This window comes from Xylaria bambusicola (assembly GCF_022495145.1).
Source record: "Xylaria bambusicola strain CBS 139988 unplaced genomic scaffold F5B22scaffold_30, whole genome shotgun sequence".
In the NCBI taxonomy this organism is placed as follows: domain Eukaryota; kingdom Fungi; phylum Ascomycota; class Sordariomycetes; order Xylariales; family Xylariaceae; genus Xylaria; species Xylaria bambusicola.
The window spans coordinates 1-68,773 of NW_025953583.1; the positions used below are offsets into that span (position 1 = coordinate 1).

Here is a 68,773-nt window from a genome sequence, read left to right on the forward strand (position 1 = left end):
GACCTATTCCACCGTCTGGTTTCACCGCTGCAATTCTTCAAATTTTTCAGCTAATTTTCAGTTCATCGACCCTGCCTACGGCAGAGTCTCTATAGGTTTTTTACTCGAAAAATTAGCCTTCCGACCTTTCTCGGACGTCGCCATGTCTCAGACTAAGTCCTCCAACCCCCTTCCCCCGTTCACTGCACTTGTTGCAAGTATTGGGAAAGAGCAGGAACGCCTGGCTGCTTACTCCCATATCACGACTGTTAAGGAATGCGTTGATGCTATCCCTACTACTTATCGCGAAGCCCTCAGACCTAGTTTTTTCACTCTCAGCAACGTATGTGAACGATACGGCCGAGTCAACAAAACCCTCCAGACGATGCGAACACACAAGAAGAACGGTACTCTACCCCCCCAACTCAAGGCGATTGACACTCCCGAGTTTCAATATACGAAGGACCACCTTGAGAAGGTTGGTGAAGGAGAGAGCAACCCTGTCATGGCAATGGAAAAGCTCGCCCAGAAGTTTAAACTGGAAGCTCTCGACTTAACCATTACTGCCAAGGAAGCTGAACTCTCTCACCTGGGAAGCCTCGTGAACCACGAGAGCAACACAAAGTTCATGCTGGATACGATCGAACGTATCTACAAAGAACAAATTGCATTTCATAAAGGAGATGCAATGGATACCTCTGACAATACATCAAGAGTATCAATAGGAAGGGCAACAGACTTTGCAAATCTGTCGCCCAATTTATCCTGGATGGACAATGACTATAAAAGAGCCAAAGCAGATGTGCCCTCTTTAGCCAAACGAGTCATAGAAATCGCAAGATCTCGCGATATGGCGGAACTCCAGAAGTCCCTTGCCAGACTCGAAGTCCATCAGAAAGCCCAACCCTCGACAGATGATGCTGCTGTCACAGTCAAAACCCTCAACGAATATTTCGATAAGAGGTTAGCTGAAGAGGTCAGGCGACTGCATGCCAAAGGTACGATCAATAACAATGAAGCTCTACATTGTTTAACATCAACTAGGCAACCGAAAGCCAGCTGCGCCTCAAAGAAAAGGCAACAGCAAGAAAAGGGATCCTCCCAAGAAGAACCCCAAGGCAACAGGGAAGGTCACGAAACGAAAAGGCAAAAAATAAGCCTTTCACGAAGGAAAATCCAATGGGATAACCCTTCTACATTCCCTGACAGTATGTTATCTGATCCTGTCCAGTTAAAACTAAACATCCTTATTAACATGCCTTTAGATGTGCTAAAGGCAAGAGGTGTTAAAAGGCATGTACACTGTTTGGAAGGAGTCAAACTACCCTCAGACATTGAGAATAGCTTGTCGTTAGGTCTCAGATATCTCTTACATACCAATTCCAATCCTAAGTTATTTTCCAAAGCATGGGATGACTTTGAAAACCGCATTAGATGGAAATGCGTATTCAGTGACGACACTCACAAGGAAGAGCCGTATGATGCAGACCTCGATTTCTCCAGAGAAGTGGTAGCAGAACCACGCGAGGCACCACACCACATTGAACAGGGTCTGAAAGAAGGAAAAGCTGCTCTTTTCAGACAGCTTGTGAAGTCCTCTGATACCCCCACAGAAGTCCGTAAAGACAGGATGCTGATGGAGCAAGTTCAAAGACATATGACAAAAAATAACTTATTAGTCACTACGTCTGATAAAAACCTCGGTATTGTGGTAATGTCTTTACAATGGTATCATACGAATTGTGAAAAGTTTCTTGCAGATAACACTTATAAAGGAATCCTCAGGGAAATCCCTAAAGATGAAGCTGCAGTTGACAACTTAATAGCAAGAAATAAGATAATCGCACTTGTGGACGCAAGCCCTGACTACCCATCAGGGCTGACAAAACAAGAAAAGCTATATTTGCGAACTGCAGAAGACAGGTTGGATTACTTTCCTACGTTCGCAGGACTGCCAAAAATCCACAAAAAACCTTTCGCCTTCAGACCAATTATACCATGCCATTCAGCATTGTGTAACCCAGCAGCGAAAATCTTATCCAAATTATTGAAACCAGCAATCACTGCTAGTCCACAGATCATTGTCTCATCGAAACAAGTCTGTCAAACGCTTTCATCCTTAGCAATCCCACATGGGAGAAGAGCATTCCTATGTACAGCAGATGTAGTTGCATGCTATACTAACATACCTCTTGAACCACTTAAAGAGCTATGTCAGAGGATGGTATGGAAACACCACACCCCTCAACGTTCTAGCCCATACTGGGCTAAAACAGCAGGAATCCTATGTGAGATTGCTAATAATTTCCTTACCTTCCAATACAAAGATAAGGAAGGACGCGTAAGAATGTTCAAACAAGAAAAAGGTTTAGCTATGGGAGTTGCGTGCTCCCCTGATATAGCTAACTTATACATGGCAGAACATGAACTACACATCAAAGACGAACCAGATTTCCTATACCACGGAAGGTTCATTGATGACATACTATGCGTCGTTCTAGCCGATTCAAAAGAATCAGCGTTAGAAAAAGCCAAGCAGATTGTTCAACCTGCGCCTGGTCTTACCTATACATGGGAAGTGGGAACAAGTATTGTGTTCTTGGATATCGAAATCTCCATTAATGGATACAAGCTCGATTTCAAACCCTACCGCAAACCACTAAACCATTTCGAACGCATTCCATGGTCTTCAGCGCACCCTAAATGGATGAAAAAGGGAACGTTTATTGGAGAACTTGGCAGGCTAGCAGGTCTTTCTTCGAACATGGAGAATTACCGAAACTCAGTAGAGGATCTTAAGCGGATTTACCTCGAAAGGAACTACCCTATCAAGTTGGTTGTTCATTGGATCTCAGAATATGCACACCTTAGATGGATTCATCGCTATGATGATAAGAAAGGAAAAGGAGACTCAGTCGATTCACCTTTGATTCTGAAATCAGAAATGAACACCATATGGAATGATGTTAATGTTGAACAGGTGTTTGACGCTCTCTGGCAAACCTGGAACTTCATGGGAGATGAAATTCCAGAAAAACTTGCCAAAAGCAATAGACTTATCCTTTCGAGAAGGAGAACCAAGAACATGGAAGACTTCTTCCATGCATTGAATGCTAAGATTATCAAACTCCCGTGGTCCCTCTACCATAGGGCAGATGCTGACTTATATTGGTCTGCACAGGATCTACCCTTAACGAGCCAAGAACCTGACGACAGGATCGGGACCCCAACTGAATCAACCGTCCTAGAAACTCCTGGTTTCTGGGGAGAGGAATTCGAATAATGGTGGCTCTACCCAGACGAAACCTTTGGTAAGGTAATCTCTGGTATCTGACTTTACTCTTCTAACTGAGAGAAGGCCCCTCCCCTTCGCTTCTCTCCCCTCCCTGCGGGGGGGCCCGCCAAGGATCCGCTGCGGCTCCGGGCCTGCAGGTTTCCTTCTTGGCGAAGCCAAGTCTCGGTTAGGAGTGGGTGTGTGGGTCTGGTGTGGGTGGGTCCCTGTGGGGCTGTGGCGTGCATGCAGGTGTGGGTTACATGCGTGTTGCATGCATATGCATGCAGGTGCGAACAGGGGGTGTGTGGGTGTGTTACGTTCGGGTCCCTCCATGTGACAACCCGGCAAAGCCGTAATGATCCGCTGCTGCCTAAGTACTACCTGCGTGGGTGTGTGGTGTGACTGCATGTGATTGCAACTGGTGCTGCCTGTGCCGTACGTGGGACTTGCCCCTCTGTGACTCACTGACCCGCTCAAAGTTTCGTTTGACTCACCCTGTATGACTCATACTCTGTGATCAACTAAAAACAACAGCATGCTTGTGGTGGCATGATTATTGTTGTTACGAAGTCAGTACCATGAGATTGACCTCCTACACAAAGGCTGACTCTTTCCAGTTCGAATACGAACGCGAACACGCGTACGGCGCTGCGGCGCGTACGCAGTTGAACCAACGCGCGCGGCGCAGGTCAACAGGGGTACTAACATAAAAGGTGCCGTTGCCGCCCACTGAAGAGTTGTTCAGTACAACGAAACGCAAAGGAATACGCGACCTATTCCACCGTCTGGTTTCACCGCTGCAATTCTTCAAATTTTTCAGCTAATTTTCAGTTCATCGACCCTGCCTACGGCAGAGTCTCTATAGAATTAGTTTAACTAAAAGAATTAAAATTATATACATTTTATATAAGATTTAATAATATTTTATAGGAGTTTTATAACTTTACTGATTTCTTTAATATAAATAAAGTTAATATACTTTCCTATTTAAAAAGAGGAAATTTAGCTATTAAATTTAAAAAAAACGTTATAATTCTTTATTATTCTATATACCCTTTAATATAGGATAAATTTAAAGAATTATAAAAATAGTTAAATAAAATATTAAAGGTTAAAAAAATTAAAAAATTAATTAATTTAGCTAAAGTACCTATCCTTTTTATTTTTAAAAAAGATAAAGGCTTATATTTATATATGGACTATAGGGGATTTAACTATATTTTATATAAAAATTGCTATACTTTACCCCTTATTTTAAAGCTATTAAATAGAATTTTTTAAATAAAGATATTTATAAAAGTTAATTTAAAGGATACCTATTACTATATTTATATTTAAAAAAGAAATAAATAAAAAATAACCTTTTATATTTATTATAATTATTATAAATTTTTAATTATACCTATAAGTTTATTAAACGTTCCTATTACCTTTTAAAATTATATATAAAAGGTATTTAATAATATTTTAAATAATTTTTATATTACTTATTTAAATAATATTTTTATATTTTTTATAAATAAGAAATTATATATAAAATATATTTAAACTATTATTAAAAGATTATAAAAAGCGGACCTTTACGTTAAACCTTTTAAATATTAATTCTATTAAAAAAAGATTAAATTTTTAAGCTATATTATTTTTAATTAAAGTATTAAAATAAATCCTTTAAAAATTAATATAATTAATTAATAGTTTATTTTAAATTTTTATAAAAAATTATAATAATTTTTAAGGTTTTATAACTTTTATTGCTACTTTATAAATAAATTTTCTTAAATTATATTATTATTAACGCATTATTTAAAGAAAAGTACATTTAAAATAAAAAAGGGTTAAATTTTATTAAATATAGCTATAATAAAGGTATTTAAAGATCTTTAAACTATATTTAGGAAGGCTATTTTCCTTATATATTTTAGCTTTAAAAAGTAAATATTATTAAAAACTAATTCCTTTAAAGTAGCATTTATAGGTAACCTATCCTAATAAAATAATTAAAGTATATTTAAACTAATTATATTTTATTCCTATAAATTTTCTAAATAGGAAATATAATATAGTATTTCCAATTAAAAAATATTTATAATAATAAATTACTTTAAGCATTAATAGCATTACCTTTAAAGAAGTTACCTATTAATTAAAGTATTAATTAATTATAGCAATTTTTAAACATTTATAAGGACCTTAAAGTTAAATAGGAAGTAAGCTTATTAATATATATATTTAACTTCTTTTAACTTTATTATTAAATATAAAGCAGGTAAAAAAAATAGGGCTAATTTACCTTTATACTGTTTTAATTTTATAACTATTTTACCTATTAATATAAATATCTTTCCTATATTAAAAAGGAAAATTATTATAATATAGCAATTTAAAGTCCTTAATTTATACCTTAAAATATTAATTAATAAATTATATATTATATATATACCTATTAAACGGATTATTTTTATATAAATAGTTATATATAAATAAATATAAATAGCTATAGGTATTAAAAAAAATAAAAACTTAAAGCTATTTAAAGATTTAAACGATTTAATTTTAAAGGTTTAACGGAAAGATCTTAAATGTTAAGCAATTTTATATTAACTTAAAGTTAAAAAAGCTACGGACCTTTAATAGTTAATAAAAAAAGACCTAATTTATTATAAAGAAAAGATTTATATTCCCTTTAAAAAGTTCTTCTATTTTTAATTTATTAAATTATATTATAATTAACCTATTATTAATTATTTTAATTAAATTTATACTTTAAAACTTTTACGCTATAAATTCTTTTAAAAAGATATATAAAATAATGTTTAAAAGTATATAAAATCCTATATAATCTACTTTAAAATAAAAGTAAAATATTATTAAAAATATAATAAATTAAATGCTTTATTAATTCTTAATTAACTTATATAGGAACTTTTTATAAATTTTATTATAAGTTTACTTAAAACCTTTTATAAAGGAAAACTAATTAACTTTATATTAATTATTATTAATAGATTTATTAAATTTATATATTTATTTCCAATTAATATTATTATTATTTTAATAGAATTAACTATCCTTTTTTATAATAAAATTAAATACCTATATAATAACTTATAAGGTATAATTTTAAATAAAGGCATTATATTTATAAGTTAATTTTAATTTAACCTTTATTATTATTTTAAAATAAAATAATACCTTTTAATTATATTTTACCTTAAAATTAATAGTTAAATAAAATAAATAAACTAAATAATTAAAGGTTATTTATAATATTTTATTAATAAAAAATAGATTAATTAGCTTGAACTTTTTTTATAAGCCTTTTTTATTATAAATTTAACAATTAATTTAACAATTAAAAAGTTACCTTTTAAAGCTTTATATAGCTACATTTTTAAATTTAAATTATTTATTAAAAATAACTTTACATTAAAGAAAATCTTAGCTATATAAGGACAATTTAATAAGTTAAAAATAATTAAAAATAAAATAATAGAATAATAATAAATTATATTAACATAATATATAAAATATTATAATAATAAATATAAATTAATAACCTTTAAGGTTAAAGATTTAATTATATTATTAATAAAGAATATAAGGTTTTATTATAAAAAGTTAATATTTAAATATATAAAACCTTTTAAAATTATAAGTAAAGTTAATTTATAAATATATTATATTAGTTTTTTATTATAATATATTTATTTTTATCCCGTTTTTTTAATTTAATTAATTAAACTTTGGACTATTAAATATAAATATAATTTATTTATATTAAACCTTAAAAATAATTTAAAAAAGTAAAAGGTTAAAGATATAATAAATAAAATAATATATAATAGAAATTAATATTATAAAGTTAAATAAAAAAGCTAGCCTTTTAAATATAATTAATAGGTATTATAATTTAATATTTTAACATTAAAAATAATTAAAGATTTTAAAAAACAATAAAGTTAAAAATAAAAGAAGAAAATTAAAAATAATAAATTAAATATAAATTAAAACTATATTTAATACTATTAATATAAAATGTAAAATAAGCCTAATAGGATTTTAAAATCCTTAATTAATTATAAAAAAAAAAACAAAACTAACTATTTTAATATAAAAGGAATTAAACCTTTATCCTTAAAATTAAAAAACTACTACGCTTTATTATTAAGCTATATATAAAATAAGGTTAAATTTAATAATTATTAAAATTAATAATATTATAAAGCTTTATTTAATTATAAACTTTGCTTTATTAAGTATTATTATACTGTTTAATTATAAAAGTTTTTACTTTTATTATAAATAATAAAATAAAGGTATGCTATATAATTAAATTAGGATTTTATAAATATATATATAAAGAAATTGCTTAAAAATAGCTTTAGCGCTAAATTACATTTTATTTAAATTAAAAATACGTATAAAAAGAATATAAAGCAAAGTTATTTATAGTATTAATTAAAATAAATATAATTATATTATAAATAATAGATTATTATTTAATAATAATATAATTATAATTAAAAAAATACTTTTATTTAAATATAAATATAATATTATTATAATATATAATAAGTTTAAAATAAGTATAAAATAGCTTTATACCTTTTTATTAATTTAATTATTAATTATATTAAAATAACTTTAATAAATTAAAAGAAGGTATAAATATAATTTAATAAAGTAATATTAAATAGCTATAATATTAATATAAAACTTAAATAAGTTGGATTAAAGTTTTACTTTATTATTATTTATAGCTTAAATGTTATTAATAGTTATTTTAAATATAAATATTTATTAATTCTATTTAAAAAGTTTAATAAAATAAATAATTTTAAAAGCTATTATAAATAAAAGTTAAATTTAAATAAATAATAATTTATATATAATATAGGTATAAAAATATTAATAGGTTTATATATTTAATATATTTTAATATAGCTATAATAATTAATAGAATTAAATTTATTAAATAAATAATTAAGTTTAAACGGAAAATTAAAATTAAGCTAATATATATATTTAATATACTTAATATAATTATAATATATTAATATAGGTAGTATAGCTATAGGGTTAATATATTTATTATAGCGTTGATTTTTTATTTTTATGGATTATTTATATTTTTTTTAAGGGTTTTTACCTTTAATATCTAAATTACTTCTATAGTTTAAATAATTATTAAGCGGAGGGCTAGTAGATTTACTATAGCTTTAGCCCGAACTATCCTTTCTATGGTTATCGTTATTATTATTATTGCCTAATAGCGGTGCTAATAGTATTGGGGGAGTAAGTAATACTAATAATACTAATAATAATGGTATAGGTATTTTGTTATTAGTGTATTCCTTATCTATATTTTTATTATGTTTAGATAATGGTAATAGTAATAACGCTTTACCCTTACCGCTATAGGTAATGCGGTCGCTTTTTAGGGCTTAGGCCTTACCCTTACCCTTTTTACCCTTAGGAGGTATAATTTAAACAATAGTAATAATAATATAAATATAATAAAAAAAAAAGGGAAACGAAGTAAAGATAGAAGCAATATAATAGTTTTTAATTAAGATTAATTTTTAAAATTAATAGCGGTTAAAGAAAAAAGAAGAAAAAAGAAAAAGAGTTAATAAATAATTAATAGGAATATATATATAAATTTTATTATAAAGGTAATATATAATATATATAAATTATAAAATAAATATAAGTTTAATATTTATATACCTTTACTATAATAATACTTTATATAAATAAACTATATTAATATATTTATTATAACATTTTATATTATATATTTATATAATTAAACCTTTTATTTTATATTTAATTAATAAATTAATTATATATTAAGTTAAGGATAACCTAATTAAAGAAAAAGGAATAATTATTATACTATAGTATCCTAAAGCCTTTAAAGTATATATATTTTATATATATTATATACCCTTCCTATATATACTTTAAAGGAGATTTTTTCTTTTTTTAAGCTTTAATTTTATTAAATACCTATTATAAAATTAAAGAGATTTATAATATTATACCTAACCTTTAAGATTTAACCTACCTATAATACATTTATAATTTCGTTAAAGGAATTATTAAAAATATAAAAGAATATTATATTATTTAACTTTAATATAATTATTTATAATAATTTAATAATAGTTAAAAAATAAAAGGAAGAATTAACTTATTATAAAGGTTTATTTTAAAGTAAAGTTAAATTATTAATAGGTAGTATATAAAAAGTAGATAGGTTAAAGGTATAGGTAAGGGCTTAATATTATTAATTCCTAACTCCCTAAATATAAAGAGGGAGCTTGGATACCTTTATATAGCTAACTTTTACGCTGTTCCCACCTTTCGGGGTAACTTTTACCCTAGTGCTATAATGTTCCTTGACAGGCCTATCATAACATGTGGTAAGTAGCTTTGACAGTTGTTTTATTCCTTCGGCCACAGAGAATCATAATCTCTTCCCGGCTAGGGTGGCCATATATCATATGGTTTCAATTTGTTCTCAGAAACAACAAACAGCTTACAAATCGCGATAACTAACATGGTGTACTACAGTGGTCCTCTGATTGCATATGGAATAGCCAAGTCGGGACTTGGTGAGGGCCAGCCAGGCCCTACGAAGTATAGGGATATCGACCTGAATGATTTCCGACATGTTGCCGACTACTTCATATCATGCCGTTGGAACAGGTCGCCGCCTCCGTACCCACCAAGTGACACAAAAGTCAAGGGTGTCAGAATCAACTGTAGCGGCGACGAACGTAGCTTTCGAAAGCCACACTTTGAGGAGATCGAGGTGTCCATGATGGATGTCCTGACCGTTGAATATGACACTTCGGATATTGCCAAGCGTATTGGCCTCCCTGTGTTCACCAAGCCCTGTCCACCAGACCCAAGCTGGGCGAAGAATAGCAACGCATACGTCAACGAAGACGCCACATATCTACACCTGTGTATGGATTCCAAAGCCAAACCGAACAACCTTACGGGTGTCATTGGCTGGGGTTATGCTCCTTTGCGATGGCAGAACAGAGTCGGAAGCGTCATTGTCGTGCGTCAGGATCAAAAGCCCTTGTCGCGATGGCATATGGAGGCGCTATGCAAGTACTGTCGCGAGGAAGTTACGGCCCTGCTGGAGCATAATATCTGGGAGTTTTCAGAGATTCCTGAAGACTATATGTCCAAGCACATGATCCTGTCCATGATCTGCCGACCAATGTTTCATGTCTTTTGGCGCAGATGGCGTGACGAAAAGATTGAGAAGGGAGATGAGAGCCTTTGGGACGTGGATTTGCCTCACTCCACCTGATTTTCGGATAAGTGTTGGATCCTGGATGTTTGAGGAATCGGGTTCCCAGGAGGAGTGGCTCTCATATGTCTGTTTGTCGTGCAGCTAAGAATCAGGTATTGGCCATAAGCTAAGAGCAGGCTGTGCGACCTGATGGCACAATTGGATCTGCTACCCATCGGTAGTACTGAAGAAAGAAAATGGAATCATCGTAATGCTTTATTCGTTATTGAGCTGCTGTGTATGATTCGCATATTATGGTAACTGCTGTGCTAGGCTATTTTGCTAACTCCGAGATCAAATCTGCGTTTTGCCGAGGACCACTTATCCAATGTCGAGCTCCCTAGGGATACATTATCTATCCGCCCACTCAAGTTACCACCATTCTCGACATTGGTGTCTCTCATAGCTTGCATTGAACCCTTCAATGCGCATATGTGTCGGGTCGTCATGTGTATGTATGTAAGATGCAAAGGACCGACACTTCACCTTCATCTGCGTCATGTTGTCCCAGCCAGGTCAGTCATCTGAGTAATGAAAGAGTCATTTGATTCTGTGATAGACTGTATCCAAGATTGGTTGCTTCGCACAATTGCTTTTACGTCCCTCATTTCCGAACAGCATACTTCCTTTTCATCCTTGTCGCAGACCCGGTTGCTTTATCGGACTCAGAGCTTTCACGGCTGCTCACATCTCTCGGTGTAGAGAATAAAACACTAATCCTCTGTAGTTATTATAACTATAGCGCGACTCATCAGACCCAACTCTCTCGTTATGTTGTTCCCTACAACTATCACTGTGATAGTCTTAGTCACTTCTCATCCCATGCTTGTGTAGTTCTCATGTGTCTCAACTACCAGGTTCAATATTCTTGGCACTGGCGCTGTCTGAGCAGTGCTGTTTGATTCCAGTGCGCTGGGCAATGAAAGCATGCTTGGGACTCTTTAAACAACGACCCCAAACAAATACTAATTGCCCATCCGGCGGTGAGCAGGATGATCCGGTCAGTATGAAATAAGTAGGCAAGGATTTGTTCAGTTTGAGCTGTAGACCTTCGGGTTTGAATATCCTGTGAAAGCTGACAGCATGTTCTTGTTTGACGATAGTTGAGCTAATGTAAATCATCTCGTCTTATTACTCGCACATCCCATCTAAGATAATGATAGTGTGAGATTAAAAGATTGGACAAAGACATAAAGAGGCGTATAACTAGAGGAAACCTAAGTGCCACTCATTCGTCTCCTTGGCATCCCCTAATAGTTCGCGCAGCAATCGAGATCTTAGCATCCCCCCTTCACGTTCCTTGATATTCAATGTATTCTTTCAAAGTGACGGTCGGAGTCTAGAATCAAATGCAAATGCTGTTGATATGGCGGGGGTTTGTGGGTGTCAATGACCTCATCTGCGAACAAGTCAAGCATAGTACTCGCGACGCCAAGAATTCCACACGCCGTCTAACGCCCTTATACAAAGTGTCAAGGGACCAAGCGAGTAATAGTAAGGGAAACTCGTTCTCCAACCTTGAGCGATGCATGGTTAAATGAACATGAACTGATCATTTGTAGTCGATGTGGAAAAAGACCCCGGCAAGCATAGGCAATCAGGTGGATGTTGCCCTGCCTGGCTAGCCAAATCTGCCTTGTTCCTCACCATCTGCGGCTTAGCGGGTGCATAGCCACTGAACAGCACGCCTACAGCACACCTAATGCCTAAGGCTAGAAGTTCGTACATAGGTAACACTTCACCAATGTTTTTTTCCCCCGATCAAAAAATAAGATGCTCGTGATTCCCCTCTCGCCTTTATGAAAAGAAATTGGGCTTTCGAAAGTAAACCTGTTTCCCCAAGAAGACACGAGCAGGATGCAGCCCTCGGTTCGGGACGATCTTCAACATTACTACCTCCCCATTGGGGTGTTGGGACTCGTCAATCAAGTAGTCAACATCTATATCTACTCTCAGTTTCTTATGGGTAATTGTCCGCTATGGCCTCGTCGGGAACTACAGCACAAAAGCTACAATAAGCTGCTATGCATTGGTGCCATGGTGTTCGTGGTAGCATACGACAGTACCAGCCTATCCCGTCTGCACCGCTGGGAACTCATTGTCAGCGTTGTCGGTAACCTCATCATCTTTTTGAATTTCATCATCATGGTATGTTTCTCGGGGAGTTCAAAACACCGTGAGGCCATGCGAGCGAAGGCAGCCTCGGATCCTCGGACCGACGCAGAAACTCCTACGCCCCAGGGAGATGAACCACCCCCTCCTTACTCCAAAGACCCTGAGAAAGGCGACGCGATAGTAAGCGATCCGGCGCAAACATCGGAACTTGGAAACGAACATATCCCCGATCAAGAAATCGGATGCCCAGAATACCCCGCACCCGAAACATCGGGTGCCGAGACCAGGCCAGCGGGGTCATCTTCAACTCCAGAAGAGGCAGAGAAGGGTGTCACTAGTTCTCTACCTACTCAGATACAAGCCGACACCAAGGCTGAGGTTAGTGCAATAGCCAGCCTTCAGTCGGCGGGACAGATCGACCTGGGTGGCTTCATATTTTACTTGGTGTTCCAAATACCTGGAACAGCCCTCCTTCTCACAGGGCTTGTCGGCCAACTCACTCTCATTCTACCCGATGCTTGGGCGAGCATAGACCACATACGGCCTATCATAATCATCTTCGGCATATTTATTGCCACCACACTCCTCGTCACGTTGTTCTACATCGTTCGACTCAACAGACAACCAGCATCATCTGATGAGGTGTCAATTGCTAAGAGGAAGGGTGATTATCTGGACCATCTCCTCAAAGGCGTCCTCTTCTTCAACTTTTTCCTCGTCTCGTTTGATGAATGGCTTCTTGCGGCCCTGGGCAATGATATCACTGGAGCCAAGCATATTCTCAGCGACGGTGGTTTGCCTTTAGTTTATCTGTTCCTATCCAAATTACCGGCGCTTGCTCTATAGAGGAACGTCTAATACGAAGATCATGCGGAGTATTGATGATTTCAGGATTCGGGGATAAGACGCAGGTGATAGCATTGAGCATAGGATAGTTAGCGTATATTGATTGAAATACTTATCAGCCACAGCTGCTTTTTTTTTTTTTTCGGTTGCGTTAGTGTTCTGCCTGTGTTAATCAATACACAGGCAGTGCTCGACAGGCGAGGTGATCAGCAAACTTAGTCAGACTAAACGCATCATTACACCTCAAAGAGAATAGTGCTCTTACATCGTGGCATGAATGGTGGCAGCAGATGACCGTTGATCCTCAAGCACATAGTCATGACTGACTACGCCGTATCTGGCTGACATGAGGGTGCCGCAAACTGAGAATACGCTCAGCCTCAGTTCTCTCTCAATCCGTAGGCCTGAGTAGCCCAAAGCTCAACTCCAGATAAGATCTTGGCCAAGTTGGCGCAGCTGCAAATCACAGCCCCCTTTCACTGAGCGGAGCCTCTCTGCCTTATACTAGCTCATATAGGTTAATCCATCTACTAAGAACCGGCATCAGCATCTCGAATCCTTAAATTGCTGAAGAGTTCACTCAGATCATCGACTTTGATTCTGCCGCAATCCCATGAACAGAGCCACGCATCACATGTTATATACCTAGACCAGCATGGCGCTCGATCAGGCCATTTCCACTCCTACGCCAGTGCCCGCTCCCTCGTTCAACACACGTGGCCTGACTTGTACTGGCACAGTCACCGGCGGAAACAACTACAGCTACAATTGCTATTACATAGCGCCCACTGACTGCTCCACCATCACCAAGTATGATTTAGAGCATCTTCGCAAGCCCCATTTCTGGGCTCTCGCCGCGATAATCATCTACGTGGCCTTTAATGCAGACGCCGAAGGCCCGTATCGGTTCGCCCTCAGACTCATGAACCAGTTCCGTTCGAGCTCTACTGTACAGCTACGACCGCACTCGCGCCGGACGCAAATCGCCGCACTGTTATTATATCTAGGCATGGTATGGCTCGTGTACATTGAGGCGACGATGGTGGTGATTACGAACTGGCGAATGCTGCACAAAGTCTTCGTGGTATGGCTCCCTAAACTGACACCATTGCGTCTATACCTTCTTGTACTCTATCCCGCATGGGCGATGGTAGCCGCATTGTGTGTTGCTGCAGTGGGAGTCACGGTTGTTGCCGGTATCTCTATCAGCTCTGTGACAATGAAATGCATCGCCGAGATGATTATGATCATCGTGGGGATGACTGAATTGGACGATGGCCAGCAATCAACGCTTCCGACTAAAGAGAATGAATCTATTCGGCAAGCGCCTGGAGATTCGGGGAAGAGTGTGTCATCGGGTGTGACGTAAAGGGGTTGGAAGAGGGAACAGTGTGTACATAGAGCAAAACGTTGCTTCAAATTGATTTCGTAAATTTTTTCCACAAAGATACAATATTATTTGTCTATATCCAGTAATCCCTTCAGTTCTGCAGCTCAGTGCGTTTTGACATCAGTGAGCATGGTTTTCTATGTGATGTGGTGATATAGACCTGCTACTTGATACTCTGCTTCCCCTTTCAGAGTGTGTGCGAAAGCTTCGGTCCTCGACCTCAGGAATTTGCACTCTTTCGCTGTTTATCGGCTGAGTTCCAGCGCCATTACCCATTTCGGGGGCCATCTCATTCCTCCTACCCAATAGATACCGTCTCGCGAACCAATTGAAATAATCAACTTGCTGTCGTATGAAAACACGTTTTGGCACGTTCAAGACGTAGCTGAGGTCCTCTAGCGACAGCTCTTTTGTTTCTTCTACCAAAAGATAGACGAGTACAAAGGCAATGAAGTTAAAGCCTGAGAATAAACCTAGAGTGCCAGAAGGATAAAGCTTGCTGTTGATGCTACGTTGTGTGAGCTATAGCTAGAGAACTAGTGGGCATTCAAAAGACTTACGTTGGGAAGACGATGGTTAGAAGTCCGGCGAATCCGAGATTAACTGCGATAGCAAAGGCGCAGCCCTTCAAAATGTCAGTAGCATTCCTCAGATACGTGTGGCATAGACTAACAAGTTCACGGTGGGAAAGTGGGAAACTATTAATATAGCGTTAGTTTATACTTTCAAGTTAATTCTGTTGCAGTTAATTACCTTTCTGAAGCCAGCGTGAAGGGTATTGGCCCTGTATATAGTCAGTACGTATCTCAACAGGAGTGGGATAGGAGCCCCGCACCAAGGCCAGGCGAGTAAACAGCCGCATGGAGATATAACCAAAACGCCGCCATTCGGACAGTGTTGTAATCTGTTCGCTGGTCCCATGGTATTGGGAATGTTAATGCACCAGCAAGCATGAAGAAAGACATAATTGGAAGCGTCCATATCAACCATTTCCGTCTCCCCAGGGTGTCAATAGTCTTAAAGGCTGGGAGGCCCAAAAAGAAGTTTACAGCTCCTGGGCAAATCCATCGTGTCAGTGTCATTCTCTTGTCTTAGTAGATAGATACTAAGTTACATACCAAATCCAAAGCTGAAGATCATAGCTGAAATGACGGAGTCGTAGTTGAGTTGGTCTGTGTTGTTTCCATATAGCACTGAAACGAAGAAAGTTCCTGAGTAAAAGGCCGCAACATTGACTTAATCTGATGTTAGTATCCGCAAGATTTGAGTGTATTCGAGGGAACTTGCTGCCACAGAGTTGTTGAGAAAGGTTAACAACCGAGGTACTAATAAGAGCATTACGAAGTCGTCTCCTCGTAAAAAGCTGACCGAACTTGGTAAACACGCTGCTTCCAAGGGTATCGAGACCAGTCTCTTGACTCTCCTGCTCAATTGTCTTGTGCAGTAAGTATATGTCTTTCATGGCAAGCAGCTATATAGGAACTGTTAGACAAGTGACTCGGTCCTAGGTACCTCAAAGACTACTTCAATTTGCAGGTACACTCACCTCACAGTTTCTCAATTGCTTGAGCTTTTCATAGGCTGTTCCAGGATCGTATTTTGATCGACCGCCCCGCAAGTAATAACGAGGGCTCTCAGGGCATCTCCAGACGGCCCCTAGCATAGCTATGGAAAATATGAGTGGCGCCCCCAAAATCAGGGAGACGGTGAGTTCCTGATTACTATCGCCATAGATGCTGTGAACAATCGCGGCAAATATCAGGTTTAAAACGAACCCAATCATAATACCGAACGAGACCCTATTTCGATTAGCATCCAAGGAGATTGTAATTATATTTCCCAAGAAATGAGCATATTACCATAGTTGCCACGCCAGCACGAAGGAGCCTCTCCAGAAGCGAACTATTTGCATGCTGGGGTCAGCAATTAGCAGAGAGGAGAAGATTTCAGCTCATATTTCGGGACCATGTAAGAGCAATGAGACCGAAATCTGTCTAAGGGGGGAAAATGAAGGTAGGGGACTAACTAGCCGTTTCACTGGCGAGAATAGGAGTACTGACGGCCTTGATTCCCATCCCTAGTCTTGCGTCAGTAACATCAGTCTTTTTAAACCAATACCATTCGAAAGCTATCGCCGGAATCTCAGACCTACCAATCCCATTCACAATTCTCACTCCAACTAAAAATTTCCATCGGTCTTCTTCCTTCAGAATTAAAGCCGTCAAGCCTGCGAGGAGAGAGCTGATGAAGATCAAAACTGCAGACACCATCATACCACCGCGCCGGCCGACGCGGTTATTGACAGGCAATGCTAACCAGCAACCTAGCACAGCCGCTGTAAAGAATGGCACAGCATTCACCCCTCCAAGTTGCCATTGGTGTGCGCCTGTAGCAGTAACTCGCGAAGTGTATATGCCAAACTTTGATGCGTAAAGCGATGCGCCATTGATGGATGATTGGACATGACCTTGTAGTATAGCGGCCAACGATACAGCCAAATTAACCATGGTGATACCGCGCTCGTTAAATAACTTGTCCTTCTCCTTCCGTAGTGCCACCATTTCTTCTTCAGTTAAGTCGACGTCTAACTCTCCAGGTGCGTATGTTAACACACCGCGAGCGACGGCATAATAGATATCACTGTCCCGTGCGACAAACGCGGCCCGGATGAAATTGTCGACATCGCCGTTTTGGTCGTTCATACCGAGCTGTCTGACAGCAAACTGTCTCGCATCGCGACGAAGGGTTTGGTCGTTATAATTCGCTAAGGCCACGTCAGTCCCTCAACATAATATAATGTGCATTACGGGTGCACCCTCTTACCTAAAACGTTTGACGGCCCTTGGTTGGCTGCACCTCGACCATCACCGTGGAATTCCTCGCCAGCTTCTCTCAACTCTATGTCGTGGTATTGAGTCATAGCAATGGACGTTGACGTTGGAAGTTAATTAGTTGACTAAACAAATAATACCTCGAAGCGTCAGGATGCCATGCAGTCGGGCTTTGTAGAAGGATCCAGAGCAAGGAATAAGAAGCAGAGCCGCATCTGCAAAATAACTCGGTCCCAGTAACTACAGTCATCTCACTCAGACACTGCCCCCCAGATTGAATTGCCTGCCGTATCTCGTTTCTGCCTACAAGGCGCGCGCACCACGCCCAGACGAGGTTTGAGTCTCTGTTACGTCATGCCGCCAATAATCATAAGCCACCAGCTAAACGGGCCAATGATCTGGAGTTGGGGCTTCATCCCAGCAGTCAGCTTCATTCTCAGGCGGCCTATGACTACGTATATAGTAGTCTACACCGAATGCGCAGGATGCGCAGGCTATGCGTGTGTCGGAGGAGCTTGAGGTAGTACTCTCCGCATCCTTTGACGATTAATCTGCATCATCCCCTCAGCCTCTTCATTCTCTCGTCGCACCTCAAAACAGCAGACCAGTCGCATCATGCGAAATCCGTGTATCGGCCTTTTCCCACAATACGCTGGTCAACAGCTAGCGCATGATTATCATGACTGGGGCCGATGTGTTCCAGGTGGTGGCTTCAGCGGTCAGCATCGTCGACTGCAGCGTTAGACTGGCCAAATTCATTAAAAATATTAGCGACGATGCCCGGGATATCCACGACTGGCTGGCACAAATGAAGTATAGCATGGACACACTTCAAAATGTTTTGGAATTCGTCCAAAAGGTTGTCAACGGTCCGAATATGAACCATGTTGACGATGGCCCCGTCGAATGGATTTGCACAATTGTACGGAGTTCACAGGACCTAGCAGCAAAGATCCTCGACAAGTTGCCGTCAGAACCGGATGACGGCATATTCTCAAAGATGGAGTCAGTATTAAGAAAGCTCATGAATGACCGCGTTATCAAGGACTATGAACATGCTATCCAAAAACAGACAAGCACGTTGCAAACAGTAATCATGACACTCTCATTGTAAGTCGGCATCAATGGCTTGGAAGTTAACGTTTTACCGAAGCTAATGACATAATGCCTCTCCTTATGAAGGGAGCGCACATCCTATTTAGCTACAATGTACCAGGGCGAAATTCCCGCACCACCGTACCATAACGGCGATGACGAGTTAGAGAAAATCAGGCTCAAGCTTAACGCCAGGCTCAGCGACAGCTTACCTCCCACACGAGACACATCACTATATGAACCCAGCGAGACAGCGAGCGTCACAACCGAAGCCAAGGTCCGCTTATCCATACTATATAAGGCAAGACAGCAGGAACTTCAGGAATACCAGAACAGAGTCGCAGAACTCGAGTCGCAGAGGAGATATTTAGAAGCTGCTACAGAACAAGGAAACATTATCAAGCTCCGTCGAAGAATAAAGAAAAATATGCCATTAAGTGCTCAAGATGAAGCCTTGCTTGTCGAGAAACAAGCAGATCTCTTGCTCCAGTGCCCTACCGTTGGACGCCACGATGAAGCGACCGAATTGCTCGAGAACCTCATTGAGGAGAAAGATTACATGCTGACAGATGAGGCGAACGGGCGAATAAAGTTGAAAATCGGCGAACTGTATCTGGCACAGGGCAGACTTGGACATATCGAGAAGTTCAAACTCGCCAAGAATACCTTAAACGATGCGGCGACTTTGCTCGAGACTCTCGGCCCATTTCCTCACGGACTTTACCTGCGGTCTGTGGAGCGCTTAGTGAGGGCATTGGAAATGCTTCGAAAGCCGAATGACGTCCGCGGGCTCAAATCCTACGTGACGAGGCTCCTGGAAGATGCGAATGTTGAGCTAAATTATGAGATAAATTGGGAATACGAGGATGAGCCAGAGTCCCCAGCTCTGGCATGGTGCAGAATACAGACCAATCCATCTTTCGCCATAGATTCCCCGACTTTCAAGTTTGACAGCATTGTTCAAGGAACCTCTGCGCTCCACCTAGCGATTCGAGAGGGACAATTTGAGGTCTTAAGAGACATGCTAGTCGAGGTCGAGCAAGTCGACATCCGAGATAGCGACGAGTGTACGCCCTTGTTGATAGCCGCCCAAGAGAGGTGCAGTGACATCTTCCAATCATTGCTCGACCATAGGGCTAGCCTCAATAAAGTTGACAAATTAGGACGAACCGTTCTACACAAATGCCAATCAAACAGCCGGGATGGCCGCGACATCGCCATTGCTAGGCTCATTTATGACCGTGAGCCTAACTTAGTGAACACTACTGATTTAACTGGCAAGACTGCTTTGTTAATAGCCTGCGAAGAGAGCAATGAGCATATGGTGGACTTCCTTCTTAGTCACGAAGCCGATCCCGACATCACATCAACAAAGAACAAGACGCCTTTGCAAGTCGCTGTCGAAATGAGATCCTCTCGAGGTACCCGAGAGAGACACGCCAATCGCCTTCGTATTATTGCCTTACTCCTCGAACACGGAGCTGACAGCAATCCAACAGACAACCTGGGAAACACGCCACTTTACACTGCTGCATCAAACGGAGACCTGGAGGTCGTTCAGCTTCTGCTAGATCCCGCGTACAAGACGAAAGTAGATCTATTTGGACGCCATGGACAGACCCCATTAGCAGCCGCTGTACAACACAAGCACGAAGACGTCATCAAAGAACTAGTATCAGGCGGTGCAACCGTGACGTTAAAAAGTACCGGCGGGAAAAGCGCCGAAGACTGGGCAAGAGGTGACCACAATAAAGCACTGAGAGATGCCCTTCGGGTGGGAAACAGTCGGCGGATGAGCCAACACTCTGTGAGAACATTCGGACAGAAGACCGTGTCTTCTACAAGCTCGGACTCGACGAACAGACGAGATTCTGGTTCATCAAGGCCTCTTCGCGGAATGTTCAGGTCTAGTGGTTAGAAAAACTATCGATATTGGCTGAATGGTCGGATTCTGATTCGAATTTCCTACGCCATGCCTCTACAAACTTAGAACATACTATCAAGGCAATCATTCGCCGCTCCCATTATCACAAACTGTGTGATGAGGTTGATCACTAAAACCCCCTTATCATTTAGGGTGATTGCCAGGCTTCGGACTAGGCATACTCCACTCGCTTCGAGGACTGTGACTTAACAGCACGGAAAGCTGTGCTCATATCAAGAGATCTGCGGTGCATAGGCTTTGAGGTTGGTCAATTATCTTGCATTCTATGGAATATATGTTTACATAGTGTTTCGTCAGGTTATCCCCTTAATACAAAAGGTCCAACAATGAAAAAGAAAGGATTGTCAGGACACCAACAGTCTGCGAGAAATTGAACTTAATATTAACACACGGCACATACGCCTCACTCCTGGGTCTTCTGAGTTAGTTTACTAATTCCCGATTTCCACGAGTCCTACTCAATGCGATAATCATACTTCAGCTATAAAAAGGTTAATTACACCTTTATCATCACTCAGCGTTGTAGTAACTATATAGTGAATATACCTCGATTAGAACACTGTTAGTATCTTGCAGCACTTCAACTGAATCCTTGATTCCTGTATCAAGTCTGCATTGAAGACCCCAGAGTAGATGTAGACTGGGCAAGATTGCACGGCGGAGGTTTATGTGGTTTTCAAAATTGCCCCTAGGCCTGAGGATAAGTTACACAAAACATAAGCGAGGACGACTCTCTAATTACACCACCGGGGAAGTAACAGAAAAGCTTTTGCTTCAACTTTGTTATTCAGTGATATCAGTCCATCTTCAAAACTTTAATATGTAGAACTGAAATGATATTTATGAGTCCCTGTCAGGCCGTCTATACACTGATACATATGACTGTCGTTATTCTAACAACCGCATTCCTCCATAGTAGTAGTCTTCGTCCCACGAATATACTACATTAACAATATAGTAAAACCGCCCAGACACCTCCATTATGCGGACCTTAACATTGAGTAAGACCTGCGGATCTATTTCTGAGATTCTGATACTCGTCGACTCGGGCGTCGACTCGGGCAGCTCACCGCTCGGGAAGATTTGGGTTACGGCTCTGTCTAGGCTATTATAGTTCTGCACGTAGTCGGGAATTTGAGCCGCGTCCATTTGTGGTTTATATATCCGGCACCAAGGTTTGAGGTACGAATCTCTTCTATCAAAGGACTTACGTCCTAATATGAGAGTTATTCTCTCCGCAAAAGAGCTTGCAGAAGATTCAAAACGAACATTAAGGTTAATAGCTCCCTCAATGCGACGCACCTGTCCTAATCCATATTGTATCTGTGGTATTGAGGACACTCGCATCTGTCTTAATGATTTATCCCATCTTTGCTTCGGATAGATATCTGCAATATCCACGGTAAGTGTACTTGGGCAGAACAATGCAAGCCAAAAAGGCGTGTCATCTGGAGGATATTCGCTAGCTAGAAGTGAAAGCGACCATGGAATGTGTGCAGTATCAACTTGGTTTGGCTTAGGAGTTCGCCGAGTGATAATAATAGTCTCTATCTTACAGTTCCAAACGAGATTCTCTGTTAGATGTTAGCTTGGAGCCCACTCAGAACAGGACAAGGCTAGTCCTCAAGATGATAATCACCTCTTGCATCCTTGTAGAGATCCTGATCTAGCTGTGTGGGGTCGAATCCCACTACATCTTTAGTCAGAAGGTCGAGATCGATATTCTCTTTCACACTTGTCGTTTCCCCCATTATACGATAATAGTGGCGTTGAATACGATTTCCTCCCCTTTCGACTGATCGTAGCCTAATAGTTGGGAAGGTTCCTGGAGTGCTACCCAACTGACAATCCAGTATGGCCTCGATCTCTTCGAACGGGGAATGTTCCGTATGTAGTGGGCTTGGCAAAGATAGTATTGGGAGTTCAACAGCTATTCCTTGATTTGTTATAGCAGTCGCCTTTCTATTTACCCTGAATGGCGTATAAGGAGAGATACGTCCGGATTCAGAGAAATCGGAAGGAGACTGAGCTAGAATGTCGACTGGAGATCCGTCCAACGTGTAATTGTACCAAGCAAAGATAGACTGATCATCCGTTGTCTTTAATATCTCTTCTTGCAATCTTCGAAAGGCTTTATGACCTTCTCCATAGATCAATGGCATGTTGATATCAAAGATCCCCAGCAGAGAGTAGGCCAAATCTTCAATTCTCGTAGTTTCGCGTCCGGAAGCCCAATACATCCGCCTCGCAATGCTGATATCGAAAATATCCTTCCCTCTCAGGACACCCTCGTCAATCTTAGTTATGTCTGCGATGATAGAACAGAGGGTATCATTCTTTTTGTTCCCAATGCTCTGCCAATCGGAGCCGTAAAACTCAACATTATCTGGGGCTATTAGCTCTTGTAATGTCCAGCCTCTCGTGAACCAACGGCTCTCACGCAACTCATCAGGGGCCGATATTTCAAAATCTCGCCCGGATACATCGCTAAGAAAGGCGTAACACACGTCAGACTCCTTGTACCAACGATACATAGAGTTGATTGCCTCGGTGAGTTCGGCGCTGCTTGATTTATCAATGCAGCACGTGTCAATCCAGATGTACTTGTAACCTTGTGATCTGGCAAGATTGCATGCTTTCACAACTTTCTTGTACCCAATCTTGCTCCTCGCTTGCTCTTTGAGATGGATATCTTCAAATAGGACTTCTTCTTTCTCCCAAGTATGAGACAGAATAGCATATTTCGGTACATCCGGCTCAAAAAACTCTCGGAAGGTAAGTGAGCTAACCTTGAGGAGTCTCATCTTGTCTAATTTCAAAAAATGACTATGTCAAGATGGATTTTGAGCTTAGCACCAGTAGACTGATGCCGAATTCGATGCTCGTGGTGGGAATGAGTGGTCCGCCAATTGGGAAGATCGTGTGGAGGGACAGAGCTGAGAGAAACTACTGGTAAGCTTGTGGGAACTGAAAGCGGGGCATGCATCTTTCAGCTCGGACAAGGGAAAACTATTCAACATATATCTAGGCATTATAAAGCTGCATGAGTCGGCTAGAATGCTACGGTAATCGGGATGAGCTTATTGGGGGCCAAAACAATGGTATTGGCTCGGATAGGGGTAGCTCAGCGCCTTCAAACAGCAGCCGAGAACGTCCCACCATGGGAAAAAGCTTTATACTCTACGGTAGGTATGATGATGCAATCAATATTCCGATGTTTCAGGTGTCCATAATATGTACTCTCATCATTATATGGCATTTTCGTCATGCGAAACACACTAGCTGGCTTCATGGCCATTTTGGCATGACATTTCAGGGTCTTTGACGGTATATTCTAAGCTTGTGTAGCTTCTCTAAGGCCTCTTCAAGTAGTAGATCAAGTTTCCAATCTACTCATTGACCGGCAGTCCCATCTCATTCGAATTCATAGAGCCGGCTAGTTTGGAGAGACAGTGCATGCAACAGTGAGTCTTTCATGTCAGGGGCCACTTCCGCACAATACATATACCTCCGAGAACTACAAGCTTCTCAGGCAGGGCGAACGTAATCAGTGAGGGTAAAAAAGGCAAAACGAGCTTATGCAGTTGTCCATTTCCAGCCGCGAGCAGGCACAACTGAGAACCCCGATAATCAAGTATTCAAGAAATCTCTTTTTTGGATCTCAGTGCGGTCGGCCGCAACCATTTAGGTATTATCTTCGCTTAGGCTACTCTTGATAATGCACATGACGGGGTGCGTTTTCTCGCATTTAGTAACTTGTTGGAAAAGTAGGGCATCAGCTGAACCGAAATGGTACCCTTTTGGTTAGCAACTATGAAAACAAGTAGCAAGTTGTTCAAGGTTGACAAACCATTCGGGAGGATATCAACTATTTCTCATATTTCCCCGCAACATCCGACCGACGTAGGTGGCTATGTCCAAACACATGTAGGGGTGAATTGGATTCTGAAGCTTGTGGAAGAAGCACCCGCACGCGGGTACCGTCTCGAAAGCGCACGTTCGCTGAGACCATTGGCGTTCCCTCGTCAAACTAGAAGGCGACGCCTGCTGATGCCGTTTCGTCGATCTTGAGCACTGTGGCGTTGCGTATGATGGCTGCTCGGCCCCTTTAAGGCGTAGTCCCCTAGCTTTCGAGACGCCCCTAGACCTATTCATTTCATTGCGATTGTGCGAAACGGGGTGGTGGTCTTGAAATCATCAGTTGGATAACTATCACAACTTCGAGATTGTCTTAGTCGGTTGGACTTGCTGTATGGTCTAGAGGCCAAAATGGATGTTGGGACATTGCGTGATCAACACGATCAACTGGTCGTCCTGAGCTCCGTGATGAGCCCTTCTCCACCATTACACACTTCGACGTCTAGTTCATCAGCTGGAACAGTCTGGCTCTCCACACCAACCTACGTTTACGAGTCTGATGATGACATCGCTCGACCAAGAGCCAGCCAAGACCTCAGCGGATGTCCCGCCATCCAAACATAGGTCCTATACCTATCCAATGCGTACTGTACGGCTTGTCGTCGAACAATGTTGCCCTGCTCGGGTAGACCGTTCAGGCGCCAGCCTAAAACACAGCAGCCCGAAGCTAGCTGTAGCTGTACTAAACTTCTAGACTGAACGAAGAGGCCCGTCAGCTCCGGGGTCAATGATGAAATCATTCCTACTAAGGAATTTGAGGCTAAGTAGAATCTAACTTGATCCGAAGTTTAAGCGAGATTCATTATGGGTGGGCCGGTGGCTAGGATTCAGCGGACATTTGTTTTTCCTTATTACTTGTAAGTATGTAGAATTTGGTAATAGCACCCAGTGTACTTGCGACTTCGTTGAAGACCGCGTCCCTGTCATCTCGATCCTCAAAGTTAGTTCTCTTTGAAGCTTTCTACCAATCTTACAAGGGTTTGCTTCTGATCATTAGTAAGAGCTTTACACTACTTGCGGAGTTCGGTAAGTACCTATGCCATGCGACAGGGGAAAGAACAACCAGTTTCGGTTTAGTCTTGCCAGCTCGTGGCTCTCTCGGCTTCATCGAGCATGATTTACGGAATCATTTGATACTTATGATTACATATATACCTTATTATAACTGTTATGTCCTCAAATATCGTATGAACCATCACATCCAGTATGTCATTAGATCTTTACGCGCGCTTGGATGATCACTGTCATGGGAGCTTGCCGTGGCGAGAGTCTTAGTCATAATCCGAATGATGCCTGTCTTAAGCGCACACAATTCCAGATAGCAAGACTCATCTACTTTTAACTCAGCTTGGCTTGTGGCATTATCTTCCTCTCCTCTTAATGCATCTGGTATGATGGTTCTTATAACTGCAAGGTTCAAACACAGTTTGCTTCACTTACGACAAGTTCATAGTAGTTACATCCTTGTTAGCGTCGTGCCGAACGACTAATTATACCCTTGTGATCCGAATCATCCGCCAAACGAAGCTTCAGAGCCTCGTTTTTGAGAGCGCATGCAGGTTAACGCGATCAAGAATCGGTTCTTGTTAAGGGCTTATGAACCTTACCCTGAGTAGAAAGCGAACCACCAAGTTGATCATTCTGTGTACACTAGCATTATCTACCCTTGCCCGGCACACTAATTACGGGCCGAGACTTCTAGCATTGGGCAGGTCTGGTAGGTGTTGCTACACGTGTAGAAAAAAGTGGACGGCCGTCAAAAATGAGATCTAACGCTCGCAGGATTCGAACCTATGCCTATTTATCTATGAACTAGTATTCCCCTCTTCGAGAAGGGAGCGGGTCTACACAAGCCTAGTTCACGCACCAAGAAGCTTGTCGCTATTGGTGAATGTACGGGGTAGGAACAAGAACCCAGCCGCATACGAGTCTCACATTTATCAACTACAGTCAACTATTGTGATCATGGATGTCACACCTTATTGTGTACTACTACATCTCAGTTACATGAGCTCTAGGGTTTGCTTATATTATTAAGCATACCATAGGTAGTCTCTAGCCCGATCGTATTGACTAGCATTGCTTTGTTTGATTTTCGGCATCTTTACCTCACTCACAGCAGTTGATCTAACAAATTTGAACGACTCAAGAAGTGGGTTGAATCACAAGTGACTGTAGGCTCATGGGCTCATGCGCATAGTTACACTTATACTCCAATATTGAGTATACAACGGTCTGCCCCTGATTTGGTGTACTCCGCTTTACTTCTAGTTCAGTGTAAACGCGCTTTGATCTCCGAACATTCTACTACAGTGTGTATGGGGACATTTGACAAGGTGCCAAAGAGACAATGTTGATAATATAGAGAGGCCTTCTTTGGTCTCACTTTCATTAACTTCTATGCAGGCTTCTCACCAATAATCGTCAAACATAACACACATAAATATCCAGGTAGCAGCTCTTCCAGAAATAGGTTCTACCCTAAATATAAGGATTACGAAAGAGTTGCAATAAAAGGATTCCTCTAGACTCGTAAACGAGGCCATTCGCAGCCTTGTAGATCACCCGCTCCCCAGTGATAATGCAGTCGAGAATGAAAACCCCGGCTGTGCCGATAATGCATAATACAGGCATCATAGACTACTGTTGGCGCTCAATTTTGGGGTTAGACCGCCACATCTGATGATGGAAGAGATGGCCGACAGGGAAACCCCTTCGATGTTTCAAAACCCCTTGGTAAGTGTACGAGGCCAGTGTGAGGTATCGTCAAGTATAGTTGGCACAGCGCTCGGTGCTGAGCAAACAGAGTGGTGTATGACACCATTCTATCTAAGGAGAGGCGATTGACCATTGTACTTGATATTGAAGATAACAATACTCATACGCTTTTGAACACAGGAATGCTATACCCTCCCCTTAACACCGTGGAGCCTGAATTGGACTTTGGCAACTCTGGATGAGCCGTACACAAGCCTTGCAGTGGACTTAGAGTATCTATACTTCCCGTGTTAGCTGCCATGGAGGCTACCACACGATGTAGAAGCTCGAGATAGACGCAGTTAACAATACCTTGTGTATATAATATGTAATATAAGCACATGACACATGAAATACAAACTCAGTTGTCTACTGTTAGCAGATATTGCAATGTCTAAACTCACATGGCTCTTAACTCAGGGCACGCCTGTTTCTATTTACATTGCTCGTGAGGTCACAGATGATCAATCAGAATGCGCCCAATAGTCTCTCAATACTTTTGCAATGCGACTTTGTATGTGTAGTTGAGACGAAGTTAAAACCGTCCAAGTTGACTACTGATGGAGGACTGATATCCCAGACTCGAGTACTACCCACATCGATAAAGCCTTACGCGTGTAGCGCCTTGGTATCACTATATCTGGGTTACACTATTCTCCTTACCCTCTAAACTGTTGGGGCCCTGAACCCTGTTAGTCCCGCAATCACTTGCTTCTGAACTGTACACTAATCTCAGAGGGTGTTGCCAAATTGGCTCGGAGGAATCCCTGTCTCATGTACATCCCTGGGGTCCATTGATGAGGAGCTATCGGCAAAGCATCACGAGGAAACTCGCTTATATCTTTGCTACTTATTAACTTGTGCATTATATTGACTAAAATGCGTATGGTTCCAGTTCAAAGTTGGCAGCCAAGGTCACACAGGTAAACGTCTTCCGAGCTACGACCCCTTGCCAACATGGGACGTTCCAAGAATGGAACCGGTCAAAGCGTTCATTACTAAGTATGTAGGTTACCGCTTCTACATTAGTTCAATATCAACCCATGATTCTAGTCTACTTGCATGCAACAGCGATTGAGAACCCTGTACCCCTTGGCTTTTTGCTTGTCGGGGGGGTTCGTGGGAGACGTGGGGACATTGTACTGTAAGCAAGAACTCTCGTGACACTACAAGTGATAAAATCTAGATGTGGTCAAAATAATCTACATGTTGGTTCATTTTGGAGGTTAAAGGAGATCGTGACCCGCCTATCAGACCTTTAGGTAGGTATCATGAATACAAGAAGCTTGTAACAACGCGTCATTATTTTTTCTAGGTATAGAAACATGAATTCATTAAGATATGCTGACACCAAGCGCAATATCTAGACCTTTTCGTTCCTGAAACGACTAAAGAAGGTACGCTCTTGTAATCTGTTTCTCCTATGAGAGTAAATGTGCCAGCCACATCGGGCATGTTTATCTCGCGTATCGCCGTGGGCAATCAGTTGACATCGGTAAAGAGACACACATTGCAGTTCATGGTTTCACTTGAATATCTGCGAATGCATATGATATACCATCATTATACAATAGTAGATACAAGGTAAAAACAAAGAAACCTATATAGGAATGCATGTCTTAAGATACCTATTCCTAGATGTTCGACAGGTGTCATAACTAAGGTGTAATCACTATACAGTCACTGAGTAACTAGTCGATAATAAGGGCATAATCTCATAGCTAGGGTTACTAGAGAATAGAAGGTACTAAGCTAATGCTTATCATCCTGGGTGAGGATCATCCTTACAATCCAAGAATAGATACACAGGCATGTACATAGGAAAGCAAAAGGAGAAATCTAAAATGATATGGCACAAGTGCTAAAACAAAAAAGGTTACTGTTCATTACTTAATAAACTTAATCAATTTAAATGTACAAAAGCCTTGTCAGAACTAGCACATTCACAACGCAGACTACTATGTAGGATCTGGCAATCATCGGCCATTGAACATCTCGAACTCACAGGCTGTGATACTATGCCCCGCGGCATCTTGATTCAGCTATCATACAAGTGACTAAATTACTTCGCATTTTTCTGATAGTGTTGACCAGTAGCTCATCTTTACGACTCATTCATGATTTAAATGGCATTTTTGGTACAATCCTTCAAAGACAGTTATAGCTATAGACTATTCTGCTTTGAAAGTTACAAACCTTTGTATATACAGATGCTCTTAACAGATTATAGCCGTAATGTGACGATGTCACGATTATATGGCTGTAGAAAAAGAGACTCTCTGTATATAGCGTTAGCCTAGCCACGAAGGCTTTAGAGACTTTCGTGCAACAAAAGTATCGATATAGTACTCCATGGTTGCAGTTTTCACAAAGTGTCTGTTAGAGGGATGTGAAAGTAATCGATGTGCTATTGAAAGTGAGCAACTTTCAGACATTTTTCAAAGCAAGCTCTACGCAGCAGATGGAAGAACATCTATGTAGGGAGACACATGCCTAACCCCCCAGCTTCAGTTATCATCATTGAGCTGTCTCATCTGTAGCTACGGCGGGCTGATATCTCGAAATCAAGCCTTCCACCGTCCAAGATACTCTGCATTAACGAGGAATCCTTATTGTATAATTAGAATAGGTCAATATCTACGCTATCTGCCTCAGACGACAAGGTTCCGAAAACAAACAATAAATTGCGGCTTAAATTTTCCATTCAAGGGATTTTCATCTAGGGCTATCTAATCCCACATATTCCCCGGTCGCGTCACAAATCTTGCATACGGCGCAGCAGAAACGAAGTCGGGGTACAGAATGCATACCAATTCCATCGGGTCCTCAGCCCCAGTACGTGCGGCGCAGAACGACGTAGGTCAGCGTGCCTAACTACCGGCATCCACTATTCTCCTGGTATATCAAAATGTGAGCATGTAGGCAATACCTCGCGACAATGATAAGGGCATTAATAAGCCGCCTCAAAGCCGTCCAATATACGACGAGCAAGTGGCCCAGCCCACGCAGCGCATACGCAACCGACCAACCAACAGACGGGCCTTGTCTGTTTAGGGCTGAGGTGAGATGGATGCGGATGCAGACAAAACAACAGCAGCATAACATGCCGTGGGCAAGAGCCGCTCCCAACAACATGCATGCATGGGTCTTTGATCACGGGATATAACGACCTCGTGCTCGTTGTTGGGAAGTTGAGCGGAATGCGCATACATACCCGCCGCTGTGCGGCGTATACTAGGCCTACTATTACAAGATGGATGACGAAACAAAGCGGATGAGATGCATCTAATAGCAAATATCTTTACGTCCAATAGCGCAGCTTGTTGGCTGCTGATGAGTGGCGAGGTAAGGATGGATCGTTGCTGTTTGTTGGTTGGTTGGTTGCACGACATTCCGAAATTCTCACCGTCGAGACAAGTTAGGAAAAAAAAAAAAAAAAAAAAAAAAAAAAAACCCCTTTCAACCTATGTTAGAATAAAACTCCTATTGGTTGGGCCGTCTCAACAATTCCCTCCTCTCTTGCCCCCCTACTGTCTTCAATTTTTCTCTCTGGCCAGTCATCTGGGTTCTACGGTAAAGCCTACTATACATGAAGTGCGGATTCGCCGGACCCCTCATATCTGAATACGGAGTAGGTCGCGAATTCCACGTTCTTGGGAGGGTTTAGTGGGGAAAGCTTTGTTTCTTGTTGAAGTGCAACAAGTGTGTTCTGTGTTGATTAAAATTGAGTAGTTTTCTTTTTGGCGGATGCAGCTTGAGAATACTTTGGGACCAACTATAGCATCAATGTTGCCCCGTCTTACGAATATGATATTGTAATGTAAGCTTTTAGGCATGACGATATGTCGGTGTACCGGTAGTGATGACCGGCGATGACCCTCTCAGTTGTCTACCTGTAGCTAAATATGCTCTGCGCTACGTTGTCTCCACTGGCATGCGGGCCTGTGATCGTGAGCGTATCGCTCCTGATGGCAAGTTGTGGTAATTGCTCCGATTGAGACGTGACTCTAAAGCATCACGGATCATAATCATGAAACGGAACTATGCTCGCGGGTTATGCCCTTAGAGAGATGGGGTGGTGAGCATCAGCTGCTCTGGCAGCAAATCATCAATTGTGGAAGAAAGACACCTGATAGAATTACGTGTGTTGGGACGGGACCGCTTCGATGTATCGGTACAATACACCCTTTCGCACTAATCGTGTCGTGTTACGCGAAGGAAGGACAAAACAAGGGTAAATGACGATGACTTCAGGTAGCGAGAGGCTTGGGCGCTAGTTGAGACATGAGTTTCCCATACTCTTTCGCTCTCTGAGGTACGAAGTATGTGTAGCGACCATATCCTTCCGCATAGCGGCTCACGATGAGCCTGGACTTCTCTTCGGTGAGATTTAGTGGCTTGCTCCAAATAGTCCCTAGATCAGTAACACCCAGACATAGGTTCTTGGCCTCGTGGCATAGCCCTGCTATCATCCCAAGCTAACAAAGCCGTGACTCTTGATTGACTCGCCATAGGGTCTAGCGCGTAGAATTCTGTGGATCAAGGTAACAGGGCATGCCCTGTAACATACTATGTACACACATGTAGGTAGCCGGCACTCACATGTCATACTGTTTACTACATTGCCGGCGGTCTGTTATCCCAAGGCCGACTAAGATCGTGGTGATGAATAGCGCCAGTAGCAAAAGGATAAGATTCACCGGTCCTTCCGCATCTAGGCGTTGCCGCATATCCATTCGATGGGGAATATCCTATCCTTTTTTCTCGACATGCGTGATGACCGCCAAAAAGGAAAGAGGATACAATAGTATGAATGGCCACGTCTTGGTGTTTCGATCAGCCGCCTCACTAAACGAAGCTTCTTCATGCCTGTCAACTTCGTGAAACAGAGGTTTTGTAATGCTTTGCGCCGACACAATGGCTGCTCCCACTACTCCACACTGAGCGCTTGACCGGTCTAAGCCATAAGCGAAAGTCCGATATAAAGCTTCCGCATTTGGCTCGACACGTCCTTTGGTGAATGTGTGATTACCCCGGATTTTAAGCAGAACGCACTACCACACGCTTTCGTTCATGTTGACTTGTTGTGAAATGGAAATGAGGGACTGGGTTCTGCATCGGCCTCGAGGCTGGATGAGGAAATATTGTGTGAGGGCCCACTGTCTGCAGTCATAAAGGGAAAAGGGTTGTCTACTCATGAGCAGAACCATGAGCTGCAGTAAACTCGGTGGCAAGGTGATGATGTGTAGCAAGAATTTTTCGACTAATTGTCTGATACTGTGGTAGATCCATTCTAATCGATGTGGAGGGTCTGTAATACCATCAGCGACCAACGCGCTCGTCATTGGCAATGTATTGATCCCATGCTCGCGCTTATTTTCGATGAAGATGGTGTAAAGGCCTATAATTGGTGCCGACACTTCCTTGATTAGCGACTATTCTGCTGGACAGATGGGACGCTACAGTCGAAGAAAAGACCAGTCAGAAGGCCCCTAAGCCGTGGTTGGAGGTCGAAAAAGCTGCACTCCCCCGCAATCCGCAAATTTGGACGCCAAGAGTTGCGAGTGGCCGAGCGATCGGTCCATGTGGATCAAGCAAATCTGGGTGTAGGTATTAAGTGGCTAATGCTCTGGTGGTAGGGTGGGATTGCTGGCGGCGAGACGCACAGCGTTCTGTGGACTCGTGTGAAGATGGCTAGACAAAACGACCTGGCTAGTCACGATATATCGACGGAGGTTCAGCCTTTGATGTCACGAGACTATGTAAAGGCTGACAAAGATGCAGCACGTAACGTAAGCGTTTGTTAGCTAATTACAAGTTGAAGACTAGGCGATCGCCAAGCGATATATGCGGAGATATCTATCTCCAGGCTCACTGATACTAAGGTTTCTTCAGCTGTTCTCTTGGGCGGCTGAAAGCTCAAACGCTAGAATCAACTAACCATTGCATCTCTAGAGACAAACATAATTTGTCATTCTTAACATTATCGTCATGGTGAGTAAGATGATAGCTCTTTTGCCAAGCACCTGCGTCAAAAATCTACACCCATTCCATAGGTTACCGTTCATGCGTTAACCATAGGTGGTACTCTACCTAAGGCGCAGCTACTGCAATGTAAGCTAACTCTACCAGACGCGTGGCAACATCAAGGAGGGTGCCTGTAAAGTAATACTAACTAGTTGCGCTACCAGTATGTAGATAGGGTAGATGCTGTTGGCCATGGATATTGTGGTGGCCAGCCAAGCCTTCGTGTTAGGGTGATGGGTCAGCGTCGAAAGAAAAGTGCTGTATATGTGCAATGCGGAATTGGGTCCGCTTATCAAATCCTGGTGACGCCGGACGTTCTGAGCGAGCACGAAAAGCAGGAAAGGGGCTATTTATCGCCTCAACCCGGAGACATTTGTAGTTATGGTCGACCAATACCAAGTAATTTCCCGACAAAGACGCCCACGGCGGTGTAACGTGCTGGATTAGGTCCCAATATTGCTTTGTAGGTGCTACCGAGACGCGCGAGGCGAGTGACAAAAAAGTAGGCACACCCACCCAGCTTACCCTAATGACAACCTTAGCTTTACGACGTTCGAAGTTACCTAAGCAATCTAATAAAACAGAAAATATTATAATAATTACTTCATTAGTAAACTGGCCTCTGCTAAGTGTTTTAGTAAAAGATTTATATTTTTAACATTTTATTTAAGAATTATATAGCTAGTTGGAAAAGTAGAGTTTAGGGGCTGTGCCTACTTTTTTGTCAGCTGCCTCGACGCGTATATCTGCACAGCCATGACATGCGGTGGCGATGCGGATCGCTCTGGGGGAGGGAGGAAGTACATGTAAACAGGTTCACGGCTAAGCAGCCTCCGTGTCCGGGATTCCTAGAGTGCGGGTTGGCTGGACGCGCAGACGCGCAGACGGGTAATATGCGTAATGCCTTGATCCGACAAGCGTTCAGCCTTGTAGGGTGATGGTGCAGATTTGCTAGGGGTTGTTTATATTGTTGCGCGCCAAGAGCTCAGCACAACTCATTACTTGCAAGCTACAACTACCTGGTCTTGTTCTAGCCCGGCGGCCATGGCGTACCTGACGGACAACCGAGCGCCTGGCCATTGTTGCACTATAGGTGGACAGCCAAACAAGCAGGCCTTGGCTGACTTGCTTCATTTTTCTCCGGGGGTTCCTTTACTAGAACCGATGGCTTCGTCATTGACAGCAGGTTTGCAACATTCCCACGTAGGTCAAAAGTATACAGTAAAGCTGCGGTCAAGCGCCCCGAGACCCCAAGCCTAAAGCCCGGAGCGTCAAATTGTATAGTGGTCATACTTACTTAGGTGACTGGCAAACGTACAGTATGAAGCCGTCGCAAATAGATCCAGCGAGCTCCGAAGATGCTACGGTCGAGCAATGTAGAGCGCTGTTCGTGGAGGAAGCTAGCACGCCATGACGACGTGATACTCCCGGGCTGGCCAACTATGGTGCCTCACAATTAAGGCAACTGTGTCACGTCCAACGCCTCTGGTACCGTAGTCGTTCTTAAAGACTGACTGCCTAGGCGAGCCCTACGAGAGCTCATAGGCTGTAACACTAGCTGAGGCGGCTGCAGTAATTCCGCGTTAGCCTAAATTTAGTAAACGACGGGGAGGCGACAAGACAACACCACACAGATCAGTCACATCGTAAGTTTTGTATGCAGGGCACGGGAAAGCGTATGCTTGGACAGACGCAGCAATACTGTCAGTTTTGCATCAGCGCGCGACCGGTGAAGTAGGTAGACCACCTCTGAGGCTCGTATTGCAACCTCGTTTGATCCACGTCACGCGCTGCTATCTGGCTGCGGTGAAATCAGGTAGTGGGTGAAATTGGACTGCCCAGTTCAAGGTTGCTGGACTGGGCGGGTTACTTCACTTACTCTCTGACTGGCGAGACTGGCTATACTATGTAAGGCAAACAAGGACATGCCAGTTCGGGGCATCTCAGGTCGCCGATGCCAATGTGAGTCTAGGGCTGGGCTTCCTTGCAAGAGTACCGTACACTATGTCGTCGGTAGCCCTAACGACAAGCAGTGACCTTGCTTGACGAAACTGCAGCGCTAGATTTGTTCATGCTGCAAGAAGACGACAGTGAACGCTCTATCCTGATTGACCAGGGCGAGGTCCAATCAGTATGCTACGATCGAAGTGCAGGCGGACGGAATATGCCATGCCCAGCTAAGAAAGACTGCCGAAATCAAGGATCTGTAGGGCCATGCCGGTACGTGGTTGGTGTAGATCCAATAGGCGCCCGGTATATCCATTCCCACTTGGCACAGTTGCTGGTACAGTGCAACACTCTGTATGCAGAGGCGTGGTAGTAGATGTGTTGATTTAGCAAGGTAGACGTTGGTGAAGGCTGTGAAAAAAATGTGAAATGTAGAGGGAGGGTACGTTTATCCATGGCTGTTCACGATATCCCGTGGTGGCATACTACATATGTAAGTAGGCATGCCAGGGGCTGTCGCTGCAGCGTAGGTAGTGTAGATGGTCAACTTCACACACGGCCCGATCATGCTGCAGGCCTCCGTATCTGCATTCTACACACATACGGTACTGTATGTAGGCAGAATATCATTCCAAGGAAATGACTAGTACCGTGCGTCCTGCGTCGTGGAGTTTCTGCGGGAGCGGCCGCCGAACGACAACTGGTAATTTCAGACATGGCTGCATCATCGCTCACAAATTTTCGCTAAGATGCCGGGCATCATAGCGCAGGCCTTGCACCGCCGCACGTGGGGCGGCACTATACCACACTCGAAAGCACTCGATATCACCTCGTCTGCTATACCTATAACTAGGTAGTGTACATGTGCGTAGCTCCTATCAGTTCGAAGCTGGGTGAATTCGTGCCCACCTGGAAAAGTGATTCGGCCCTACGCAGGCATCGTTGTCTCAGTGTCTCAGGGTGCGTTTCGGACTCACCTACTTCTACTTACGAAGCAAGTGGCCAATATCCCACGACACTTCGGTGGCATAAGTCTTGATAACCGGTGGCCAACTACCAGTTGTGAACCGATGGCTATTCAACGACAACTTCGTAATACTTACAACATGGACGCTGGCTCTCTCGTCGTCGTCATCATCAATGATACCGTGGATATTCGTAAGAGCACGGGTGAGCTTATATCACTATCTTTACTTAGTATAGGATTATGTAAGTGGGTCTTTGTATGTAAGAGCTTAGTCTAGTTGAGTCTTCCTAAACATCGCATTACATAGTTGTAGGCTAGTAAAACTTATCCATGTCAGGTTCCTCTTGGCAGGCTAGCTTAGCGCGAGGCCCACGATACCTTCATTCACGTTCAAATACCTGCCCGGAAAAACTCCCAAAGCGGGCCCCCAAGGCCACGCCTAGCGCGAATACTTGCCAAGAAGAGTCTTACAGGGGGGTAGGGGAGTAAGGAGTTAGAGTCCCGGAGGGCGAGCTCGGTGACTCGGGGATTGAGAGGAGTTGGGACTAGCGTAAGGCTTAGATAGCTTCAATGCAACATCATGATCAGAGTTGGCCCCGAAACGACACTACGAGACTCTCGTCGCCTAGCGCAGTGTATGTGCTAATCGAGCGAAATGTATGAAGGTGAGATGGGCTAACCCGTCGAAGACATCTCCAGGAGTGTATATTTGCTGTAGAGATTGAAGATGGCAATGACTTTATGCCTATCGCTTATGTGTAACGCAACTTGAGGATGTCGTCTACTGTATGGCCAGGCTGGGATGGAGCGGTGTTACGCTATATTACACACGGTTTATCGTCACGGATGTACAGGTGCGAGTAAGTAACGTAGTAGTTGTGTGAGAGCATGGGGATTCTCGACGGCATCATCGTTGTAGAACACTGATAACAAACAGCATTCGGTCACGGGCAATCACTAATGGATACCCAGCGGGTCAGGTTGATCTGCACCAACCTCCTAACTTAAACTTAACATGTAAGACATCATGGATTAGGTATTCGGCAAGTAAATGTTTTTAAGCGGTATTTACAAAGTCATGATAATTATCTAAGACATGGAAATAATTGTCATAATGGGCTAGAAACAGACATGATAGGCAATGTCTAACTATTGTAATATGTTACTCATCGTTCCGTGATTACGTATTTTATCACCTCCTCCGTACATGTATCTACCTAGGTAGGTACCTATATAACAACTATAGTATACTTACATCAATTTGCCCTGTAGGACCTCCAGCAGCATTGTATTCCCTGAGGCCCTACTCTGCCCTACTTTCTCCCTACTCAACTATTCGGTAGACGACGATATAAGAACCTGGTAAGTACCATGCTTTACCTCATTTCATCTCCGTGGGAAGGTGTACATCGCCCACTTGCTCGGCGATAGTTGATGCCGAGGTAACAAATCATACTAGATATTAGTACAGTAAGGTGAGCTAGGTATACCTACTACAGATAGGCAGGCTAAATAGGTGGGATTACGGAGTACAGTGGTACAATAAAAGGAGGCCGACACTAGCCTCTATAGGTATGGGCCTCGTGGTCCGGTGGTACCTCCCACCGCCTCTCTTCACATTCTTGGCTTCCCCTCTTGGCATGTCAATCATGGCTCTAACTTGTTTTGTCGAATTCAAGGGTCAGGAGCCAATCGCGTAAGCAAAACGGCTAGCTTGTCCCACAACCCTATAGGGCTGAAAAAGGGCTGGGGCGCTTTTGCGAACATTTCTTTTTCTTACTCTTTCGAGCCACCCAAGTCGTCATGCTTGTGTAACTGCACGATACATACACAGTAGGTAGTACACGACTGCCACCACTCCAAGCCTAGCTTCAGTATACAAGGAGGCTTACTCACCTACCGATATTCCACTTGACCACTTGGATGACTGCGCGCTGTGTTTGATGTGAGTCACGTCATGTGATTTGGGGTAAAGTAGGAAGGGAAAGGCAGGGAAAGGCAAAGGGAAGAAACCGCGCTGGCAAGTCGAGCAGCATCCCATCCCCCAACATCCGCAGTAACCACAGCGAGTAAAAATTCGCACACAATTACAAATCCCACGATAGGCAATCATGCATTTCAGAGTCTTCCTTCCCAATCCGTACAGATTAACGGTGCCAGGATGTGTAAGTAGTGTGAATGTTGGGAGTCGGCGTTGACGGCGCTGCACCGGAAAAGAGGGGATTATCCATCTATGATCGGTGCGCATCGCTGCAACATCCATTCCCTTGCATGGCAGACATGAATGAATCCCACTCCAAATGCCCTCACGTGGGACCTAACACGAGTAGGCCTTGGTTTCGGCTTCTAACCAGCGCTTGGCTTTCGCTACGGCTACAGTAGTTGATCTGCCGGCTCCCTCTTGCCCTCGTCCCGATGCACTCACTCACTACTGATGCACGGAGAGTTTGGCCCTCATCGACTTACTTGGTTTACCTAGCTGTTGGAACTATTTACCCTCCTAACCTTGCCAATTCCTTGATGATTGAATCCAGCTCCTGTTATGTAATTTCCCTGGAGTACCTCGCGTACCGCTCTCCGGGACCGAGCAGAAGACAGCTTACGGAGCCCCCACCAAGCCTAGCTCAACCGGAGATCACTTTTGTGAGGCTTTGGCTATTCTTCTCAGAAAGCGCTGACCTTGGGTTGGTTAACCTCCATACAACCTACGTAATCGCCTCGCCTTGTTACTCGGCCCTCTCAAACCACTTCCCCCACATATCGAGCGCTGTGTATCCATGGCCGCCATGCCGGACACTCTCTACCATTGGGACTGTACGTAGTAGACCGCTTTGCTACCAGGCAATTGTTGGATGGCACGATAAACACCTGATATCTGCCAAGTCTACTCGCTTACTTGCTGTTATGAACGCCTTGCGCTCCTAGTACAGCAGTGTGGACTAACTATGCCCACTCGGTCTAGGATGGAATATTGTAGGCCACACTACGCTAGTCATAACCCATAACCCGCAGGTCGGCTCCTATCGCCCATAGGGCTCCAAGATTGTGTAAGTGCAGAAAGAAGCCCGATGAGCCCGGATATTGCATGCATCGTGTGATATGGAGGTCCCTGGGTAGGTAACATCGCTGGCATGCAATAACCTTTCCCATCTTCCGGTTTGCCCTTTAGGGATAATAAGCTCTGCCAGTATAACGTGTAAGTGTATGTACGTGTGCACACATGCATGACCCTGGTGATGGTCATGGGAGCTAGAAGGCTGACTAAGACTTCTCTGACACTTTCTTAGTGTAGGATGAAAGTTGGCGGGGCAGAAGGCAGATGAATGTGTTCTACCGCATTACCAGAACTACTTCGTAACTAACTACTGTAGCATTGATGTGCTCAATTCCCATACTTGGTATATATAGAATCATTAGAGCCTGTTGTCTGTGGAGATGCGTCAAGACCGAAGTTCGCATTGGAAGGCAGGAATGGAAGCCCAGCTTTCCTTGTCAAGGCTTACTACTTACTACGCCCTGTCAGAGAACTCTGTTCTCAACTCGGCCAAGGAATTAAGAAGCCCTTGCTAAGAAAACTTGTTGTGCGACTCTGTTGCTGGCGACCTTGGCAAGGTTGGCTTCGAGGGTTAGTGCAACAAAAGAGTCTCGTTACTACACTAAGTACTTTCACTAGGGACTGCCGGACGTCTCGGGGTTTAGCGAAACAGATATAGGGCTTGACAGTTCATTTTGACGATATAAAGTATTATTGCGTTGATTCCACCGGATACTTGCTTAGTACATGAGAGCGCGATCCATCGTGGCTTAGGTGACAGGCGACTCCGCGTGTAAGTGACGCCGCAAACCAACCTGCATTCTTCTACCTCACAAAGAGTAGGAAGGTTCAGCTTTCGTCTAACCTCCGTGCGTTGCATGCCTTGGCTTCATGTTTTCTTCTTTTAACGATCTACGTAACATTGAAATGTGACCGGAACATACACGAACTGGCACTGGTCCGCCGCAACCCGAGAGACGCAATCTGAGAAGAGATTGGTGAAATGTGAACGGGTGTCCGGAGCAGCTTAGGGCCAATAATATCACAAAGTATAGGGAATTCGGCGAGTAATTGTAAGTCGCCTTGAACATGACATCGAGGCCATTTTTTTTTGGCTACGGTGTGAAGATGTTGAGGTGTTCGCAAATGCGATCTTCAGCACACTAACCCCGCATCCCATGAAATGGGAGACCATCATCTTGAGAGCAGAGCATTGACCTGAACGTAGGCATTTCTTAGGAATAATATAGGTGCCATTGTAAGTACATACATTTGGAGGTACATATGTATGAACTCGATAGGTCTGCAAGCTGTGCCTACTTACCGTATTACATGTGCCGCTTGCTGTATTTTTCGCAAAAGAAGTTATAACTGAGCATATTCTCACGTACATGCACGCAGGCGGAACGCCAAAATGTTGCCAGGTGCGATGCCTCGTCGTCGGCTGAGGATAAGTACACGTACCTACCATAACGAGCAGTTGATGTGGGATGTGGAAGGTGGGAGATGGGAGATGGGAGGTTTGTACCTACCTAAGTCGGTGTACAACAGGTATACAATACCTACACATAGTTATGACAGCGCGACAAGGCCAAGGGTAATAACCAGATTACCTCAGTACTCCGTACCTAGAGTGCTATGAAAGTACGTAGGTACTTGCTATGTTAGTACAGTAGGGCAGGGAAGAGCAACTCGGCAGGGCACCAGACTAGACCTACCCCCTCTCCGCTTTGGAATGGATCTTTGTCGACATTGCAGAGAGTATACACTACACTATGAATACCTACATGCACTCCGTAGGGCCTGACAGTTTATTCCCTGTCGTTGTCGAATTGGCCCTGCCCTGGACAAGTTGTAGAGGTACCTCCTGCAGCGGCTGCAGCTTGCAGCTAACAGGCCCATGTTGCGATACCTCGGTACCCTGTCTGCCCATGTATGCCCATGTAAACGCTACAACGGTACCTAGGGGACCCCTGCGAACAATCCACAACCCGCGACCCAGCGGCCCCTGTAGGGAGGGTGGACGCTAACAGGGCGCCACCAGCCAATCTGCGTATCCCTGCCGCTTCCTTAAAGGGCTGAAGAAGGGACCACGCTCACCCATCATTACATTCCCATAGGGCAGAGACGTAGCGTAGCAGCCAGCCGCTGTACCCTGCCGTCGTACCCTACACATGTACCCTACGGTACATCCGCCTCTTGTCTTGCCTCTGACATAGTACGGTACGCTACACGTACGTTGGATAGGTAGGTAGGTAAGTAGGTATACAAATGCAAAGGTACCTATACCTGCTTTCCGCCTGCATCATCGGGTAATACGTACATAGTACCCAGGTAGGGTAGGTGCTTGGGTTGGTAGAATACCCAAGGCAGGTAGACCTACCCGCTATTCTATTCTTCTAGCCTACCTACCTGCCTACCTACCTACCTGGACCTACTTACTCTATGTACCTCCTACCCTTATTTACCTCTACCGACCCAACCTACCTACGACCTAATAAACCTCCTCTACCTCTCGCCCTCACCCCTCCAACTCTTCCCATACTACACACGAGAGGAGGCTATCTTCGACATTCCGCCTATGGTCCACGAAGCCGACGCTGCTGGGCTTGACGTAAAGGAACTTCACATCGAGATCGCCTGCTCGCCTTCGCCGCCAGTATAGTTCCTATCCTCGAGGTCATTGCTATAATCAGAGACTCTTACACAAATTCGTCCCATGTTGTCGGTGTTGCTGCTTCGAGGCGTCGTTGACTTTCCTTTTTCCTATACCATAGGCCACCCTCTCCGGCTCTGCCATTGAGCATTGTCTGTGCTGCTACGTGTGTGATTGGTGTTGTCTGGGGTCTCAAAAGGGTCAAATTGCCACAGCATTCGCCTAGCATACCCGCCATCTCCGCCGCCTTGTGCTCCGGAAGTTCCATGATACCTCTTGTGTACCAGCCTACCAGCTTGAGTTACCCCGAGCCAGTTCCAGTCTAGATACAGCCACAATTTGGCGAGTCGTTCGCATTGGTACTCCCTGATCATGACGTTTGCCGTCACTCCGGCTCGACAATAGCGAAACGACTTCCACTACGAGTCTCTACTACTACTAACCTTCAATTGTCAGAAGCGGCCACACCGACGTCCTTTTGCCACTGCCACTATACAATTCACCTTTCCTTTCCGACCTCGGAATAGTTTGGCTGGTAGTAACCTGGCGCTGTAACCTCAAGTTTCCTGACATCGAGCTCGTTCTTCCATGACCCGCAGTCTCTTGCGCAAGCCGCTACCTTCTCTGGCTGCTGACCTCGTCCTCCGTGGTGTTACTCTTGGTCCGTTTTCGACCTGCCGCGGTTCACTGTAAGAGGTGCTCTAGTGACTCGCGCTCACCGAGTCGTACGATTTCATACAATTTCGTAGCAGCCAGTTATTTTAATCACAGCAAGACATCATGGAGATCCCTTCACGATTTTCTCCCCGGGAGCCGGGAGGGCCTCCGCCAGCTATTTACATACAAGAATCCAGTCGATTTGATAAACCCGGCCGCTTCGGTCATACGCAATCGCAGGCATCCAACTTCTCACCTTCTTCAGTCCCCATGTCGATACCAAACAGTCACCGCAATGTGGAGGACGATGCACCCCCTCCATTGCCACCTCCTAGATTTATACCCGGCTTTGCGCCTCCTGGACCACCGAGCCACGATCGTATTCCTTCTATTGACTCAACCGCTAGCTGGGACTCGAGACGCGACAGTGATAGCGACCATTTACGGTTTAGGAAAAAGGAGGTTCGACCACACCAAAGGGATGAGGGCTACCATAGCATGAACTCGACATTTTCGTCAATTGGGTACGTCAATTAGACCAACAGCCTTGGTTTGCACTTCCCAAGCATAGTTCGCCCTGTCGGCTAACCCGCAGCACTTTAGCACCCAGGATTCATTCCCGAAGAAGCTTTTCATGTCCCACAACATCCCCCAGTTCAACAAGTCTGCAGCGAGCGATTATGACAGCCATCTGCTTAAGAAGTTAGATTCGCGTCGAGTCTTCGACAACCGCTCACCACCTCGCCGATCTGGACTTGCCATGTCTTTGGACCAAAGTAGACCTGATCCCTCACGTCATAACAGCATCCCTCAGTTATCTTTACCTCTTCGACTGAATAATAACCATCCAACGGATTCCTCTAGTCGCTTCACAGAGTCACCTACACAGTCAGTAGCCACGACAACATCACCACGTGCTGCGCCGTATTATTCTGTCGCCGGTCCCGAGTATCGCTCACCAGTCGAATTGACAGATATGGACCGTTCACCACGCTATAGAGCTAGGCGGAATAACAGTGACGACGCCACTATGTCAACACATAGTGGTTACGACAATATGGAGGACGTAGATTTTCCAATGGAAGAAACGTCTGGTATTAGGAGATTACGTATTGATGAAGCCCACGGGCGGTCAGATTACCGGTCTGTTGGGCAGAAAAGACGCGCATCCTCGCCGCCGAGTGGAGATAGTCCACCACAAGGACCATTGAATTCTAGCGACCCTACAAGGCGCCGCGACGGCGTTGGCAGGGGCTCACCAGCCCCACGACTGAGCTTAGTACCACCAAGCTCTATGTCCTCAGTGTCAACCGCGGGGCGTAGTGCATCCTATGTTTCAACGGCGTCTCTAAATACAAGCATTTCAAGTTTGACCTCATTTGGGGGCAGATCTCCTAGCGGACTATCGTCTGGAGGCCTATCTCCCGTCGACATGATGGGCAATTCACCTTATAATACGCCAGTATCACTCGGGCCCTCTTGCGCACCCTTTGGTCGAGCCCCCCATCAGCGGAATGCTAGCAACGAAAACAAGCAACTTGCGTCACCACGAAAAGTTGTAGAAGTACCGAAAGCCACCATTTCGAAACTGCAAGGCGGCTTTCTCATGTGTGAATGTTGCCCTAAGAAACCTAAAAAATTCGAGACACCAGAGGAATTAAGGTATGTGTGCTCTACCATAATAACCCTTCGCGTGGTTTTGTGATTAACAATTCAACCATTTAGTGCGCATGAAGCTGAGAAGCAATATGAGTGCTCGTTCTGTGGCAATCGTTTTAAAAACAAGAACGAGGCTGAACGTCACCAAAACAGTTTACATGTCAGGCGCCATAGCTGGTCCTGTTCGGCACTTCTCATGTCAGGCTTTGATAGAGCTTTCCACGAGAGTCAAAACAGGCCCGGCGAGGCCGATACGTGCGGCTATTGCGGTGAAGAATTTATGCGTAGTGGGGGAGCTGCACGTGCGCGGCACGCAACTGAGCGTGATTGGGACATGCGATTGAAGCATTTACAGGAAGCTCATAAGTTTCGGGAGTGCAACTCGAGCAAGAAGTTCTATCGCGCGGATCACTTCCGGCAGCATCTTAAACATAGCCATGCCGGCACAAGTGGAAAGTGGACTAACATGCTAGAGAATGCCTGCATGTTGGACGAAGAGCCACCACAGCCTTCTCGGTGAGCAGCAGGCTGGTGGAAGAGTCGTGCCGTTGGATAGACAACTGCTTTGCAATCATGACGCAATTCAGCGGCACCAGTGGGCGGCTACGGCCTTGTCCTGTTTCAAGTAGGTTTACTCGAATCTCAGTCGATGAGGCACGTCGTCTACCGCATTGTCCACAAGTACTTTTTGCACTTTAGGCACAATGTGCTGACCACTGTTGGCAAGAGATACTAGCTGCGCATTGGGATCCACCCTTTGCAACGGTTCTTGTCAGTGGTCCTTTTACGAGCGGCGCTGTTGGGTGACGGCAGTCTTGCTCGTACGGCTTGGCTAGATTACCACTATAAGAGGCTTTAAGTCTAAGAGGCCGTCATTGATGCTACTACGTTCGAACGCCCTATTATCCCGCTTGACCGCGGGATATTTGCAAATGGCCCCAGAGAGGGAACCAGATAATAGCAATGATGGGCACTCGGATCGCGCACCCGCCGGAGACATAGTGAATAAGCTGACTCGCTGACACGATGCACTGGGGTCTCACGGGGTGGCTACAGCTTTCTCATTTCTTTTTCAGCCTTACTTGCCTCAAGACTAGCAGTGAGCTATGACAGCAACAATCAGTTGCCTTGGTCTGGCCAAGCACCAGACTCTAACGATGATATGTGTTTCTCATTTGTTCATGACGAGTGGCTTTCCATTGTAGGACGACATCGTCCCGGCGCATAGCAAACCGAACTGATTGATTCCAAGAATACCCACAGAGGCGGTGAAGGGAAGTAACGAAAATATCACGGATTCCAGAGTACTACGGCACATGCAGCACGTACATATGCTACTGCAGCGTAGGCGCTGAAGATGGAATTCGGGGTGACAGGGATTGAGGGAGATGGTCTCCATGCTACATGGCTGAAAGAAGGGTGAGGAAAACTTGGGGAAAATGGAAAAAAAACCGCCGCATCCACGCATGTATATTCATCAAAGTTTGATACGCTCGCTGCCATATAGCTCACGTCAATATAAACTCATGCATTTGAACAGAGAGGCACGTTTTTTTTTCTGTCTGCTCCCAGAGGCGCGACATTGTTGTACCCACCTACTTTACCCAGCGAGAGAACTAGACGCATCTACAGTACCTACTCAATCAGCAAAAGAAGAGTGCAGGTAGGAAGTCATTTGTACCTATTGTACAATACGTACAAGCTTACCACATTGAAGTACTGGAGTACCTATTTGAGTACTCGAGACGGAGTATAACGGCACAATTTCGCTTGTAACTAGCCGCAAGTGGAAGGCAATGCCGAAACAGACGACAGTTGGTACGCTGGGGCACAGGTGTCTATATGGTACACAATGTACGTCTACGCAATAATGAGGCACAATATTGAGGCACGTACATGTACCTTTCAAATATTGATATGTAGGTCCAATCGTGGAGCCGAGAGACATACCGGCAAATGTATTCAAATCAACCCTACAACCCTGGAAGTGCCACAGGCATTGCAGGTACATAATAGGTACCTAGGTACTCGAAGACAGGAAGAGGAGGAGGGGCAACAAGTCAGTGTATCCACTCACGTGACTCAGCCCTGTTCCCCCGCCATTCTCAAATTTTTGATGATGGATGGAGGGATGGATCAGGATGAATGAATGGGTGGATGGATACCGCAGGTAAGGAAGACCACTGACAGGGAGACAAAGAGGGGCAACTTGCCGAGCTCTGCAGATAATAAAAAGTACCTACCTAACCAAGTTACATTACTTTGGATGTATACTTTTGTCCTCCTATAGCCTACCGGCACTCAATACCGCTGCACCTCATCCTTAAGGACGCAAGCCATATCTCATCCCTGAGACCCCGATCGCCAGTGATTGATTCCAACCCCCAAGCCACGGGGTGTCGTCATCTGTTGCGCAGGACAGGACCAAGTATGGCCGGTCTCTCGAGAATACCTGGAGACGACAGTCTGTTCGTTGGAGGGTAACTACCAGTCTTTCTTGTTCGTCTCATCCTGCCTGGCTTACAAGAGTCGCTAACGCCGTCGGCAGCATCTGGGTCCTGAACATAGAGTCCTACAGGAACCAACTGTTGGAGAACAACATAACCCACATTCTCTCGGTGATAAAGTTCTCCTTTGAAAAATGGGGCGAGGAGGCCAAGCGCTTCACACACAAGAGCATCGACATAGACGATGATGAATCATCTGATCTTCTTGTCCACTTCCCTGCAGCCGTGCGCTTCATTGACAGTGGACTACAATCCGAGACGGCAGGAGACGAAGCTGCGTCAACGCCGGCCTCGGCTTCTTTACCTAAGCCTGGCGTCTACGTTCACTGTGCGATGGGCAAATCCCGCTCGGTGAGCTGCGTAGTTGCCTATCTCTTGTACAAGTATCCGCATCGCTTCGGCGGTAAGCAGTTTGTAGAATCTGCTGCGTCGGCCCAGCGACGCCGCGATACGGCCAAAGAAGCCGTTGAGGGCGCATTGAACTGCGTTCGTCAGGGCCGGCCCGGGGCGGAGCCAAATCCCGGCTTCATGCGCCAACTGGAGCTTTGGTGGGAGATGGGCTGTCCGGCCGGCGACGACGGTGCCGTCGAACGTCATCCTATATACCAGAAGTGGCTCTACGACGGGATGCTCCAGGAGGCTCGGGATATGAGGATGGCACCAGACGCCGACCAGATCCGATTCGAAGACGAGGTACGCGGGGAAGAGAAGGGACAGGAAAATGCTACAGTAGCACGGAGTGAAGAAGCGAAGGAAGTCCGCTGCAAGAAGTGCAGACGGACTCTTGCCACTCCCAATTTCCTCGTTTCCCACTCACCGACCGGACAATCTGCCAGTTCCAATTGCGCTCACATCTTCATCGATACCTTGTCCTGGATGCGACCCCTGCTTGAAGACGGTGCACTCGATGGTCGGCTGGTCTGTCCAAACTCTAAATGCGGTGCCACAGTCGGCCGCTTCGCATGGCAAGGGCTGCAGTGCACATGTAAGCAGTGGGTGGTGCCCGCATTCTCTTTAAACCGAAGTCGCGTGGACGAGGTGAATTCACGACCGGTTGGCTCTTCGGCAATCCGAATGCCTCCAGGAAGAAGTGGCAGCTTATAGGAGCTAGCTAATCCCTTGAGTGGACAATTATCCCTCCGACAATACTGGAAGTTGCCTCCGGTTGTCCGGTACCGCTCGCCACCAACAGCAATGTACCAATACAACCCACCAGACGATCGTTGGATTTTCTAAAAGTCGGCAATAATTTCGCGGATTGCAAGAGACAGTCACTGCGTGCATTATTCAGCAACAGTTTAGCAATACGCTTATTCCCCCCGGCTAAGCAAGTGCTACGATAGTAGAAAGTACGTTCATTCCCGACAAGGCAATGGATCGGTCCTATTAGGACTAAACCCCTTGGCCGCCCGCCCGCCCGCTCACCTATAATCGACGAGGATAATACGCAATGTACTGTACATAGTTGCCGCGGAGGAGCTGATTGCCTGTTTTGGTCAGGGATATCTATTCACCTCCCGCAGGCTGACGATGCATAACGGTTCCTACCCAGTATAACAACTTACACAAATGAGCGACGGGGTAAGAGGGGGGGAAGAAAAAGTCGAGGATGCGCCGCCCTGTGGGAAACCGTCATGAGCGCATTTCCCTAGGCGTGATATCAAATCATGGTTTGTGTCGATCTAGCTCATTTTGTTTTCTGTCGCTGGTAATGGGAACACATAACACTTTAGCATATTGACGGAATCTATCGGCCGAGAACCGTTAAACGACCCTGGAGATCAATCCTTGATACTGTCATCCTACGGCTTATAGGCACGATTGTCAGCCAACTCTGGACCTTTCGGTCAGCTTGTACTAGTACACACCAAACAGATCGATGTGGAAACGAGAAGCGGAAAGCGTAATCTTGTTCCTAAGTTACCCATACCTCCTACAATTCAACGCAGTTTGGTCTCCACCCTGTAGGGCTCTGGTCCCGTCATCATTTGATGCTACCGTCATACATACTATGTATACCAACTAGAGATCGTTCAGGCAATGACAAGAGGCCTGTCAATTCCTCAGGATGAATACCTGCCTGTCCCCAGTCTCCCCGTAGGCATCTTCGGCCACAGATCAGAAGGATGAACTACACCGGGCTTTGAAAACCATACCCCGAGATTCTATCCTCGCTGCTCTACCTATACGTGTACCCTTCTTGACTAGGGTTGCCAGAACGGAAGTGTATCCCTTTGGCCGGGAGTGCAGTTGCAGGGGGGAAGAAGACCACAAAAGACACGGCATGCCCGAATGCGCGCGTCCTGTCTGTCATGCATATCATGGGATGCGGTTTTGCTTCCTACATACTGCAGTGCAGTGCAGTCATCTGTTATATGTACATACCTGCATATCTGTACTCTTTACCGCATCGCTTATCCCGGTAGAGTACTGGAAGGAAAACACGCAAAACATACATGCATAGCTATAGTATTTAATTGCACGAGACAATTTGATAGATGCGCAGCGGACGTAGATGAGGCGATGGAGAGCATACGATACATCCATGTATACATAGGTAATGAGTAGATAGTAGACATCTAGGTATAGACTCCTACGGGTTTAACCGTGGCGCAGTTCGTCTTTGGATTTCTTTCTTATTTCGTCACCTTTCCCACTATTTTGTAAGTACGGAGTGCTGTAAGTATGTGGAAATGGAAAAGGGGGAGGAGGAGCGGAGCGGAATGTTACCAAGCCCCGTGACGCGGGTTCACTGAGCGGACAGCTAGGTACATACCTACCTACCTGACATACTTAAGTAGGAGTCGCTGTAACGCGCAATCACTAGAAAAATAACGTTACGTAGGTATCTGGCGTCATGTTTCCCTCTCGGTTTCCGGGACAGAAGATAACGAGATTGTGCCGCAGTTGCGGCGGTGCAGTCTTCGTCGCCGCACGCACCTGAAACACGCGAGGGAAATGGGGATTATCGATCTACCTATTCTCACTCTTCATCATGTTCTAAGTATATCTACTTACTTACTTGTTGTAATTGAGTTAGTGAAACGAAAAGAAAGAAAATACTCGTATGGTGATCTGTTGATTGGAATAGGTACCGTAAGTAGGTCATCGAGAGGGACCTGAGTTGGACTCGGGCTCCGAGAAGGATCTGCACATTACATGTGCTGCAGCTATTTTCGGTGTAAGAGAGGGTATCCGTTCACTCATTCACTCAGTTATTTACGCGTGTCTATGTATACGAATGTATTCTGTGTAGGAGGGAAGAGGCGAAGCATGACCTTTCTTCTTCGTTCTGCTCTTGAGTTATACTATTTCGACTTTGAGGTTATTCGAACCTAGGTAAGGTTCGTATAAGTCGCCTACGCGGGTTTCAAACGTAACAGGTTACCTTAATTAATTACCGAGAGTGACCCCAACAGTCCAGAATAATACATTGTTCCAACAATTCTCCCCTCCCCCGCTTTCCCCCCCCCCCCTCACTAAAAAGAACCGGCTAGGTAAGTACTTAGCTCGTGGAGGTGAAAGGTACCTAGGTATGTTATATTGGCGCTCTTTTATTAAGTACCCCGACCTAAAATCCTAGCGACTTTTTCTAGAATAACCTGAGACGACCTGGAAGGAAGGAAGGGGAAGAAAAGAAGGGGGGAAAAGAGGTAAAACAATACCAAAAAAACGTTCTATTTAGGCCCCCCCGCCCTACACTAGCGTAGGCTTCATATCCCGGGACTAAGGCTGCTTGAATGTAACACGCCACATCCTACGCTGGCTGCAATGTACTTGTACTTTACACCACCACTACCGACCATCGTGTATGTCACACGTGTATATGCTCTTTCTTTTTACCCTTTTTATGTCTTTGCTTTTTCCTTGGCCTTATAGATGGAGTAACTAGGACCAGGCAAGATCAATCAAGATCAAGGTGGGATGAAATACCTACACTACGTAGGTGCTATCTTGGTAATCGGTGGAGAGAGAGAGAGAGGTGTGGCACACTTTCTCTTACCAACTGAGTGGTAACGCTGTCGCATTTTTGTTGTTTTAGCGGGACCCAGGTCCTTGTTTAGATTACATAGCTCGATCGTTAGCTGTGTATGCGCACGACATCTCGACTTCGCATTGCGTAGGTCTCAACTGGCTTTGTTAGCCCGGCATGATATAGACAGATAGGTAGATCAATAACTCTATTTCTATCCCCATCCCTGACTGGTATAGGTGAGAATGCTGTATGTTATGTATCTACGTAGGCAACTGCATGTGTAGTGATCGACAGGCAAGTAATGCGACTTTGTCGCTAGCTACGTCAGAGTAGCTACAAGGTATCAATTGCGCGAAACCTTGGACAAGCACTTTAGGGGCACGGAAACAGCACCAACAAAACTATTATATTATTGCAATACGTAATGCATGAAAAATGGCTCGATTGCGACATACTTGTAGTAGTATAGGTATGAGGTATGTTGGTATGAGGGTTCAGGGTAAGGGTTATCTCCTCTAGCATTGACGGAATCAGGTTGCCGCCGCCGCGGGTTGCTTGGAATCCCCCACGACGGGAATAGTATTTGTCATTTCTCCCACTCGCAAAAGGTTCCAACAATTAAGGTGACTCCTGTGTAGACAGCATGAACTATAGCTACTTCGTTATGCCGCGGCTAGCATGATTTTACCCTAGTATGCTTTCTCCGATGGGTGGCAGTCTAGTCTAAGGGGTGGCGCGATACATATCTTGGCCAGGGGTTGGCTAAGGAACTTTTTTCAACACACGATTGCGCTTAAGCCTATTATAATCGATAGAAAAGAGGAGTGCAGCCAATATCAAGGGCACATAGCGGCGGTGTTACAAAGTTCCTCTGATGAAGAGGTGAAGGAAATATCAAAAGTACATAACTAGAAGAAGAGGAATTATATCAGATTGCAGCTTAGACTACTGTGTGGGTTAGATGTAAACTGGGCCCAAAGGTATGTGCAGAGAAGACCGGTGACAATTATCATGATACAAGCCGCGACTTCGCGTACATATGTATATGTATATACAATTATCGGCCTCACTTCCAAGCACACTATAAATCTCTGATACCTTGAGACCAGGTAGCATCATTCTATGACGCAGTTGTTTATATGCCTACTCAAAGCAGACAGATATGCATATCTCTCTACTAGGTACTTAAGGTCATACGTCACTCCAATTATTCAGATATCTCGCATATGCACCCGCCACAGACGTGCCGGCGGTGAACCAACGACAGACACCCCATCTCCGGCCGAGAGAAAAAAAAAAGATATGGCCTGTCCGCTCAACAGCGGCCCGCCGCCGAGCAGTATGATCCAAGCTACCGGAGATTTGCGCTCGGTATGCGTGCAACACGCGCGGTAACCGACTGAAACCAGCGGGGTCTGCTCTACTCTATCCGGTCCCAGACCTACCCTGACATCCACCGAGTTATATCTCGTCGATATTATTGCATCTAGCTACCGTATCTATGTGCTGCTTGTCTGTCTTGCATGCATCATGTACGTGCTGTACATTAATTACTTAGTTAAGTAATAGATGGCTAGCCATCTGCTGTATATTTCAAGCGCTATAGCCCACAAAGTTACATACTTACTTGAGTAGTTACTTGCTTACATGTAAGCCAATCACCTACCGTCCCAGCTCCTAGCATCAGCTTCCGATCACGAGAGGAGTACTAATAGGTATCGTAGACCGACTAGGTATATAATATATATGACTGGGGTGCACTTCAGTCTTACATCATAAAACTGGTTAACCTACATAGTACCGTAACGTCCACCGACGTGTGGGTAATATGTATGCAGACCTGCGGCGGCACGCTCCTAACAGATAGACAACTTGAGAAATTCAGTGTAGGCACAGTACTTATAGCAAAGGAACATACGATTTTGACATGGCAGGCGGGCGATGTGGGTGGATGATACATGCAGGGAAAGTAACATGTACATACATGTATGTACGTGACATGCCAGATTCGACAGAGCGGTGTCAAACGCTCATCACTCGCGACACAATTCCCCGAAACTAAGGCAGGTTCCCGCGAGTCTGGTAATCGGGGGCGTGTCTCGATGAAAGAGAACTCCCTACTAAGCTTGAACAAGAAGGAGAGAAGGTCGCAAGTGTACTAGTACCGTCGAGGAGAACCATGGTTACCTGTATATGCATACCTGAGTGTGATGTTGGATGGATCCGCTTCGTATGGTACACGTGCAGATGCAGATGAGCTCTGATACTGAGTACAAGTATGGATACACTTACCTACCTGCCGGGTTGACAGATGCTCACACTATGCCACCGACAAAGGCTAATTAGCCGTAGATCATGTAATATCAGATACGCGTAGGGAATAGGTAATATGTAACTAGGTCGGTAGGTCGGTAGTCATCCGTAGGACTGATTAGTCCTAGTACTACCCAGCTGCGAGGATGCGAGATTGCAGTCAGACTCATTAACGCCGGGGTATACATCTTTTGGCTTACTTATTCAGGCGTACGAAACCAAGAGTGAGACTCGGAGTTTTCGTCAACCCATCGGATTTAGATAACTAGTAGGGGATCGATCCATATACGTGCCAAGAGCTAGGCTGAAAGGATCGTGTTCTGGCTTCTCGATCCAGGCAAGACATTCAGGGTCCAGCTTCGTACTAGGAGAAAAAGGGAGTATGAATCTAAAAGTCCCGCTTGTGTGATATATATCTGAAGCGCATATATATTGGCGTCGTAGAATATCACTTGTGTCCTTAAGTAGATGCCCTAAGTCTGTACCTAGGTGAGGAGGACTCTGGTCCCAGGTAATATCCAGAGGCATCCAACGAGGATAATCAGTACCATCAGCTGACACAGTTTGTGTGATCGTGTCAGCGGCCCATATCCACGGCGATACACGGCCATCTAGACCGAGATCGGTAAGGTAAGGTGTTTAAAACCCTTACACGAATGGCCAGTCTTGTGCATCTTGAAGGGCTGTCAATCTCGCCGGCCGATCCAATCAGGACACCCCGAATAATAAAAAGTCCTCCCCTTCGCCGTTTTATACCTTGGCGTTCGGCGTATTAGTAAGGAGACGGGACAGAATGGTCTGCCGAAGGCAAAAAGAGGGTCATTCGGTTGCAGCGCCCTTTGATTGACTTCGGCCTATTATCGCCCGAGATTCGTTCGCCTCGTTATGAAGCTACATTCCTCCCATATCCCTCATGGGAAAGGAATCTGACAGGTCTAGGCGAGGCTTGCATACATAGTATGCGATCAAGGTCATACCCCGTGGATGGTATCATCCAATGACGGTATCAAGAAAGTCATATGCTTGTTGATGTGTCGACAGCTCGATTCATTAGCACGCCCATGGAGATCTGCCGCCAGCCAGTCAAGTGCCAACTAAGTAGCCGAAAAGCCCGAGCAGTAATTTGGATATAAACCGAGTGCTCGGCAGTAGATCTGCCCTTGCATTCGGACCCACCAGTCAAGACTTGAGATGGTTTGATGGCGTCAGACTGATTCCTGGCATGGCGGTGCTTTTGTGGCTTCTTCGTGCTGCTTGGTGGCAATTGGAGAGATGACGGAGCGGAGTCTCCAAAATTTGAAGCTCTGCTCCTTCGTCCCGCGCTTTGCGACGTCGTAGGTATATGGAATCAAGCGACCGGTTAGAAAATCTGTCAGAAGGAAAGAAATCCTTTTCATGCGGTCCGGGCCTTCCGGTACCACAAGGACGAGATCTACGGACGTAGCTTGCCAGTCCAGCTTCTGGAGATTACGTATTGCCTTTTGGGATAGGCTATCATCATTGAACGTTAATGGCGGGGGCCGGAAGACTACACACGGTGTAAGCCAAGTTGTCTCACCGTCATGAAAGCATTTCGCATTTCTGCCTCTCGACATCTCTAGTTCGGACTATGTTGAATCATGCTTGAAGAATTTAGTGTTATGAGATTGCCAGTAGGGAATTCAAACGCAGCCTTGTGAGCTCTGAAAAGGCCGGCCGATTCCTAGTCGGATAACAATGGAGCCTCGCAGCACGATACCGATCCCCCAACCCGGAGCTACCCTAGTCTTTGCCCTATATAGACCGAAGGCATCCCGGTTTTGAAGTGGTGGAGCGCTCCGTGTCACAAGTATCGCCGCCGATATGGGATGTCAGCCTTCAAAGAGAATAGGGCCAATGATAATTGCGGTAATTGAAAAGAGGAGGAGGTGGGGAGGGTAGCTTACCAAGCGCAGGGCTACGCGTATGAATGGTTACATCGCATCCTTTTAAGGAGTGGCTGTACAGCACTTGCGAGAGCTGTGTGACGATAATACTGCTGCCGTTGCTGGCTTGATTCATCCGGCGGTGTACCGATACATGGATGAGCATAGAACCTACAGCGCGGTTTGTACTTCGACTTCGTCTACTCGTCGTGCAGCTGCTAGATACTTAGCATCCTACACGTCATTCTCCTCTCAGCATTTTCAATGGAAATCTGACACCTCCGATGTCATGTTGGGTCTCATTGCATCAGTAGCGAAACGGTGCAGGCACACCTGACGGTTGAATGAGCGACCATCTATACACCGCTGATGTTGCGAAAAATAGATATACATGAGAGAAGCGTCGTTATTGACAGGGCACGCTCTGTTACCCCAACCCAGAGCAGCTCTGGTCTCCATGCCGCGTCGGATGGCCAGCCAACGTATACGTTCCCCAAAGGCAAGAGACGCATGGAACCATGATACTGATGCCCGTTGGCTGGGCTTTTGGTGAATACAAGCACCCGACAATATAAGCATTGGTCGCTTCTTATAACTACCATCCATATAATACAGTACGTATAATTCATTCGGAGGCCGAGGGCCCATGGCGTGTTCGCAAACCGCCGACTTGAGTACTGCGCTGTTGATTGGGCCGGTGCGTATTGACGACGTCAGCACCGGGTTACGATCCGCCCCTCAGATCGTCCATTACATGGATTACCGAAAATGCGGGATGAGCCGGACCAATGTTCATATGAAGCAAAAAGTTAAGAGCCATGTCGACTGGGCAGCTGGTGCGGGGAGATGGCCAAGCGAGCTGAACATTAGTGGTTACCCAGGTAGGGAATCACAATGGCCAGGAGTACTATCGAGGTTCTTGATCCATTAAAGTATCGCCATGTTTCCAGCCCACAAAGAGAAGTATCTTCGACAAGGGACTACGCAGGATCCCATCCAGTATGCTATACCTATATAAAGAAATAAGGTGTGATATCATGGCCTCGGACGATACAGAGGCACCGTCTGAATCGCGTGACTACTAGCAAGCTTGAATAGCCTTACCATGGAAGGCAGGGAACAGGCCACTTTCAAGACAACGAACACATATACGAGAGTGAGGTGTTAGCCAGATCCGGATGCGGTTTGGGCAAGAGCTTGTTCAAGTCATATTCCATAAGGCTGATCGTCCTGTATGTATAGGGGGCTCGGGAGGTCTTGAAGGATTCGGCATTGGTTTGGTGTGGTATCTGCGAGTGATGTAAGTACCAATTAGGTACTACTTGTAGATCTGGTACGAACTGGAAACCTAGGTCAGCGATACTATTCACGGATTTACCACCCAACCCACTTGTAAGTCCGACTGCGACTCGAGGACAGTGAAGAGAGACGTACTTAGGTATGTGGACAGCCCCAATTCCCCATAACGACATGTTGCCCTACCTGACGATGTATCCCAGTCGGTTGGGGATAAGTGATCACAAGAACATGAGCTAATCTCAAGCGGACCGATATAGTCCACCATTCTTCTGGTTCTGGTCACTGACACGGCAGCTCAGGGTTCCATGAGACCTTCCTGTGCTGGTTCGTCGAGTGCTGACGCAGGTAAGCACTAAGCTCGTTGGGGTGGTAGATTTACTTGGTCTTTATCGAGGCAACGATTTTATACGACCGATGGTCATGAGGGGGTATACGCCTGCAGCGTGAGTCGCAGGGTGACGAATATAGATTGGGGGGTAGGACGAAATTAAGTCGAATCGTTCTGGTCGGTCTTCACTCGCCGAAACATCTAAACCTCAAGATCCAGCAGCAGAAAGGGGTGGTAGGGATAAGATACGTTATTTTCTAACTTCATTTGGATGAGGAAATGCATTGTACTTCACATTGCATGTCCCCGGTCCTTGTAGACCTTTCCATCCACACGAAGTATGAAGCACCACACCCATGTACATGTGGGTGGGTGTACAGCTAAGAAATAAGCAGTCGATAGAAACAACGTGCGTCTTGAAAGGAACCTCATAGACGACAACGTGAAATGGAGGGTATGCGAAACGTTATCCCCATACGTTGGTCGCAGTCGTATCTTCCTTGTAAGTTGTCCCCATGTCTTATAGTTGAAAATCTTATTGGAGACATGTGAATTCGTTGCTCAAAACAACAAGTTCGTGCAGACCCTGCCTGCGCTTGGCACCACACTGAGAGCAATTCATAGCGAGATATAAGATATCAGCAGGCGTGGATACCGAGGTCTGACAGCAGAGCGCAATATATGGTGTCGTGCCGTACGGCTATATGCACGCATCGCTGTTGTAAAGAACAACTACCAAATTTTTGAGGGTATGGAGGAGTCTCGCTGAGATTGATACTGCGCAGGAATTAGCGGAGACTCACTCGGATCCTAAGCGGTAGTGACATCTTTAGGGGCAGTTTACATCATCCAGAGGCAGACCCAAGAGACTTTTACGAGAATCAAGGCAAATCCTTGGGAACAGAGGGAAAGAAGTTGGGATTGCTCAAACGTTCCCTGTTCCTTTTTGCCATCTCAGCCTGGCGTTTCCGATCAAGTCTTCGTTGATAGAATACCCTAGCCAGTGTTAGTGCGGTCTTATATCGAGATTCGATGCCTAACCTCTGTAAAGCAAATATGCGAGGCTCCTCCTCGGCTTGCGGTGGACTCATGTCTTTCGACTTGCCCTTGAGTTCATTAGTCAACATATGCTTCTAAAGAGAGCTGACTCGGACCATACCTTATCATCTGCGGTCGAGGCTTCCTTCTTCTCACCTTTATCGGCATCCTTCTCCTTCTCATTCTCCTTGCTTTCTTGCTTGTCCTTCTCATTATCTTTATCTTTATCTTTTTCCTTCTCGGCCTCTTTCTCTTTCTTCTTACGCTGCTTCTCTTCGTACTCTTTCTTCAGCCTCTCGACCTCTTCGTCCATCTCTTTCTTTTTCTTGGCGGCGATGGCTTCATTATCAATGATGGGTGAGCAGAAACCCCGGTCCTTGAGATGAACGAGACACACGTAGAAGAAGTCCTGATGGGAGGGAGGCACATTAGTAAAGACAGCCCCCCTCAGCTACTAGTACCGAAGATGAGATGACTTCACAGCAACGGACCTGTTTATCGGGTGTGATGAGAACACTAGTACTTGGCTTATAGCATATCTCGCATGCTTTGGCAGAGGTATCGGCAACCTTGCGATGGTGCCATATATTGGGCAAGGACATGATTGATGAGATGGTATTAGATGCAGCCAGACGGCGAGTACGGTGCAGGTAGGTATGTACAGATGGATATCTAACTCTATGTAACAGTTCTTTGAGCGACTAGGTCGTTTAGTCTCAGTCGTGCAATTTTGGTAGTCGAAGAGAGTATCTCATCTCACAGACTCATGGCGATGTTTACTTCGTAAGGTCAGGCCTGTATCTAGATGCAGGTTGGGATGGGAGGCGGTGGCGCTGTGGCTTGCCGGACTGTCTATAGGTATAGACTATAGTAGGCCTTGTGGCTGAACACTCCCGGTGGTTTTAGCGGGGGTTTCCATTCTTGTATCCGCCTAATGTACCTACAACTTCAGCGCTATTTAGTGCTAAGCCAGGGTATATATGTACACTATACGTCACCTCCCAGACCTCCCTCACAGCGCGCGCGCAGGCGACAAGGACCCCAAGGCTGAACTCCAGATCCTGCAGCCTCTCCAAATCATTAATTAATTTATTTAGTTATTTATTTATTTATTTTCCCACAACACACCACAGCTAAAACGATCGCGATAACACCAGCGATAATCACGGAAGAGTAGTCTCACGTCGCTGGAGGCCTCGATTATCAAGGATTTGCAGACATTTATCTACCTAGTGCTTCGCTTCTTCATTTGTTCATTTATATATGAGTGCGACCGTCTTAGTATAACACCATGTCTTCGGGGCTCGATTCCCAGAAGTTAAGCCATGTATTTCAGTCGCGACCAGATATCGTACAAGGAATTCAGCAAGCTGCTGGTAGGCGGAAACCAGAATCTCTGTGGTACGCGTATGCGCATTAACTAACAATATCTTCCAATAGACTCCCCATCTCGAATAAAGCTCTTTAACAACATTGTTGGTTTCGTGTACGAGCAGCTCAATGGCGTACAATCCGAAGAGCCCGCCCAAAAACGCCGACGCGTCGATATTGAGCCGTCGCAAAATGGCCATCCCTCACAATCCGACGGCGTAACGGCACCTTCCCCTGACAGTGTCTCAAACGAGGACGTCCTGCTAGAGATAAAGGATATATCTGTCTCCATACCACAACGCAAGAAGTTCGATTTATGTTTCACCGCCAGTCATCTATATGCCCGTGCCCCTGGAACAAAGGCGCCTGTCCCTAACATAATATTCCCATGGAAGAGCATAGGTAGGTTTTGATGTACAAAGACCTCCAACAACTAGAATAGGTTACTAATGCCGAGATTACTTACCGCCAGAGTATGCTTTCTTCCTCCGGGTTCCTGAAAAGTCCCAGATACAGCACAACTATGTTATTCTCCCACAAAACTCATATTTCCCTTCCCAAACCGCTACTGCTAGTGTTGACCCCCTTGTCTTCACGATACCAGCAACAGCACCGAAGCCTGGGTCCATCGGTGGGCCGAATGCTGACGCGGCATCTTCCGTGGCCGACTCGTACTCAACTCTGTTTCACTGGGCAATCAACAAGTGCCTCCAAGCCGGAGGCAAACAAGTGCAGATTGTCGCTGCCGATCCCGCTAAGTTCCACAGTGTCATACGCCAACCTCACAGGCCTAAAGAGCAAGCTGTGCATGTTAAGGCCTTTCGAGGTTCCAAAGATGGCTATCTCTTCTTTTTGGAAAACGGCATCTTGTGGGGTTTCAAGAAGCCTTTAATGTTTCTACCGCTCGACAAGATCGCAGCTGTTAGCTACACCAATGTGTTACAGCGTACATTCAACATGGTCGTCGAGATTTTCACCGGGGAAGGAGGCGACGAGGAAGCTACAGAGGAAATTGAGTTTGCTATGCTAGATCAAGAAGATTATAACGGTATAAACGAGGACTATATTACTCGCCATAAACTCCAAGACCGAAGCTTGGCAGATCAACGAAAGGCAAAACGAGAATTAATCGAAAATACCAAAGGCAAAAAGGGGTCTGGGGAAGAGGCAGAGGATGGAAACGGTGCAGTGGGCGAGGACGGTATGACCGAACTACAGCGAGCTCAGTTGGAGGCTGAACAACAGCTGCAAGACGAAGAGGACGAAGATGAGGAGGACTACGATCCAGGATCGGATGAAGACTCTGACGGATCCGGCACGAGTTCAGACGACGATGATGATGACGACGCTGGTGACAATGACGAAGACGAAGCTGATGATAATGACGAATAGTCATCAAGCCATGTACCATAACGAACGTGTATGATAAGGGATTACTTGGGGACGCTACTGGTAGTTCCCTACTGTAAAAAGTAGAATCAGCCTGCCATATTTCGGTGTTTACCATGGGTAGACATGAGAATCGATCAACAACAGGTAACGCAAGGTCATTAACTACATCAAGGCAGATATGCCTGTCATGCTAAAGCTTATTCGGTCCGTTATATGGTGGATTACATGTACACATACGTCAATTTACACTTATGCGTGCTTCAATTACATCACATCGCTAGTTGTGTACAATGATCCAGTCACCTAGGTATATATCGCAACCGAGCACAGCCAACTGCCTGTTTAGAATCTTTTTTTCCGGGCAATGGGGACCAGGGCCAACTTGTCCAGAGGTCGAGGGGTTATCCTTAATTGTAGTGGGCAAGTGTAAGGACAGGTCCATCACTTTCGTGATCTTTCGTGAATCTCACATATAGCCTGCTAAGACAGACTGTACCTCCACGGGATATTAAAGAGGGAACAGTCTCGAATTTCACTTGTTTCCGCTACGAACGAGACGATGGTGCAACAACTCATCATAGAGTATAGGAGAACAAGATCATGGTATCTCCTGAAATGTATCGAGTAAAATGTAACAGATAATTGGGCAGATCCATCACTGGTGCTTACCCAGCTGCAACCTTCGCCAGATATATATTTATCTAGAAGTGAGCTGATAGCAACATAATATCGCGGTTCAAGTAGTCATTGATTGAGTATAATTGCTATCTTCCAAGAGGTCATCTAATGTGTCCCATCCCTTAGGAACGGCAAATTGCTTCTGTGAGATCCTAGGTTACACTGTAGCACATAATGCATTCGTGTCATTTCTGTTACCGGGGCACAATCATCTGACGGCGATCTCGTTCGGCGAAATTCTTGATCTGATCCAACCCAGACCACACATGTTCGTTTCTGTCAAGATTAAGATTAACAGCGTAACCCGCTGTCACTTCAATGCCCGAGACACGGTCCTACGGGAGCAACCGAGAAATCAGACATGTGGCTAAGCGTGTATTCGCCGTCTGTATACAGGATTCATGATTAGTATCCGGTGTTTGCAGCAAAGCGAGAAACGAGCATGCACGGAATTAACATAAGAACCTTACATTATCACCTAAGAGGCTCGTGACTTGGAAGCAATTTGCCACTAGAATCTCTAGAGTCTAGAGTCTAGAGATTATTATGCCAAATGGTAGGAGTCTCAATACAGCACTTTTTCTTTCTCGAGTCTATGCGTGGCTGTAGCTTACCACAGTTAATATTTAAGGCACCATTATATGTCTTAGACTGGCTTCACCATGCCACCAACCCATCAATGAACACTTTTGAAAATGTTCGATCCAATGTTTGGTGGTACCTTGTTACACTTATTTAACGATTGTGCGAGCCGAGACGTTCACAAATATGTGATTGTAGCTCAGCGTAGTCTCATGGCGCGGAAGGACCTTTAACAAGTCGATACTTGCTGTACCACGAGCTCATCATGACAAGGACAACAAAATGAGCAGCTTTATCTTATGACGATGGAATTCATTTTCAACCATTTGCGGATCTTGGGTCCCATTTACTTCAAGGGACACATCGCGGCATTCTTGAGCCGGAAAGTGCAACGATACACTCACAACAGCCGTTCGCCCGCCTTTTAAAGGGGCCCTTAATGCTCCAGAAAATAGTCAGGAGGCCTAATTGAATCCCATAACATAGTGTTTTCCTCTCATCTTTGCATCTCTATACACATAGCACGAAAATGATATTCGTTCTATTTCTAGCGTTCGCAGCTCTCGGCATTGCTGCTCGAAATGGAGGCCGCAGCTTACGGCTACCCATAAGAAGCAGAGACTCATCGACTTTGGAAACTCGGGATGGCCAAGACTATGGGATTGAGCCACTGAAGGCCAATGCTACTCAGAAGCATTATCTAAGTCCCTACACTGTTGAGCGTATGTACACATTTCCTTATGACTGTTTCGCCCGTTTTAACTTTGCTTATGCAAGTCACTATCGGCACACCGCCACAACACGTCTATCCTGCTATCGACCTCTTTGGCACCAGTGTTTGGGTGAACCCCGACTGCTTCGCGGCTTATGACTACGAAGCCTGTTGTAAAAACGGGGAATATAATTCAGCTGCTTCTTCCTCGGCAATATTGCAGGATTGTAGCCAGTCATGGAGTTTCGTCACCCCCTATGGTGAAGCTGCAGGATGTAATGTCATTGACATCGTTCAATTCGCCGGTATGTTTGCTCTCTGGTAACTCTCTTGACTATGTATGTTATACTTACCACCAATCTACACCGATAGGGGCCGAGCTAGGATACATTCTATTTGGCGTAGCAAATTCAAGTTGGAAACAGACGGCTGGTCGACTGGGTCTGGGATTTGGCTGCGATAGCGGAGACCATACGTCAATTTTAGATCGTTTGAAGGCTCTAGACCTGATTGCTACCCGCCAGTTCAGTATAGCTCTCGGTAGCGCCAATCCGAATTCTGAGGATTTGGACGAGTCTACAGATGTGGATGTTGGCTTAGGAGAGCTTCTCTTCTCAGGCATCAACACGCGGAAATATACGGGTGATCTCCGAAAACTACGTTCACATCCAGCTCCCAATGATGATCCAAGGTAAGTCAGCTTTGGATTTCTTTAGTTGAGATGATCGAAATAGGCTGACTTTGGCATGAACTAGATACTATATAACCCTAACTTCCATAGGCTACTCAAATCCGTCCAATTGTGAATCATTCGACGGTTTCCCACCACCGCGCCATGCCTTCTTGGACTACACCACCATCTTCACTTATTTTCCGTCTGAGTACATCGACATGCTCAATGGATTCTTCCCTTATGTTTATTACAATATAACTTCTGGGTTATATCAAGTACCATGCTACCACCGATCCCTAGCTGCCTCCGTAGACTTCTCCTTTGGCTCTCTTATTATCAGCGTCCCACTACATGATTTCATCTTACAAGTGGATGGGATCTGTTTCCTAGGAGTACAGCAAAGCGTAACAGATGATGAAGTGATTTTGGGCCAAAGTTTTCTTAGGGGCGCATACAGTAAGGTTTCAAAAGCACACTCTCTTGTTTCAATCGGTTGCTAAGTTGAACATAGCCGCGTTCGATCTAGATGATGAAGCCATGTATATGGCCCAATATGAGAATTGTGGTGATGAAGTCATCGACTGGGATGAGTCGGCGTCAGAGGAAGATGGGCTGTGTGCCGGGAAGCCTACGACCTTTCCGGCCTCTTGTTATGCAACTTCGACAACGAGCACTAGTTCTGCTTCTTCTTCTACTTCTACGTCGTGCTCGACGACTTCAACGTCATCGTCAACGCACTCAACCACAAGACATTCAACCAAGTCGACGACTCACTCAACTACTTCAACAAGTCATTCTACAACTCACTATCCTACTCGCACCTCGACCCATTCCACAACCAGCTCGACTACGACTTCAAGAACGACCAGTTCAAAGACGACGAGCACCAGCAAGACTTCGACACATTATAGCACCCGAACAACAACCTCGTCTTCTAGCACACGCCATTCGACAAAAACAACGTCTTCGAAGAAAACGAGTTACACCCGATCCTCACTCTCCACCGGAACGGGATACCCGACGACAATAACGACAACAACATCGACATCCCCATGGTCATCAGGATTATCATCAGGCGTCAGCGTCGGCTCATCGACATTCTGGACACCAGGTTACAGCACAGGGGTATCATGGAGTAACATCTCATTCACTGCCACGCCAGGGAGTACGTACAGGACTCCAACAGGACCTTCGTCGCCGTCGACCTTTGTCCCGACCACAGACTACGCTACCGAGACGTCGACAGTAACCTCCATCCCAGCGTCGACAAGCCACCAGCACCGATCGAGCACGATCGGAAGCAGCACGCCTTCTATCTCGATAGAGGATTCGGCTGAGCAGAAGACGGTCACGGTGACTGTGGGTGTGCTCACTTCTACCGTTTACATGCCTAGTCCCATTACAATTCCCATGAGCACATGCGATTGCACCGGGACGGTCATGCGTGGGGGTGAGGGAGGGGGTGGTGGCGTGGAAGGAGGAGTTTGAATTTTATGAAGCTGTCTTCATATAGAGTTGGGCAGACAATTGTATTGGGGCACAGCGAGACTCACGCTGATTCGGCCATGGTGTCGGGCTGTCGGTAATTTGAGAAGAACCCGGCGAGCCGACGACCACGGTAGGGGCCGGAAACCTAATTTTTCCGAATTACTTACTCCAAATTCTTGTTACATCATTAAAATGTCACATTCGCGCGAGTAGATTCCTGGGCGGGTTTACTCTACTTTGTTAATGGAGGATTGAGTCTGGGAATTAAGGACTTTGACACGGCAGCTAGCACTTCTAAAGAATTTCCTTTGTTAGTACGAATTCAATTCTCTTCTAGTAGCTTAATTAGTGCTGGCACTTGACATGATAGCTGCATTACTTATAACTGCAAGGACTCTACCTATTTTGATAATCCAGCATATTTATACATTTAAGCTAGTCTCGACGGCTCCATAGTAGCCGAGTCGTGAACAGCTCGCGGCGGTACTAATACTTATGTATAATAGTGAATAACTTTTAGTCCCTTTATTCAAACTCTCTTAGCTCGTCGCATCATTCTCCTTAGTCAAATGACTAAGTGAAGCGGATGTCTTAGCGACTAAGAGGTTGAGTTTAATCATCGGCACTGCAACCCGCCCGCTGTCGTTCCGGATACGAAATTATACGAACTATACGAGCCCCCCTCCATTGCTCGTTCTTGGCTCGCGATTCTTTCAGCTTCGACTTGACATATGAACAGTTTATCTGCGAAAACGAGGGAGACGAGATCTAAGAGATAGATAACTGTGAATTCCATACTAGAGCCACCATCTTACTCCGTCCTAGTCGCGACAGTTTTCTATACACGCATAGGCTCTGTATCTGGTCTGTATAGAGGTCGAGGTTCTATATGTCCATCACTTAATATTGGCTTAGGTACCGTGCCACGCCTGATGTATATTTGTAACCCGAACCCACGTAGTACACGAATGATTTACGTATGAATGTCCGTAGATCAGTCGACTCGATTTGAATCAGCAACCGACCTCTAGTGTTGTTTTTACACTACCTAGCCTAGCGGCAGATCTTGCGATACCTAGTGCGATATATACCCGGGGCACTGAGTTTGAAGTCTCGCCTACCACCCGAGCCACCCTCGGCGTCACCAATCACGCAATTCGGATTTACCCCTACCTTCCAAAACAGCAGGTTAGATATGTAGGGATCTAATCTATTGGACTACTTTCCCTCATCGCCGTTGCACTCGGCTACCTACTGGACACTGCCGGGTGGCACGGATGGTGTTAGTCCCGCCCCCGCTATGCAGAGTGAATGCGTGGTGAGAGATGTGCGTCGTTTGACGTCGTATTCGCGAATCACATCGTTGCGAATACCGTCGTAACACTTTTATGCTAGAGTTATGCAGCCTAGAAGACTTGCAACGCGTCCACGACAGGAATGCCTTCTTATCAGCTCAATTTGAAATGGTTCCAGCTACATTCAATAGGCACGAGGCCTGACAATGTTGTCTCCACAACCAGCCGGCCCTAGTGCCGTGCCGTACACGTGGGCACGTTGTGATGACGACCTTATATCGGTATATAGGGATCCGAAGGGTTAGTTATGCTTCCCCGAATAAATAATGCTGCTGTGTATGAATATTCAGCCCATTACTTATATATGCTGGATCCGGCTATCTTCCCACCCTCAGCTCAAAGCTGAAGAGTGTACACTACGAAGCACTCGACTCTCCGACGTTTTGTGTCCATTCACCCAGGAGACATGGAGGCGATACGGAAATTTTCCCTAGCCACAGGGGTTCCTGTGACTGTGCAGGTAATCGGCGCCGTCATTTTGCTCACCATCGCGCACTCCTACATTACCAAACGAAGACCCTGGGCCGGTTTCCCTCTTATAAGTGTGCGTGGAAAAGGACCGCGGTCGAGCTGGAGGTCTCATGGCCATGAGGTTCTGAAGGAAGGTGTCAAGAAGGTATATCGACTATAATGAGAAACCCTACATGCCTAAGACATGAAAGCTAAGTCTTAGCTAGACAAATGGACCTTTCCAGATCATGACAGGTACTGGACCCAAGCTCGTCTTGCCCAACAGATACGCCGACGAGCTTCGCAACGCACCAGAGCTCAACTTTTCCAAGGCTTTTGAAGATGTAAGGCCGCCTTTTTATCAGTATATACTCTCTGTGATTCGATTAGTCGCACTGACCAGGTTAGGATTTCTTCCCAAACTACCCGGGCTTTGAACCCCACAAACAGTCCTTCCACAACGACGTTATCAAGGATACCGTCCGTATCAAGCTAACACAGTCGCTGGGCTTGGTGACCAGTGATCTTGTCGAGGAAACACGGCTTGTCGTGGATGATGTATACGGACAGGATGAGGGGTGGGCTACGAGAAAGATCAGAGAGGATTTGCTCCAGATTGTTGCACGCGTGTCCTCGCGGGTATTTCTGGGCGAGCAGCTATGCCGAAACCAAAGATGGCTTGACATCTCGAAGACCTTCACCGTGGACACCTTTGTACTGTCGCATCTTATGCGTATGGTGCCCGCCATTGCGCGACCTTTCGTGTACCTAGTGCTGCCCCATTCTGGGAGACTCCGGGGAGCAGTGCGAGATGCCTATAAGATGATCCATCCAGAAGTCCTGAAGCGAAAGGCAGCCGTTGACGAAGCTAAGGCGGCGGGTCTGAAGCCGCCCAAGGTTGCCGATACCCTCGGTTGGATGTACGAAGTGGCAAAGGGCGAGGATCTGAATTTCGCCTACGGCCAGCTCACGCTGACTATGGCTGCTATTCACACGACGACTGAATCGGCGGGCCGTGCTCTGCTTGATATCTGCAAATATCCTGAGATTGCACAGCAACTGCGTGATGAGATCATCGACGTGGTAGGCCGGGAAGGCTGGGCGAAGACAACCTTATATAAGCTCAAGTTGATGGACAGTTTCCTGAAAGAAAGCCAGAGAGTCACACCCTTAGCGATCAGTAAGTAGAAGGACTGTCCCCGCTAATAGTTTTTCAATCTATTACAATATACTGACCTTGAAAGCGTCCATGAACCGCTTCGTTGAGAGACCCTTAACGCTCTCCGACGGCGTCACACTACCCAAAGGCGCCAAAATCACGGTGATAGGCGACTTTTCGAATCCAGATGTCTACCCAGAGCCTGAGAAATTTGACCCCGCACGCTTCCTAAAGAAGCGCCAGGAGCCCGGTCAAGAGCACGGCTGGCAGTTCGTCACGACGAGCGCGGCGCACATGAACTTCGGACACGGCGAACACGCGTGCCCGGGCCGCTTCTTCGCCTCTAACGAGATCAAGATCATTCTCTGCCACATGCTGATGAAGTTCGACTGGCGCTTCGTCCCTAACGAACCTGAGCCCGAGCCTCAGATCTTCGAGTCCACCATGGCCGTCAAAGCCGATACACAGATCCAGGCTCGGCGTAGGAAACCTGAGCTCGACCTTGACAACCTATGAAGGAGTTAAAGAAGAGCAAGTCTCTGTTTCCTTTCTAAGCTGTCGTTTTAGTACGCGTGTAAGGCCAATTGAATTGTACTTGTAAATGTTCTCCAGATAGTCAACCACGCATCATGTCCAAGTTGGATCTGAATCCTTCCCAACTTACCGGTACTATATGTCGGCCGAGAAAAAAGTTCGTGATTCGAAACGGTCGCCACGTAAGGTCTGAGCTTCTTTAATTTCAACAGCAGCTGAAGGTAGATATCTTGTCCTCGTGCCCTGAAATCTCTTTAACCGTGTGGAGAGCACTATACCCAACTCCATACAAACACTTATCCTTATTGCTTTTTCCTGACCCGACCAGCAGGGTCGAAGTCTCAACTGAAGGGCTGTACCGTTCAACCCCCGGACCAGGAGCACCGTCCGTCCGAGGACCCTTGTTGCTAAGCCGTATTCTACCGTATTTACGGACCTTTCCGAGCTTGCCCTGCGCTAGCTAGTAGGTATATGTATGGCAAAAAGGACCCTGCGTACGAGTAAGCTGAGGCTGAAGTACGCAGTTCGCCACTCGTAGAAACCAGCCTTTTGGAAGGATTTCTTCTTCCTACACTACTTTTCCTCTTCCAAGATAACTA

At 45.0% G+C, this 68,773-nt stretch overlaps 12 protein-coding genes across 12 annotated transcripts; 9 read left to right on the top strand and 3 right to left on the bottom strand.

Moving 5' to 3' along the window:
* Positions 1–9,699: 9,699 nt before the first annotated feature.
* On the top strand, positions 9,700–10,791 carry F5B22DRAFT_612171 (uncharacterized protein). The gene has a single exon (XM_047975332.1). The coding sequence runs from the start codon at positions 9,822–9,824 to the stop codon at positions 10,587–10,589; it is 768 nt and encodes a 255-aa protein (XP_047829376.1). The 5' UTR covers positions 9,700–9,821; the 3' UTR covers positions 10,590–10,791.
* Positions 10,792–12,302: 1,511 nt separating this feature from the next.
* Positions 12,303–13,965, top strand: F5B22DRAFT_271526 (uncharacterized protein). The gene has a single exon (XM_047970209.1). It carries the CDS (start codon positions 12,429–12,431, stop codon positions 13,530–13,532), a length of 1,104 nt encoding a protein of 367 aa, XP_047829377.1. The 5' UTR covers positions 12,303–12,428; the 3' UTR covers positions 13,533–13,965.
* On the top strand, positions 13,860–15,344 carry F5B22DRAFT_271463 (uncharacterized protein). The gene has a single exon (XM_047970208.1). It carries the CDS (start codon positions 14,188–14,190, stop codon positions 14,899–14,901), a length of 714 nt encoding a protein of 237 aa, XP_047829378.1. The 5' UTR covers positions 13,860–14,187; the 3' UTR covers positions 14,902–15,344.
* F5B22DRAFT_271453 (sugar transporter-domain-containing protein) lies at positions 14,972–18,204 on the bottom strand. Its single transcript, XM_047970207.1, has 12 exons — positions 17,746–18,204; positions 17,075–17,686; positions 16,949–16,999; positions 16,782–16,824; positions 16,469–16,721; positions 16,210–16,393; positions 16,041–16,157; positions 15,758–15,976; positions 15,676–15,706; positions 15,596–15,620; positions 15,483–15,547; positions 14,972–15,430 (listed from the first exon to the last, which is right to left on the bottom strand). Exons 1-12 carry the CDS (start codon positions 17,840–17,842, stop codon positions 15,043–15,045), a joined length of 2,085 nt encoding a protein of 694 aa, XP_047829379.1. The 5' UTR covers positions 17,843–18,204; the 3' UTR covers positions 14,972–15,042.
* A 1-nt stretch (position 18,205) lies between these two features.
* Positions 18,206–21,113, top strand: F5B22DRAFT_271643 (ankyrin repeat-containing domain protein). The gene is made up of 2 exons (XM_047970210.1): positions 18,206–18,863; positions 18,936–21,113. The coding sequence occupies exons 1-2, from the start codon at positions 18,424–18,426 to the stop codon at positions 20,764–20,766; spliced, it is 2,271 nt and encodes a 756-aa protein (XP_047829380.1). The 5' UTR covers positions 18,206–18,423; the 3' UTR covers positions 20,767–21,113.
* Positions 21,114–23,597, bottom strand: F5B22DRAFT_657268 (HET-domain-containing protein; the record flags this gene model as incomplete). The annotated part of the gene is made up of 2 exons (XM_047980029.1): positions 21,114–22,367; positions 22,433–23,597. The coding sequence occupies 2 exons, from the start codon at positions 23,595–23,597 to the stop codon at positions 21,682–21,684; spliced, it is 1,851 nt and encodes a 616-aa protein (XP_047829381.1). The 3' UTR covers positions 21,114–21,681.
* Positions 23,598–43,026: 19,429 nt separating this feature from the next.
* On the top strand, positions 43,027–44,935 carry F5B22DRAFT_637265 (uncharacterized protein; the record flags this gene model as incomplete). The annotated part of the gene is made up of 3 exons (XM_047977416.1): positions 43,027–43,280; positions 43,360–44,418; positions 44,482–44,935. The coding sequence occupies 3 exons, from the start codon at positions 43,027–43,029 to the stop codon at positions 44,933–44,935; spliced, it is 1,767 nt and encodes a 588-aa protein (XP_047829382.1).
* Positions 44,936–46,636: 1,701 nt separating this feature from the next.
* F5B22DRAFT_271959 (protein-tyrosine phosphatase-like protein) lies at positions 46,637–48,620 on the top strand. The gene is made up of 2 exons (XM_047970212.1): positions 46,637–46,895; positions 46,964–48,620. Exons 1-2 carry the CDS (start codon positions 46,846–46,848, stop codon positions 48,024–48,026), a joined length of 1,113 nt encoding a protein of 370 aa, XP_047829383.1. The 5' UTR covers positions 46,637–46,845; the 3' UTR covers positions 48,027–48,620.
* Positions 48,621–57,117: 8,497 nt separating this feature from the next.
* F5B22DRAFT_272112 (DUF1742-domain-containing protein) lies at positions 57,118–58,707 on the bottom strand. Its single transcript, XM_047970213.1, has 5 exons — positions 58,272–58,707; positions 57,902–58,189; positions 57,784–57,848; positions 57,587–57,738; positions 57,118–57,519 (listed from the first exon to the last, which is right to left on the bottom strand). The coding sequence occupies exons 1-4, from the start codon at positions 58,380–58,382 to the stop codon at positions 57,624–57,626; spliced, it is 579 nt and encodes a 192-aa protein (XP_047829384.1). The 5' UTR covers positions 58,383–58,707; the 3' UTR covers positions 57,118–57,519; positions 57,587–57,623.
* Positions 58,708–58,786: 79 nt separating this feature from the next.
* F5B22DRAFT_612255 (uncharacterized protein) lies at positions 58,787–60,862 on the top strand. Its single transcript, XM_047975333.1, has 3 exons — positions 58,787–59,156; positions 59,221–59,553; positions 59,624–60,862. The coding sequence occupies exons 1-3, from the start codon at positions 59,072–59,074 to the stop codon at positions 60,541–60,543; spliced, it is 1,338 nt and encodes a 445-aa protein (XP_047829385.1). The 5' UTR covers positions 58,787–59,071; the 3' UTR covers positions 60,544–60,862.
* A 1,470-nt stretch (positions 60,863–62,332) lies between these two features.
* On the top strand, positions 62,333–64,676 carry F5B22DRAFT_647911 (acid protease; the record flags this gene model as incomplete). Its single annotated transcript, XM_047978948.1, has 5 exons — positions 62,333–62,525; positions 62,581–62,820; positions 62,888–63,206; positions 63,271–63,644; positions 63,700–64,676. 5 exons carry the CDS (start codon positions 62,333–62,335, stop codon positions 64,674–64,676), a joined length of 2,103 nt encoding a protein of 700 aa, XP_047829386.1.
* A 1,279-nt stretch (positions 64,677–65,955) lies between these two features.
* Positions 65,956–68,702, top strand: F5B22DRAFT_272262 (cytochrome P450). The gene is made up of 5 exons (XM_047970216.1): positions 65,956–66,647; positions 66,709–66,825; positions 66,890–67,661; positions 67,726–68,214; positions 68,506–68,702. The coding sequence occupies exons 1-4, from the start codon at positions 66,438–66,440 to the stop codon at positions 68,154–68,156; spliced, it is 1,530 nt and encodes a 509-aa protein (XP_047829387.1). The 5' UTR covers positions 65,956–66,437; the 3' UTR covers positions 68,157–68,214; positions 68,506–68,702.
* The last annotated feature ends 71 nt before the right edge of the window (positions 68,703–68,773 follow it).

What these genes read in the sequence shown, in the direction of transcription:
- F5B22DRAFT_272262 (XM_047970216.1), top strand. Translation starts at nt 66,438, where the DNA reads ATGGAGGCGATACGGAAATTTTCCCTAGCCACAGGGGTTCCTGTGACT. An exon ending in TGAAGGAAGGTGTCAAGAAG is followed by an intron (nt 66,648 to 66,708) that starts GTATATCGACTA and finishes AGTCTTAGCTAG; the next exon opens with ACAAATGGACCTTTCCAGAT. An exon ending in TTTCCAAGGCTTTTGAAGAT is followed by an intron (nt 66,826 to 66,889) that starts GTAAGGCCGCCT and finishes TGACCAGGTTAG; the next exon opens with GATTTCTTCCCAAACTACCC.
- F5B22DRAFT_271453 (XM_047970207.1), bottom strand. Translation starts at nt 17,842, where the DNA reads ATGACTCAATACCACGACATAGAGTTGAGAGAAGCTGGCGAGGAATTC. An exon ending in GAGAATTGTGAATGGGATTG is followed by an intron (nt 17,000 to 17,074) that starts GTAGGTCTGAGA and finishes ACGCAAGACTAG; the next exon opens with GGATGGGAATCAAGGCCGTC. An exon ending in TTCTCAACAACTCTGTGGCA is followed by an intron (nt 16,158 to 16,209) that starts GCAAGTTCCCTC and finishes CATCAGATTAAG; the next exon opens with TCAATGTTGCGGCCTTTTAC.
- F5B22DRAFT_271643 (XM_047970210.1), top strand. Translation starts at nt 18,424, where the DNA reads ATGATTATCATGACTGGGGCCGATGTGTTCCAGGTGGTGGCTTCAGCG. An exon ending in GTAATCATGACACTCTCATT is followed by an intron (nt 18,864 to 18,935) that starts GTAAGTCGGCAT and finishes CTCCTTATGAAG; the next exon opens with GGAGCGCACATCCTATTTAG.
- F5B22DRAFT_271526 (XM_047970209.1), top strand. Translation starts at nt 12,429, where the DNA reads ATGCAGCCCTCGGTTCGGGACGATCTTCAACATTACTACCTCCCCATT.
- F5B22DRAFT_272112 (XM_047970213.1), bottom strand. Translation starts at nt 58,382, where the DNA reads ATGTCCTTGCCCAATATATGGCACCATCGCAAGGTTGCCGATACCTCT. An exon ending in TCATCACACCCGATAAACAG is followed by an intron (nt 58,190 to 58,271) that starts GTCCGTTGCTGT and finishes CCCTCCCATCAG; the next exon opens with GACTTCTTCTACGTGTGTCT. An exon ending in CGCATATTTGCTTTACAGAG is followed by an intron (nt 57,739 to 57,783) that starts GTTAGGCATCGA and finishes AACACTGGCTAG; the next exon opens with GGTATTCTATCAACGAAGAC.
- F5B22DRAFT_271959 (XM_047970212.1), top strand. Translation starts at nt 46,846, where the DNA reads ATGGCCGGTCTCTCGAGAATACCTGGAGACGACAGTCTGTTCGTTGGA. An exon ending in GACAGTCTGTTCGTTGGAGG is followed by an intron (nt 46,896 to 46,963) that starts GTAACTACCAGT and finishes CGCCGTCGGCAG; the next exon opens with CATCTGGGTCCTGAACATAG.
- F5B22DRAFT_612255 (XM_047975333.1), top strand. Translation starts at nt 59,072, where the DNA reads ATGTCTTCGGGGCTCGATTCCCAGAAGTTAAGCCATGTATTTCAGTCG. An exon ending in AGGAATTCAGCAAGCTGCTG is followed by an intron (nt 59,157 to 59,220) that starts GTAGGCGGAAAC and finishes ATCTTCCAATAG; the next exon opens with ACTCCCCATCTCGAATAAAG. An exon ending in ATTCCCATGGAAGAGCATAG is followed by an intron (nt 59,554 to 59,623) that starts GTAGGTTTTGAT and finishes ACTTACCGCCAG; the next exon opens with AGTATGCTTTCTTCCTCCGG.
- F5B22DRAFT_271463 (XM_047970208.1), top strand. Translation starts at nt 14,188, where the DNA reads ATGGCGCTCGATCAGGCCATTTCCACTCCTACGCCAGTGCCCGCTCCC.
- F5B22DRAFT_612171 (XM_047975332.1), top strand. Translation starts at nt 9,822, where the DNA reads ATGGTGTACTACAGTGGTCCTCTGATTGCATATGGAATAGCCAAGTCG.